This window comes from Harpia harpyja, chromosome 1 (genome assembly GCF_026419915.1).
Source record: "Harpia harpyja isolate bHarHar1 chromosome 1, bHarHar1 primary haplotype, whole genome shotgun sequence".
Classification (NCBI taxonomy): domain Eukaryota; kingdom Metazoa; phylum Chordata; class Aves; order Accipitriformes; family Accipitridae; genus Harpia; species Harpia harpyja.
In genome coordinates this window covers 35952595-36013542 of record NC_068940.1, presented here as the reverse complement: position 1 = coordinate 36013542, position 60948 = coordinate 35952595, and the positions used below count along the sequence as shown (strand labels likewise).

At 45.1% G+C, this 60948-nt stretch overlaps 1 protein-coding gene across 1 annotated transcript; it reads left to right on the top strand.

Moving 5' to 3' along the window:
- The first annotated feature begins 21846 nt into the window (after positions 1-21846).
- On the top strand, positions 21847-32091 carry TFAP2C (transcription factor AP-2 gamma). Its single transcript, XM_052786902.1, has 7 exons — positions 21847-22093; positions 23581-24057; positions 24389-24440; positions 25978-26200; positions 26861-26979; positions 28395-28536; positions 30413-32091. Exons 1-7 carry the CDS (start codon positions 22046-22048, stop codon positions 30696-30698), a joined length of 1347 nt encoding a protein of 448 aa, XP_052642862.1. The 5' UTR covers positions 21847-22045; the 3' UTR covers positions 30699-32091.
- The last annotated feature ends 28857 nt before the right edge of the window (positions 32092-60948 follow it).

The window sequence follows — 60948 nt, the reverse complement described above, 5'->3', positions numbered from 1 at the left end:
CCATGTTACTGGTAAGGTGTTTCCCTCCTCCTGTGATCTTGGATGGATGTCCAATCTTTCACTCCCTTCTTTCCCATTTAAGTTATTTCCCCACTGCATGAGGATGTCTTAAGACTTAAAGATGTCCGTAATTTGTACACAGAAGAAGAGGAATGCTTTTCCCGTGGGCTGTCAAAGGCTGACTTGACTCTGGGAAGAAGTGGGTTGTCAGCCTAAAATAGAAACAATTCGACAGTGTAAATTTTCTTAACGGTCATGGATGTCACATTTTAATGCCATGAATTTCCTCTTTTTTAATTAAAAGTAATTCTGAGGAATCACTTAGTATCCACTTTGCAGTGATAAGTGGGGTTTGCCCTATTAGCATTGAAAGGGCTGCATTGAACGGGATGGGTGTAGCTTTCTTCAACTTGCCTACAAAGCTAAAGAAATGCAAAGCAGTTTATTGCTCAATTATGCTGACTTTAGCAACTAGGTAGGACAAATTAAAAAAAGAAAAAGGGAATATCTAGTCTCAACCTGGGTATTTAATGGGCCCCAAAATGTGCTGAACTCTTCAGTCTAAATGGGCTCTTTAGTGTGGTGTCAAATAAGCTAAAAAGCAAGGGAGCTTTACAAAGCTTCCTTCATTGTTTAAACTTGTTTAACTCATGTTAAGGCTAATGTACATTTATTCAGACTGACAAAGTGCTGAATTTACACAACAGGGATAGTAATAATTAGGTCAGATACTTTTTAAATGGCAATGGGGGGGTGGGAATACTTGACTCTTTTATGCTTATGAATGGAAATGATGATTAGCAGTGGCCGAGGCCAACCGCAATACCTGCCTATGCTCTTCTCACCCCCCAACGATTCCCCCCCCCCCATCCAGTGCTGAGAGTGCCATGTCCCAGCTCCCAGCCCGTCTGTTCGAGCAGCAGCTGCCAGTCAGGCTTTGCATTATGTGTTACTTGTGAAAACGTGGTATTCCTGATGTGATGACATGTATTTTTAGGAAACCCATAACTGTCCTTTGAAGCTGGCTCTCCTCTTCCTTGCTGGGATCTGACTGAGACCAATAAATTACACTAACGAAGATGAAAACTCGATCATTAAAACTGCATTGTCTGTTCAAGCTTAGGAAGTTGAACTCTAATCTTTCATCGTGCCCACTTAAGACTACCTAGTTCTTATATATTTATTGTAAATGTTCCCCTGAACTGTTAACATCCCTGCGGTTCGGAGATGAGATGAGGTGTCTGTATCTCGCACATTTCTCCGAGATTTTTGGTGCTGGTGACTCCTAGGACAGAATCCCGGATTACTTAGTCCCTGGAGCTGATCCAGCACAGCAGGATTTGTTTCCCCAAGAACGTTTTTTCTTGGCTTTCCTAATATTTGAACAAGCACTCTTGTTTAACTCGGTGAAACAGAATCTGCTTGCATTTGAATTGTGGTCAGCAGCGGGCATGCTGGGCTGGTTGGATCTCTTAAGCTGTAGCCATTTACTTCCCCATTGAGATTTAAGCTACTCATAGCTCATTTGGTTTGCATGTTTCCATTCTTTAAGGAATCATTAAACACTCTCAAACATACCCGTCGGACTGGCTGCAGCGGCTGCCGCCCGCTGCGCAGGGCAAGGTCGATAGGCAGAACCATCCCGGCACTCCTGCGTTTAAAAACCGCAGGAAAGAGCTGGAATTTGACTGAATGGGTGAAGATTTAGTGTCACGCACACCAACTACCTGAGAACAAGTACCTGTAAATGTATACGAGGGTGTGCTCCGGGTGCGAATGCCGCCTCCCAAGCAGGGAGCGGGCATAGGCGCATCTGCAGCATCCCTGGGTGGGAGATCTGGTGCTGTAAAATGCATCAACTTCGAATTGAAGTACGAATTGCTGAGCTGAAACCGCAGGAGCTTTGGTCACTGCACTGTACCTATTCCTGAAGAATTTGGGGTTGGGTTGGGTTGTTTGGTTTTTTTTTCCCCCCTCCTTCGGCTTTGCGCCAAAATACCGCAGCGACTAAACCCGAGCTGCACTTGGTCATGTTATCCATGCGGTGGCACCAAAAGTACAGCCCAGAGACCGGCCGGGGTCGGATCCGGTAACGGCTGCGGGCGCCGGGAGGAGCGGAGCCCCTGAGGACGGCGGCAGCCCCGCCCCGCCCCGCCCCGCCCAGCCCCGCCCAGCCGGGCAGCGCGGAGCGGAGCCCGCGGTGACATCTTCGCGCATCCAAAGCCGAACTTCTTCCCTTCTAAACGTTCTCGGTCGCTTTCTCTGCCGCCCCAAGTCTCTGAAACTCCCTAACCGTGCTGTAAGTCATCTCCATTTTCCAAGCTCAATAAATGGCCATAGATAAGGACAATATTGCTAAAGCTTCCCCTTCTGTCACCTACAGAAATACGCACTGATGTCCTGTAACTCCGTGTAACAGTAAGTAGATGACGTTATAGCATTGCACAGGGGTCCAGACTGCAGAAAGATCTGGGTAGCTATAGCGAAGTTTGCTATAGTGTCTGCCCTGAAGAATCTGTGATCACAGGATAAATCTACCGTCCTTTCCTTCTTTTTCAGCTGTTTTCATGCGTATGTAGTTTGTATGCACTTAATACCAGGGAATGCATCGTAATTATGAGTGGAGAAATACTCGTAGCAATAAAGAGATGGACTGCGAAAAGCGGGAAAACATTTCTAGGGGGAGAAGACAGTGGAGAGACACTGCTTGTCTTCTAACAGAATGACTCTCAGGTGAAAACAGCAGGATTTATTTGACTGTAATACACTGATTTTTTCTAAAGAGAGTTGGTCAGAAAATAGAGGTTTTGTTCCACAGAAAATTGCAGTGCTTCAGAGCTTGTTTCCATTCCAGATCAGAATAAAAAGTGCAAACTACTCCCCGAAGTAATGTTCTGTAAAATGTTGATTTGGGATAGTTGAGCTGGGCCCATTGCTCGAGTTGTTCCAGCTACGTTCAAATATTTTCTTTCTTAAAAACAAGCTACTCACAGAATTAACATTTAATATATCTTAAATTTGAAATTAAATAAAATATTTGGTTCTGTCGCCCCTAAAAACACTGCAAATAGTGGCATGTTTGGGATTTAAATCATATTTTCTGGCATCCGCATTACATTGAAACGTTTTCGGCAGCTCTCCTTGCAATGTTTAGCACTCCACGTTTGATTTGGAGAGATCCCCAAGTCAAGTTGCCCGTAGATGGAATTTTAAAAACAAAAGAGGGAAAGAAAAACTTGTCTTCTATTTTAGGGTCTTGCAGTACTGGAAATGCAAACACTGCAGAGTGAATATTTAACTAGTGCATGAGAATCTAAAAAAGTGTAAAGCAAATGCAATGCAGCAGTCTATTTGCCTTGTTCAACTAGAGCAGCATTAAGACATTAAAAATAGATTTACAGATTTCATAATGTGATTGCAACATTCACACAGGTTGGGATTTTTAATTTAACTTTGAACTGGATAATGCAGATTGCATGGAGACCAGAATGGACTATATTCTAATGGGAGAATTTGCCTTATGCAGGATTAACATATCAAAGGCAGAGAAGGATTTTTTGAGAAGATGGCACAATGATCTGGCTTGCTTGCCAGGTTGACATCCTACTAAAGCTGTTGGCATCAGCGCATGGTTTCAGACCATTTCAGGCAGTAGGGCGTGAGGGAGGCACTTGCTCTGCTTTTATCACCTTCCTTCGTGTTAACCGCGTGTGATACAACTGGTCATGGTACAGTCTGGTAAATTTTGTTTCCATCTTCTCTTGGCATTAGAGGTCTGAGCAAACAGCCTTCTGCTAAGAGGTGGCACGGCACAATCCTGGAAGGGCAGTGTGCTCTAGCAGCGTGCCGTCCTGATGGAAGTCACGTTGCCACTGAAAGCAGATTGCATTTTTTCTGGGACTGGCCATACCTCTCGCAGTCAGTGGTGATTAGCTTCCATTCCGGGTGTTGTAGGTTGTTTTGTGTTCACTCAAACTAAAGAGGTTTGCATCTGGAAGCAATGCTCGATGTGAACTCTAACGTATTTGCATAGGTGTTATCAGTCTGCTTTGGAAATGGGCTTCAGCTGTGCTGATTTAGCAGTAAAGTAGGAGTTTGTGTATCTCTTGGAGATGTGGAGCACTTGCAGATCCCTTCCCGTGTTTGCTCTGGCTGGTTTGCTGGCTCACTGGAGCTGTGCGCCTGCCCCTGGTCTGTGGTGCTTGCAAGGCACTGTCACCGCTCTGGTAGAGGTGCTGCTCAGTCAGGGCAGTTCCAGGTCAAACTTTGGGAAGTTTGCAGAATTTGCTGTTACTAGGAGAAGCCAGGCTGTCTCTGTGAGAGTTTCCAGCACTGAGTTACTTTAAAAAACAAACAAACAAACAAAAAAACTAAGAAAAGTCAGTGGGTTTAGCATTGTTGGCTGAGTGAATAGATGTCATCCTCTCGTGTTTCTTCCCTAACAGCTGCCATCGTGCTCTGACTCAGCTGTAGTTGATAATGTTGGCTTGAATGCTAGTCTAAATAATATTGCCAGAAAAGGAATTCAAGGGAGGTAGGTATTCAAGCAATTTGTATCACTAACAAGGCTAGATAGTTGCAGTACAGATTTTGGAAGTACAGTGGAAAAGGTGAACAGCAGAAAGGACGTAGGCACGTCCTTAGGAGCAACTGCCGGTGTGATGGAGGAACAGCCCACGTTGCTGTCAGTTTTACCTCTGCACTGGATACTTCTCTTGGGGATATGCTTGTCAGTGCAACTGTGGCAGAGATGGACTACTCCACTGCCAACCAACCAGAATAATGAAATCCTTTGCTGTTTCACTCCAGAAGGATCAGGCAAACTAGCACCACCTGTACTTAGAAAGGCAGAACAGAGCTCTGAGCCCCCTGCACATGTAAATGTGTAATTTTGAAGGTTCTGTGTCTGTCACACACTATTTTGCACTCCAGCATGAGGACATCAGATGGGATCGTACTATCTGCTACCTCCTAAGAAAGTATATTCATTGTCCCAGCCCCTATCTGTGTTGTAGCAGCATGTTGTCTTGTTAAAATCTCCCTCTGAGGTTTATCTCTTTGATAAAAGGTTCTCCTCAATAGCTGAACTCTCACTATCATGTTAGTTAGCTTTTTTTCTCATAGAAGTGGAAGCAGGGTATTTGCAAGTATCAGTAGCCCTATATTCCTCTGCACAAAGACATTGCAACCCTCCACTGGTGTGGTAAGCTTTGCATGCTTTTCTAGGATGGTGGCATTTCATGATCACAAGGGTTATCCTTGTTCTTCAACAATGTCAGAAAATGGTCCATATGAAAACAACTGAGCGATGGGATGAACAAAAGGAGTTATGAAAACTATATAATTTTGTCTGAGAACTCTGATGCCTTCTGGGAAGCATCATATAATACCCAGCATGAAATATCCCATCAAACACGGACAGCACAGACATGGAGCAATGTTGAGCAAGAAGTTTGACCAGAGCACCGATTATTGATTTCAAAACATCCCAGTGCTATGTGGCCACAACAATCTGAGGCAAAATTGGAGTAGTCAGAGAGAATCAAAGTGGTGCAGACATGCTGCTCACACAATGACTGTTGAAGATCACTTAATGCAGATATGCAACAGCTGCAACAAGTTTCATGCAGAGACATGCCTTTATATTTAATTTAAGTATAGGCATTGGCACTCACAGGGGAGGGAACGCTGTCTGAAAGTAATAGTAAGCCTTCTGCATCCGGAGTAAGAATTCATATTGAATCATAGCAAAAGTGAAGGAGTGGTGAGCAGCTTCAGCACAGCGACTTGGGTTGAGGATTGTCTATGAACTGGGCTATGTCCTTACATCTTCAGAAATGAAAAATGACGTTATTTGTAAGCTTGTGTTGCTGCTGTTGGCATGATAGTTGTCCTGAGGATAAGGATGCTGCGATTTGCCAGAGCACAAATTAAGCCATTGCTTTTACACTTGGCCTTTTTTTAAGCTACACTGCTGCTTTCCAGCCAGCTACAGCAGCCTCTGGGGTTCATGGGCTAAGTGACCTGTGCACGATAACAAAGAAAAATGAACTTTTATTCACTCTGTGGTGATCCCTAGCATCCGCTGGAAAGTGTCTGGAGATCACCAAAGTTAAATGTGCTGAGAACTGGCCTCCATTAGTAGTTAGTCAGCTACACCGAAACCAGCAAATATTGTGTATTCTAGATGGAGCTTGAACGGTTGTTGTCTGAAGGGCGCAGACAGTTCTCCAGTGTGGTCATGTTTAACACCAAAATATTGGATTTTGATGGCACAGCAAAAGTGTCAAGAAACAGATTATGCCACACAATACATCTGAAATGTCACTTTGAAAGGCACTGTGTTTTCATCTGTGTTTTTATGTGATCTCTTTGCCTTGTTTCTTCTAAACCAGAAGCCATCTTGCTGAGGAAGCTGGTCTGTCTTCCTATGATATTGGCAGGGGCTGAGGTCCACCAGTATGTTCGGTAAAATTCATGATAGTATTTACAACCAAAACTTGCTGATTTTATTTGCTCTTCCTTTAAAGTTACAATGTATTTAATGACAAGTCTTTTTTCTGGAATGAAATTTCAAATTTATCTGAAACAAAGCAGCAAGTGCTTGTGAAATAGGGTCATGCCTCTCTATTAGCTCTGGGTTCAAGATTTGGAGATTATTGAAACTATTTTCACTAATTCAGCTTGGAGCATTCCTGTAGGGCGCTTTAACCTCTGAGGAGGTTTCCTTTCATCAGCAGGTATTGCAATAGTCTGCAATGACTTTTTCTCCTTTTGGGCAAAAATTAAATATGAATTTATAACATGATTGCATTAAGATTTCAGAACTGTGCTGCAAAAACTAATCAATGTTGCTGTGATCTTACTTGCCTTGAGATTACAGGCAAATAACACCCCATTGATATAGTTAAACTTCCCATAGCAAGCTTGGATGATATACTGAACTGAAGTGTCTTTTTATTAAGCTTCTCTGAAATGATTTTCAAAGGATGAAAACCTAGGCTTAGCTAGCTACAGAGTTTAATGGAGCCAAACTGTTACCCATAGTCTTTAAAGAACATGCTGTAACCTTTTTGCTAAACAATCTGCTCTGCTGTTACCAAGTTTTACCCAATATTCAAATGAAACTTATTCCTTTTCAACCTTTGCCAAGTTGAGGTTATTAAGAAAGAGATACAAATTAAAAGGATTAAAAATGCAACTCTAATTAAACACATATGAGCAGTTAAGAGTCGGCTCTGCCCTGGTTATCTGTGCACATAGAAATATCACACACAACTTAAAACAGCCATAGTCTCCATTAAGTTCTTGCTAAAGGCACCACCAAACAACGTTAATAATATGCTGTGCCTTTCTCTAGAGCTTTTTCTATGTAGGTCTTAAAATGTTTTAAAAAATTAGATGCGCCATTGCTATCCCCACTTGCAAAGCAGAAGCAGCTGAGGCGGAGAGCAAGGAGAGGAGCATTTCTCTGCTTGCCTCTTCAACAGCCTTGAAGTACGTGGCCACCTCCATGGAGAAGAGCTCCTGGTGGTCCCCAAAGGCTGTGGCAGTGGCACGGGACAGCATGGGGATGGCTTGCCTTTCCAAGCAGACCTGATGTTTCTTTTCAGAAGAATGTGAAGTGCAATGAAAACATATCAAGCAATTTTGGCTTTCTATGACAAAAATGAGTTGGTATCTCTTAATAAGCATCTAAACAAGCCCTTGAAGACACATAATCACAAAACAGCATGTGCGATCACAGCTCGGCATTTTAAAGGATTAGAGGGGGATTAGGACATTTGTAAATTCCTCACCAACCTTTTGTAGAGACAGGATGGAATATTTTTTAAAGAATTCACAAGCAGCAACTGTCTGTTAAAAGCCTTTATTCCCCTGATTTGTGCTGGGTGTGGATCGCTTTGTGATTTTTTTTTTTTTTTAAAAGGTAGCATAATTTAGCTCATCAATCTAGGCCGCATAGAAATCCTGCTTTGTATGATTCCTAATAAGTTTCAAGAGCTTTATCCTCCTCATGAAGAATGGGAAAACCTCCTTGCACCAGAGTATAACAGGTCCTTTAATTCTCCTGCTGGTGTTGCTGGTTTAACACACCCACCCAGGGGAATAATATCACCCGGGGAAAAAAAGTGAGTGAATTTTGATCCCCAAGAAGTGTTCCAGAAAAGCCACTCATATTCTAGTATTTCTGGGACCAACATATCATGATTGGCTTGAAAAATCACAGTAAATAATCAGGGTTCACCAGACAGGATAACAGGACTTACCTGCTTTTTCTGGGAATGGGAGATGAAGCTGGACAGGAAAGGAGAGGAACACCCTGACTCGTGCCCGCATCCAGGCGAGATGATCTGACAGATCATTTGGATATGGTGCGTATTAAACAGGGCTGTTCAGAGCATACCTCAGGCAAAAAGGAATAGGAAATACTACGTAAAAAAAATCTGCTTGCTTGAATGGGTTAATTTTTCAATATTATTTTTGGCTACTGGTTGATGAGAAACTTGCTAGGGAGACTTGTCCAATTGTCCACAGGTAGGGAGCTGCTGTGGTACCCAGTGCTAACCTGCTTGTTTTGTAATGGAGGTGAGACTTTCTCCGAGTTCATATCTCTTTCTTTGTCCAAGGTTGTAGCTTGGTTTGGGAGCACGGGTAAAGTTCAGGAATGTTGTAGGTAAGGCTGCAGGCCAAAGCTGAGAGTGCTGCAGCATCCACGGGTTGTCATCTTCTCACCAAGGTTGCTGAGGATGGAGTTTCTGTGCTGCCCCATTCTACCTGCTTCTAGCAGGGTGCAGTAATCCTTGCCTGTTTGCAGATCTGCCAAGGATAGATCAACAAAAAAAGACTGTTAACTTTGGGCCGAGCTTTTGGGTAAGTTTGGGGGGTTTTTTTCCCCCAGAAGTCTGAATGTTCAAAGCTCTGAACCTGACAATTTCCTCTATATCATTATTTTACCACTGTTTCCTTAGCCAAAAGCTAGTCTTGACCATGAAAGCTACTTTGGCTTAAGCATGTGAATTTAAAATATCCTATCTAGAACTTAATAGCCTGTGTATGACCACTTACTACTACTACTAGTCTGAAGGGGTCTCAGAGCAGTCACCCATGGAGGTCCTCAGGAATGGGCAAATCTTTCTAGACAACTCCATACATGAGCAAACAGCTGCAGCAGCTCTGCCTTTAACAATTACACACATGCTCATGAGCTTTTCTTATTTCTTTTCTTTTTATTGCCTGTGTTTACCAAGGTACAATCATAAGGAGTTTTGCCTAGAAAAGTTCGAAGGTGTTGGAGGAGGGAGGGAGGGTTCCCCAGCCGCAGTGTCAGGCTTCTGGCCCTTTGCTGTTGTACGAGCTGGTGACTCAAGCATCAATACAAGTGACTGGGCCACCACCCAGGCAGCAATAGCATCCTCCCTGCAAGGAAAAGAGGGGGGTTCGCACCCCATGTCAGTTCGACTGGTTCTTTTCTCCCTTCTGGCTCTTCATTCCCTTCTAAGTATATTTGGAGCGGTGTTCATTTGCCAAATTCTGCGTGGATAAGTAGGGCATGGGGATGTTAATTTTTGTTGCTACTTGTCCTTCAGACCTGGCCCGCGCGTTCTGGCCCAGGGCCAGGCTGAAGAGGTTAGTGCGTTGCTGGCAACCCCCTAACCAGAGGTAGTTTGCACTTGGGTGCTTCTCTCTGTAGAAACACACACACAGTATTTCATATGGTCACCCCTTAGGAAATACAGTAATTCACATTAGTTTAATTAACCCAAAGAAGCCATGGTACTGAAATGCAGCCACCTGTAAGGGAGAGCAGAGCAAACACCAGGGTTAAATGGGAGAAAGGTCCCAATTTTAAACCAGAAGAGTAGGTGTAAATCTTCCCTTTAGAAGTGGGGAGGGATTAGTACACACAGGCCCAGCGGGAGCCCAGTTTATTGCTAATTCTGTCTTCACGTTTTAGCCGTATTAAGAAAAAATTAAAAAAAACAATCCTTGAATATTGAATGTCCCATTTCTTCATGACCGCAGGGATTAATTGGGAAATGAAAGTAACTGGAAGAGAGGGGCAGAGATCAGAACGCCACGGGGAGCTGCAGCCTGAGCCCGGGTACAGGTAAGGCGCAGGTACGGGCCCTTTCCCTGCCGGGTTGTGCAATGGAGAGGCACTCCTCACCCCAAAAGGTGAGGGATTTGCTCTTCTTGGCCTGCTTTTCTCCTCCTCCGTGTTTTAATAATTCCTGGGTGACTGATACTGACCTCGAGGTCAGGAGTCTCCGGTTAACAGCCAGGAAATGCCCTTCCCACTGGTCATTATTGCCTAATTAACAACTTGAAATATTTCGCAATCGGTGTCAATGACCCAAGAGGGCCGTTTGGCGAGGTGGGGGCTGCAGAGCACTTGGCAGCATCTGCATGTGAAAGGCCGGCAGTGGGATGCTGAGGCCGAGGGCATCCGTCCCTCCGGCTCACCTACACCCAGTAGAAAGTTTTCACAAGCAAATGGCTACAACTGGCTGGGTTTAAAGGTCAGGTATTGCCAACCAGTGCCACGGTGTCAGAAAGAGCTTAGAAAAGCTGAGAATGATGAAAAGGGCTCCCAACGGCCCATTCCCTCCCCGTCACCGATTCTGGCCTGGGACAATGAATTCTTGGCTTGAATCAACACCAGGCTGGGCTGAGCCAAGGTGTCTTCTTGGCCTGGCAGGGGCTGAGAGAGAGCAGGAGCAATCCCCAGCCCTTCACCCACTGCCGGGCAGGACAGCCTGCCACGAACCATGTGCCCTACACGTATAAAAATACATAAATATCTTTCAGGAGGGACACACCCTACCCAAGGGGTTTTTATAGTGTTTGTGGCACATCAAAAGGCTTGTGAAAAAGGCTGAGTTTTAGAAACAGCCTTCCTCTCTACCTGGCAAGGAAGGCAATGGGAGAGGGAAGGGCATTTTAGTGTCCTGGGAGGCTGCCGTGCAAAAGCAATGCTGAAACTGTTGTGGAGTAAGAGGGCTTGAAGGCTGGAGCTGGCTGCCTGGTCTCCACGGGCCTCTTTAAGTCACTAATCTGGCAGAAAATTCACACAACAGAAACAATGCTTGGAGGGGTCCAACAAACAAGTGCCAGGAGCTGGATCCTGCTGCTGGGAGCCCAAAAAAGAGGTGAAAGAGGAAGCGCCCCCCGGCCCCCCTTGGCACTGGTGAGCTGCATTGGTGCAGCTGCCCGCAGAAGAGCAGCCTGAGGCCACATTTGCTACAAGTGAATCCGAACACTGCCACGGCATCCAGCATCACGCATCTGATGAGCATCAGGAATGCAAGGACAAATTTGTCGCTGCTGAGGTGGAGCACGTGGTGTAGCACGTACAACAGCATGATGCTTTGTCCTGCTCTAGTATGCACTTCACTGCTACCTCAGCAAATTCACCCCTTAAAAAAATATAATAAAATTGAACCATCAGAGGGAATTTGCTTCAATGTGGACATGGAATTGCTCATCTGGCACCCAGATGCCTTCAGCCTGGACTTGGCATCTTCTGGCAGCACAGCCTTACACAGAGAATTAATATAGAGCAGCTAACTTCATACTATTGTAATTTAATGTTAACTTCCATCTGCAGGCATTGAGAGTGTTGTGGTGATGTATCAATAGCAGTATAAACGTATCTTGCATGCCTATATAATGAATACAGCTTATACAGCTGCTCCTGGTGACGCTATCGTGGAGGGACCAGAGCAGATGAGCTTGGTCTGAGAGGTCAGTAACTGGTCTGTTCCTTTTGGGGCAGGATCAGGAGGTGTGTAAATGTTCTCTCCCATGTTACACCACCAAATTAAATGGGTCAAGCCAAACATGAATACACTGGAAAAGCATTTATTACTGTAAATGATGCAGAAACTTAATATGGATGAAATACAGCTGAACCCCTTATTAATGCATTTTGGGGGGATACTTGGGCTGCAGTCAATGTCACTGTTGCCTTTGGAGAACCAGAGTCCTTTTATTTGTGTTAATCATGCACCTGCAATAAGAGAAAAAATACTAGAAATAAAAGTAGCCTGTCACTGTAGTGTGGCTAAGGGCAGTGCAAAGTGACTGAATTTTTTCTGTTGAGAGTATGCTTTTGAAGGGTCACAGAGCCGATCAGCGAGGAGCATAACCCGGGCATCCTGACACCCCGATTCCTGCTCTATCTGTCACAGTGATACCTAAACCCTGAATAAATCCCTGGGTATTCCTGGGTCATGTTTGCTTATTCTCAGACTAGTTTTCCAGCTAATGCTTTCAGAAACAGGTTTGAAATTAAGATTTCCATATTTATGTTCCTATTAACATAGATACATTAAAAAACTTAATGAGCTTATGTAACAAATTGCTACATAACATTGTTAACAATTCAAGAGAGGATCTGTACTTAGGTAGATAAGAATGGCATTTGCAATGGCACCAGCTCCAGTAAAATTACAAGGAGCATCAATTGCATGCTTCAGGTAGACTGTCCTGAGACTGGAGCCTAAAGGTCTCTGGCATGGTCCAGTCCCGCCGGCGAGGTGTGTGCCTGGGGGGCCATGTGCCACAATCCACTTGCAGAGCTTAAGCAGCATGATACAGCCCGCAGCCTCTGCCCAGGGACTTTCCATGTCCAAGGGACGAGATGAGGCTGCGGTCGCAGCCCAGGTCTCGGCAGAGCCGGCACCAGCTCTTTGCCACCACAGCCTTCCTATGTTGAGCAAGACCCTTTGGGCATGTCTGCAGAGACCCAGGCTTTCTCTGTGCCTGCTCTGAACTGGCTCAATGTGTCAGCGGGTTTGGGAGGCTGCCAGCCATTGCTCTGCTGGAGCCAGTGTGCCTGCTCCGGTAGGGAATTGGTGTCTCGGGCGCTGCAAGGGCTCCTGGAGCTCCCAGATCACATCTGGCCAGCTTGGGGCAGGGGCAGGGCGAGCTGGAGGTGTTTGTAGCTTGTAGATATGCTTTACATTTCCGTGTTTCCTGCTTCCTCACTATAAACAAAGAAATGCCGCATCCCCAAGCTTTTGGGACAGGAAGACGGCATGCTGCCTACGTGCATAGGTAGTGCAGGGCTGGCGAAGACCAGCAGAGCGTGGCAGACGTTCAGCCGGTCTGCGACTGCTGAAGATGTAAATTCTCCCCTGCTTGCATGCAGGTATGGTCCTCGCTACTGACCGGGCTCACGGGCATAACACGCTCTCCAGAGAAGCTGAGGCATGGATTTTAGGAAGGGAGGGCTCAGGATTTAAAAAAGCAAGTACTCAGACCCTTCCCCTCCCCAGTTAGTGCAGAGTTTTGTATAGACAAGTCAATAGTCCGGGCTCTTTTGCCCAGTCCCCCAGGAAGCCACCACTGGCCAACAGCTGTGGCAGCGAAGCGTGAACTCATCCCTCCCTCCCATGCATTGCAATGCCTCCCTGTGACTCTTGACGTGCCACCATCATTAAGCAGGGCCAGGTTTGGGCTCCAGAAGGCACTGCAGGCTTGATGAGGTTTAGCTTGCTTTGCTGGAAGACGCCACAGGCCTAAGTGGCAACTGGTGCCCTGGGCGTGGACAGGAGCCTGGGCGCTCCCAGGGAACTGGTGGCTCTGGGGGGCTTTGGCCTCATGGCCATGTTTTGCTGGCCACCGTGGTGGCTGCGGTGGCTTTATATGCTGGCTAGGAAAGAGCAGATGATACCTGCCCCACCAGAACAACACTGTGCCTTGGAAACCTTGGAACAAACTTGAACTGGTGAAGAGATTTGTGCTGTTTGCCGTGATGTTGCTTTGAGCGGTTCTTAACCACGCTACAACAGATTTACAGTCTCGCTGAAACACAAGTGCAGATTCCTTTGGCAAAACTATGCTGGGATAAGCTATGCTGACAGAAGAGCACTTTAGCTGGTGTATTCTGTGTTTACACAAGAGGAGTGCTTTATCGGGCTAGCTGTACCGGCAAATCTCCCCTCGGGCTAGCTAGTCTTCTCTCTGCAGCTTTGCTGTGTAGCTGTATGGGCAAAGCCTCCAAGGAGAGATGCATTTGGCACTTGGCGAGGGGACTTGCAAGAAAGCCTTGCTGTGCAGGCACGGGGCAGTTTGTCGGGCTCCCCCCCCCGGGGCAAGCATTGTCCGACAGCCTGGACCCAGGCTGGAGTTCAGGTCATTCTGGCAGCGCACCAGCACACACCCTCGGCGTGGACACAGCGCGCTCTGGGGTAACCCGTAATTTGCATGGGTGCAGCCTGACCTGGTTTGAGCCCGTGTCTGCCGCTGGATTTGCATCTGTTCAGCTGAGCTGGTTTTGTTTCGCTGCTGTGATTGTTTTCAATTCTAATGCAGCCCAGCACAAGGAAGTGGTGGCCTCGTTCCTCTCCTCTCAGCATCAGGGCTGGCTTTCAAAGGCAACCATCTGTCTTGCACTGGTACGACTCTCAACTGTAAAAACTGCCCTCCAAGTTCCCTCTCGTTCCTCGACAGACCCTTGGCCCATGGCTCCCCAAAGCAAAACTTCCCCGTGCCCCGGAGGGAGGGAGCAGCTATTCTCATGTCCCCTCCAAGGCTTCCCTCGGCTGCTGTCCCAGACTGTGCTCCCAGAGTCATTAATCTCAGCTCTCTGGACCACCAAGTCATCTAACAGCGTAAACTTGATCTGGATCAGGTGTGGACCTACAGCTCCCCTTCTGCTGAGTTAGTCAAAGCATGTGGTTAGAGTCAGCTTCGGAGGTTTCGTAAATTTGATTTGGTGACAGGGTGATGGACCACATCTGGTGCAGTGGTGTGGGCAAAAGACATCTCATGCAGCATAAAACTGCTGCTACCAAGTTAATAACAGCCGCTTTTTAAATCCATTTGCATTGGTAGATGATAACTTAGTGCTTTCCAGTGATAGATTTTTGTACGAGTAGTAGGAGATTTAAAGCTGCTTGAACTGTGTTGCCCGGTAGGGTCTGGACTGTGGCTCCTAATTTCCATGGGACAGGAACTCTTGGCTCTTTCCTGAAACAGCTATGTCAGAGGTTGGAAATCTAGCAAATACCTTTGATACAGCACTTCACCTTCTCTGGACTGATACATACTGGGCACTTTTCACTACTCCAGCAGGTAGAAATGTAGCACAGGCAAAGAAAAAGGCATCAGGCACGGAGAGCCATAGCTGCCTGATCACAATGGTGTTCCTGTGCAAAACTGTTAACAACAGCAATGACGGGATATCTTGGAGCATGGGTGCATGTGTGCAAGTAGAGAGGAAAAGGGATGACAGAGGAAAAGTTGGAAGCCCCAAAATTAAGATGTATTGCCTCCATTTTATTACTGAACGGCAAAGAGTGCAGGTTTTTAGTAAAAGAAAAATCATCTGGACAGCCCACGTCTGTGTCCTTCTGCAATCATACGTGCACGCAATTAACCAAACATAGGTAAGAGGCTTCTAAGTAGTGCAAATTCTTTCACCTCGGAGTATCTCCTTTGTGCCTTTGAAGCAGTAGTGCTGCATGAAGTTTTGCAAATGATTTTGCACGGGAAAAATAGATCTGTTAAAAAAACTCCAGACCCTGCATATATTTGCTACAGTAACTGTGCAACATCATCCTGGACTGTCTCTGCAGATACACCTGCAAAATCAAGTCCTTGAGAAGGCAGCTTGGAGCAGGTTTGGAAGAATTTGGAGGTATTTGCTGGCACCTGATATTTTATAATGCTGACAGACCTTCACTGGTGCCTTATTAGCATGATCATAAATGACAGAGTGCATTAGGTGTAGAGTTTTGACTGATGTAATTTTTGCCAGCAGTTCAATTTTTTTTCCCCCAACAGCTCTGCTTCATCTTGCCATGTAATTAATAGAGTTCCAGCTCACCAGCGTACCAGCAATGGAGAAACACCACAAAGGAGGAAATGTGGTGCCACCAAACCCTCTGTATTTTCCAATGCATCGCAATTAAGCAAACACCTGTGGTAATCTTTTAACGGGGACATGGAAGGGAAGAGAGTGTCCTTGTATGCTGCTAAGTAATAAAAAGGGAAAAGAGTTTGAGAGTTTTATGTTAGTCTCTAAATTTTTTGTCCCTCTGAGCTTTTCCCCATATGTGATACATGTCAGATTTTGTCCAGCCAAGCTTTGATGGAGAACTCCGGGGAAGGCTGGCTGTTTAGAGGGATTAGGAGTTTTCAAGAAACTGGACTATGGAAGCAAAAGAGTAACTGAATTTGTTTTCTTTATGCCTACAGGGAAAATCCTCAGCTTCAACTCACACGATCCATTTCCCTGACATTGAGGTCAGTTTACTGATTTCATCATGCCTTTAAGATGACTGAAGAGTGAAAGGTAACTAGAAATAAGGCATCTGACTGTTCTGTAAATTCCTTTCCTACTGTACAGGTACAGTCTGCATCTCTGCTGAACTCCTTTATATTGCACTCAAAATCATCTTTGAAAGTGTTTAGATTCTTTATCTATTAGGATTTTAAACTTGTGCATGTCTGTGTTTATGTATGCATGTACATGGAGAAGTGGATATTTAAAAAAACACACTTGACTGATTCCTTGACGGTGCACAGGCTGCAGGACCCCTCAAAGCTGGGGATGGAAAAGTCCTTTTGTGCCTGGTGCCCATCTCTGTCAGTGGAAGAACCTTCCCCAAACCATCACTGTTGTGCCCCAGCAGTTGTTTTCTTAAAACACAGTGCATTGTTTCAGGTATCATGTAGGCTGCGTATACCCTGAAAGCAGAGAAAAGGATAAAGAAAGCATCTCATGGCAGATGCTTTTACAGTGCAAGTATAGCTCAGTGATAATGCCTGCTCCCTTTTCTAAAGGGGCAAAAGGAACTAGAGACTCATATTGAAGGATTTTTATTAGCTACAGCCTGAACTGGGCTGAGCGATGTTTTTTCAGCTCATTTCTGTGTCTGTATTTGAAATACTTGCTTTTCTGCTGTTTTAGCCTATGGGATTCTTTCTTTTTGTGGTATTGGGGCTTTTTTTAAAGTATGAATTATGTATATTGTGCCAAGAGCCTGTTTATCTTTTTGCTTTCAGAAAAGAGTCTAACTAAATATATGAATCCTGATTTCACATTTAGCATTGTGGTGTTTTGACTGGTTTTGTTTTCTGATCTTGGTTGTTTGGTTTTTTTTGATGTGGAGTCTGCTTCCTGCACTAACGAACTGAGTTCAATTACACACAGTCCAGCAACGACATCCTTTGGAGCAACGTTCTGGCTAACAGCAATGAAGTTCATGGCACTGCTGCTCCTAATGGACATAAAATGGAAGGAATAAAAAAAATCAGAGCATCTCTCCAGAATGGAGTGATCACACCACTGCAGGCAAAATGCCAGAGCCCTGGGGAGGTACCTCAGGATCACTGGGCCGAGATGCAAGGGTCTTGGGCACCATGGCTCCCACTTCTCCCTTGGTCCCATCTGATAAAAATCCAGCTCTCGCCAGCACTGGGATTATTACCCTTGTTTTATGAATGAGGACACCGAGGTAAATGCAGCTGCAGTCACATTTGTGGTCACCCCCTGCCTCAAGAACAGGGACAGGCTGGGAATTTTGGTCTTCCTCACCCCTGTGCCACGCTGTGGCTGCAGGCAGGCTGGCGTGAGCTCCCTCCCTCCCAGGTATCCGTCTCCTGCCGCAAACCATCCAGCTCAACAAAACTTCTTGTGTACAAAAGCCAGAGAAACTCCTTTGCGGGAGCCCGAGGCAGCTGCGCATCGCTGCTGAACCTCTGCCACATGCCATGCAGGATCTAACCCAGGGCCCGAAAGTGCCTGGTGTCAAAGTCTGTCACTTCTGCCCGTGAATTGCTAAACACATCCTCTCCGCTGCAGGCTCACGGCACGCTATGGCCAGAGGACTCTGCTCCTCCAGCTCCATCGGGAAGGAGCAGGAAGAAAACATAGCTGGAATCGTGTTTATTAAGCAAATTAATAGGTCGGGAAAAAAAACTAGCCGCGGTGTGGGCACGCTTTCTTCTCGCCTGTTGCAGAAGCAGGGGCTGGAAGCTGAGGCAGGGAGCGGGGCAGGTGATGAGTGTTTGACGGCGCATCCCCTCTCCGCTCCCCATCATCTTCGCTTTCTCTGCTGGGGGGGCAAGCCGCGGACCGGGGTGGGGGGCGAGTGCTGGGACCGGCACTCCCACAGCCCCCGACGGGGCGCCGGCTCCCCCGGGACGCCGTAAAGGGCGGAGAAACGGCGGGTCAGCGGCAAAAACCTCCTTAAAATCTCCCGGCTCTGCCGCGGGCGGGCGCGGCGGGGGGGGAAGGACCCTGGAGGCGGCCACCGAGAGCGAAGCCCCGCGGCGGCGGGACCGTGTCCTCGTCCCACCTCCCGGGGCTGGGGAAGCCGCGGAGCGGGGAGGGGGCTGCCGGGGCCAAGGTTTGGGAAGGGGGAGGACAGGCCGGGGCGGGAGGGCGCGGATGTGGTGCGCAGGCGCGCTACTCCGCGCCCAGGTGTCCGCGGCTCCGCCACGGAGGCAGCTGCCGGCGCCGCACGCCCCATGGCTCTGCTGGGGAGGATCGACTGGCAAGTACGTACCTCTGCACTTGTCCCCGGTGTCCCCCCCCCGGGGCCCCCTCCTCCGCCTGAGCAGGAACCCCTCCGCAGCCCGGGCGGGGCGGGGGGGGCGGCTCTGGCACCCCCCGGGGGGGGGGGGAGCGGGGGTCCTGCCCCTCCGGGCTGCGGCAGCCCGGGCGAGGTCTGCTGCGTGGGGCGAGGATGGGGGGGGGGAACGACACACACGGGAACGGATGGGACACGCCGCTTTCCGCCCCTCCCCGCGGACTCGGTGTGGAAGTTACACGGGAAGCCTCCCGGGGCCGCGGGGCAGCAGCTCCCTTTGTAAAGCTCTGCAGGAGCCGAGGCGACAATCCGGACAGGTTGCTGCAGTCTCATTAATGATACAGATATGTGTGTGTTTAAATAATTTTTAGAGGAAGCGGGATGTAACTAATTAGCATCCCCACGCTCTCTTTTAATTGCTGCCAAATAGGAAAACTACTGAATGTGACAGAGGCTCAGCAGTGGGCTCTGGCTCCCCTCCCGAGAGCGTGCTCACACCTGGGGGGTGCTTTATGGTCCCCCATGGGAAACTGCATCCTCGTAAAAAGAGATGTGTGCGGGGAAGCTAAGCCCCCAGAAAGCAAGAAACCACTTCTCCTTGGAAACAAGGGATGTCCCCAAAGTAAGGGCACCATTTTTTAAAATTTTTTTTTTTAATTTTTAATAAGTAAATAAAGCTGCCACCTGCCAGGAGCCACCTCCCTGGCTGCTCCTCGTTTCCTGCGCAGCTCTGACCCGCGTCTCAAAGGAGTGTCCGGGGAGGTACAGTGCCCTGGCAGCAGCCCTGGCTGCCTGCGCCTTTCCTGTGCCCGGCAGTTCCCTGGAAAGGGAGAGTTTCGCCGGGCGTGGGAGGGCACAGCCGCCGGTGTCCTTTGCAGGTGGCCCCCAGCCCGCCCGCTTCCCTGTCAGTTTGCGTATAGAGGATTGCGGGAAGCCACGCTTCGGAGAGGGAGAGCCTCAAAAAGCGTTATTCCCCCCCCCCCGAAAAGGCCCGAGCTGCCCAGATATTCACTCAAAGCATCCCTCGACAGAAGCACCCGGGGCAGGAGCCTCGCTCGGCCCCGGCGGCGGCATCACCTGCCCGGCGGCCGGCGGGACGCGGAGGGAGCCGCTGGGGGCCGGGCACCCCCCCCGGGGGGCGGTGGGCAGCCCCCTTGCGTTGCCTTGCCTTGCCTTGGCCGGCTGTTTGCTCCCCGCGGAGCCCGTACCCCTGTGCCAGTCCCTGGCAGCTGCCGCTGCTGCCAACAGAGACCGAGGAGCAAGTGGACGTGCGGGAAAGTTTGTCTCAAAACTTCCAAGTGTTTAGCCTCTTCTCTGCTTTCTTGGTTTGTTTTCTAGGAAGCCAAGTGCTTATTTTGGTCGCCTTGTTCAGGTAATTTCTTATAAATCCCTCATCCTTTTCCGCGCCTCTGTTTGTAAATATTATTTATATATACGACAAATAAGGAAACTGAATTGGTCTTCGTGGTTTTGGCCACCAAAAGAAACAAAACCAAGGTGTTCAGACCTTGACAGTTCTCAAGAATGAGAAAATCATGGTTGCCCCTCAGCGTGACGTTTCTGAGCAGAAGGAAAATCTGGCTTCTGAGGTTATGATAAAAATGACCAACGTTGCTACAATACAGGGTCTCCCTGGAAGGAAAAAGAGCTGATCCCAAACCTGGGAAGCTCGACGGTTCCCTTCCTCGTTTCATTCTAAATCCATCTTGTCCCTTTAATACAAATGAACTTTAAGCTCCCCCTGTCTTTTATTATTTAGATTCCTAGTCTTAATGACGCCAGGAGCAGCGCAAGCACACTCGCTAATAATCGTTGCGAACTGCATTTCAAAGAAACATCCCTGGAAGAAAAACACCGTCGTTTAAAAAAAATAAATAGAGACTCCACCAAAAATGATAATGCGGAGTCCCTGCTGCTGATGGGCTTAATGCAACTGCTGCAAATCAGCACCTGCCTGCTAGATAAGGCAGGTAACACCTCCAACAGTTATTTCCAGCACCTCCTTCCTCCTCGGTTTTATTTTTAGATCATTCATTTAGTCGGATGGAGTTTTGGTTTTTGGTTTCTTTTTTTTTTTGCTTTTGGGTTGGTTTTTTGTGTGGTGTTTTGTTTTTTGTTTTTTAATTTTTTCTTGTTATTTTTCTTCCTTAATCCCTAGGAAAAAAAGTGAGGGAAGAATGAACTGGTTTAAATCTCGAGACGTGGGTCTGTCTCGGGCCTTTAATAACAGCTCTCGGCTGCTCGTCCCCGGGCACTGAGATAGCCGAGATCTCCGCAGCCAGCACTGTCCAGGGTCATCTTTTGTCCCTGCCACAATAAACAAACACTTGCTCCTCTCATGTAAATGAGCAGTGATCCGGATGCACCTTAAAACACTGGGAGAAGTCGTTGCTTTTGAAAACGATGTTCATTTTGTCTGACACGCATAACTGCATAGATCAAATGGCTGCAGAAAGGTAGCAATTTGGCAGGGAAGTATTTTCTAAGCTTAGATGAAAGTGTGCTCACGGCGTCCGAAAATGCCTGTCTCACCTCCCACCTGCTTCCCCAGCCCCAAGTTTGCGCGAAAAGATTAGGCGGGCGGGATTTTCGTTAAAAAAATAAAAATAATAATGATGCGAGGAACCAGTGGCACAATTCACACAGCTCCGAATCGGGGACGCTGAATCAGTGCTGCTTTACCCACCAGGGATTCCACACAACTGCAATAATCTTGTTGGATAATTAAGTAAATTATACCTTAAACATTGGTAGCTTGCAAGTTGTTATCAGTAATTCAAACTCTTGACAATTATGCAAATTGAGCTCAGGCTGGCGCTCGGACTTTCTCGCTTTTGCAACGAGGACTTTTCCCGAGTTTATTTCGCCCAGAAGCCGCCAGGACCCGCCGAGTGTGGGGGGTACCGGCGCTGCGCCTCCCCACGCGGGTTTTAGGAAAGTCCTCCTACGCCTGGGGGGAGAGAGGAAACACCCGACACTGCTCCCCCCTCCCTCAAAAAAAAAAATCCAACACGTCGGGGGGCTTTTTGGGGCAGCCTCCTCGCAGTGTGGGTGCGGATGGGGGTTGTCCACGCATGACCCCTTCCCCGTGGGCCAGGACTGCCCTGAGAGCTCCCGGGGCGCTGAAGGGGGGGGGGGGGGGGTCCGGCTCCGTGCTGCCTCCCCAGCCCTCCGCGGGTGCTGAGCGCAGCGCGGAAGGAGTGGCTTGAGGCTGCGCGCTTCCTCCTGAGTGGCTGGCGGCCGCGGCTCCCAAGCCATCCCTGGGGAGGAGTTATGATAATCCTGTTGCCATTAAGGGCGTCTGGGCAGGGAAAAAAACCCGAGTGACCATTAGCGCGGAGGTTTAGTCCGTCATCTGCCTTCATGCCTGCCAACTGAGCTCCGTCCGGGGGGTAGCTCCTCTTCCCCAGCGCCGACGTGGATTTACCGCCCGTGGGGGGGGGCTGAGCTCTCGTCTGTTTTCGGCACCCACACACCTGGTTTGGACGCTGGACGCCATGTTGTGGAAACTAGCTGATAATGTCAAGTACGAAGAGGACTGCGAGGTGAGAAACGCGGGGAGGGGGTCGGGAGTGGGGAAGTGGGGGGGTCCGGCGTGGGGCAGCGCGGAGCTCCGCCGCCCCCCCGAGCCGCGCTGCCCTCCTTCCCTCCCCGCTCGCTTCCAGCCGGCGCCCGGCTCTCCTGCCTCCCCGCCGGGCGGCATTTGCCCCTTCCCGAAGGCCCGCGGTTTGCTTTTTTTCTTTTTTTTTTTTTCCTTCCTTTGGAGGTACGAATTTTAATTCCCCCCCTCCGAGTCTTTTGAACTCTTAAATAAAAGGGGCTGAAAGCCCCGGCTGGGAGAAACGACCTCGCATCCCGCGTCCCCCAGCCGCCCCGTACGAGAGCGGGGTGTCCCCCCGCGGAGCGGGGCAGGAGAAACCGGGGCCGAAGGCCGAAGCGGGCAGCTCCCAGCCCGCCGGCGGAGCGCGGTGCCGAGTGCCCCAGCCTGTCGGACCGGTCCGCGCTGCGAGGCCCCGCTCCGGGTGGGAGCGGGCCGGGAGATGCGGAGGAGCCGGCCGGCAGGTAGCAGCTGCTTGGGGGGGGGGGGGTAAGCCGGGCAGTGCTGGGACGGCCCTGCCTTCCCACGTCCCCCCCCTTCGCGGGAGCATCTCCCACACCCCCTCCGTGAGGTGCCCCCGGGTTTTGATCTCTCCGAAAGCGGCTGTGTCCCCCGTGTCGTCGTCCTCCCCCCCCCCCCCCCCCCCCCGCCCCACTGGTCGCGGTCCGCCTGCTTGGCTCCTACAGATTAGCTGCAGTCCCCGCTTCACGCTCCATTGGAACCCCATTCACCTCTTATTAACTAGCCCTGTTATTTTAATGACCGTGAAGCCAGAAGCTGCTAAATCCCTGGATCAGCTTCAATGTAGACATTTAAGCTTTGACTGCTGAGATTTGAAAGCGGGGGAGAAGCGGAGATGGGACGGCTGGGAGGGAGAAACGCCGTCCTTCCCCGCCGCGCCAGCAGCCGTCGGGCGAGAGCTCCGCGTCCCGTCCCGGGCGGCCCCCGGGAGGGTGTGGGGGGGCCGGGGGCCTCCGGCCTGCTCTGTCCGGGCCCCTTCTCGCCAAGGGCAGCGGGTCCGCAGCCTCCGAGTCTCCTCCCCGGCCGGGGCAGCGCGGCGGAGATTGGGCTGCGTCGCCGATTTGAATTCTTCTTATTTTAATGATTTTCCCACTGACTTGCACAAGCGTGAGGGTTAGTCTGTTGTAGTCGCGCTGAGGAGAGCGGCGAGAACCGGTTTGTAATCTCTTCCCTGGGAGTAGGGCTGACTTCTTAGGCGAAACGCCGTAAAAAGAGCAGACTCCCTGGGCAGGAGCCGGGCGGCTCCGCCGTCTCTCTCCTCTCCTCGCCTCTCTTCTCCTCTCGCCCGCTGCCAGCGAGTGCCACCGCCCGGCGGGTCCCCCCGAGCCTGGGCTGCCGCCGGTGCCCGAGACCCCCCCCCCACCAGCACTGACGGCCGCCTGCCTTCTCCCTCCACCCCTCTGTTCTTTCCAGGACCGGCACGATGGGAGCAGCAACGGGAACCCGCGGCTCCCGCACCTCTCGGCGGTCAGCCAGCACCTGTACAGCCCGGCTCCGCCGCTCTCCCACTCGGGCGCCTCCGACTTCCAGCCCCCCTACTTCCCCCCCCCGTACCAGCCGCTGCCTTACTCCCAGTCCAGCGACCCCTACTCCCACCTCGGGGACCCCTTCTCCATCAACCCGCTCCACCAGCCGCCGCCGCCGCCCCCCAGCCAGCAGCAGAGCGCTTGGTCCAACCGGCAGAGCCAGGACCCGGCCGGCCTCGCCCCCCACGGCCGCCCCGGCCTCGTCCCCCACCTCTCGGCCCTGGAGAGCGGCTCCGCCGGCGGCCGCAGGGAAACGTACCGACGCTCCGAGCTCCTCCTGCCCCACGGGCATGGGCTGGACGCCTCCGCGCTGGCCGATAACCTGGGCCTGCACGACATGGCCCACCAGATGGAGGAGGTGCAGGTAAGTGTCGTGTCCCTGTGTCCTCCCGTGTGTCCCCCCCGCCCCCCAGCGGACTCCCACCGCCCCCCCCGGGCCCGCCCCGTGCATCGTGGGAGGCGGGCGGGACAGGCAGAGATGCCCGAAGGCTCCGCTGCGGAGCCAGGCACCGTCCCCTCCTGCGCATCCCAGCTTCACTTGCCCCATCCCCGTCCTTGGAGGGAAACCCGCCTTTTTCCCCCCTTCTGCCCTTAAAATGGGGACGGGCGAGGAGGGGGTGGGTTTCCCAAAAGCCCCCGGCTCGTTCTCTCGCCGCTTTTCAAGGTGCGAAACTTTCTCCCCTTTCTCTTTCCAGAATGTGGAAGATCAACACTTATTAATGCATGACCAGACAGTCATTAGAAAAGGTCAGTAAGGTGGCACTGCAGTTTACTTTCCCTTGTCAATAGTTAAAGTTTAATGATGCACCGGTGAATTGACGCCTTATTATCTTTTAAAGGACAGATCCTTTCGGATCGGGAGGGCGGAGGAGTTTTTCTTACACTCTCTCCGTCGCTGGATTTTTCTAACGCCATCTGAGGGAAGGTGGCAGCGGGGACAAGCCCCCGGGGTGCCCCGGTCCGTGAGACCCCTCCGGGGGACACTGACCATCCCCGCACGGACGAGTCCCTGCTCTTGTGTGTGGCTTTAATCGAAACCAGGACCTTGGACCGAATTTAATGCTGCCCTGGAATACGTGTGTGTAAAGCGACACGGGGCTTGTTTTTGTTTTTCGTTTGGTTGGTTTGGTTTTTGGGTTTTTGTTGTTGCTAGCACTCGAAGACAGTTTGGGTTTTTTTCTTTTTTTTCTTTTTTTCCCCCTTTCAACTTCTTTACGAGACTTGAGAAGGGAATGAGTTCGCTGGCATATAAGCCTGCTCGGCTTTACCTTAATCGAAATGGTTTTGTAGCTGAGGTTTTGAGGAAGGAGAAAGACGTATTGACTCAATTTACAGTCATTTAGGGCTTTTTTTTTCTCCTGCTTTTGTTTTTAAACAAATTTGTGCTTAAAAAAAAAATCAGTGGAAGTTTTCTCCGAAGACTTCAAACAAATACCTAACTGAGGAAAAGCAGAAGTGTTTGTCAGAGCGCTGATTACTGCGTTTAGCTCATGGGAGAATAATTTCGCTGTCAGATGCACCACTGAAAATCTTTCCCCCTCCGGGGAGCGGGGCCGACCCTGGCTCTTTAACCCTTTCCGGTCGGTGCTGTGAGCCAGCAGCACACCACTGGGGGTTAACTGGGTGGATTCGCAGGGGGACAGAAAAGCTGGATCTGTGGTTTGCTCCTTGCAATGCCTTTGTTGTCCCTATTCACCTAAAGGCTGAAGCCGTTAACGAGCAATGTTTTACTTTCAGTTCTCTTCTGGGCTGCACCCCTTCTCTCTGTTGTACTGTCTGTTACAAATTTGTTGGGATTAAATTCCAAAGGCGGTTTCTTAAATCCGCGTGTGCGAGGTGGAAGATGAACCCCAGCAGGAGGTGGGAGGGAGGCTTTTCCCTGCCCCGGCTCAGAAAGAGGTTTTGGCAGTAGTTGAAGGATGCTAATTTGGAGTCTGTACTTGTATCGGGCTTTTTATAAGCATCGATTTGCTAACTTGCAGCACGCCACTTCAGAGATGTGTGTTTTGTGCGTTTTTAGAAAGTATTCTTAGTCGTGTTCGGCAGCTCCTTGAAACTTGCTGTGGCACAATATAGCTATTCAGGAATAGTTGTGGGGACCTTTTGGTCACAGCCGAGCCCTGTGCTGCAGAGAGATGCTGGGCACGGGGGTCAGTGGTGTGAGCATTTAAGGCAAAACGAAATCCTGTCTCCTGGTCTTTTTTTGTAGAAAGGAAATTCACTTGCCACTTCCTCTTTATTTTTCCTTTTTATAAAATACCTGCTTTCCTTCCTCCTCCTGCAGGTCCCATTTCCTTAACAAAAAACAGTGCTCTGAGTCTCCCCTGCCAAAAGGATGGATTAATCGGAGTGGTCATAAACCCCAATGAAGTATTTTGTTCGGTTCCGGGGAGACTTTCCCTCCTGAGCTCCACGTCAAAATACAAAGTGACAGTAGCAGAGGTGCAGAGACGGCTCTCGCCCCCCGAGTGTCTCAATGCCTCTTTGCTAGGAGGAGTACTCAGAAGGTAGGCTGCAACTCCCCTTACAACCATCCCCATCGTGTCTATTGTTTGTAAGTTTTCTTGTGCTTGTGTGTGAGCAGCCAGATCACCATAACGAGGAGCTAAGAAAGCCTTTTAGCAAATTTCTAATTTTTAAGCAGCTCAACAACACTGAATCCTAATAGGCTTTGGAAATAAAACTTCTTTGCACTTCTACTACTTCTCGAGAAGTACTATTAACGGCTCTGACAGCAATTCTCATTCTCTGTTTAAAGTTGGATTTTTGTCTCAAAAACGGCTCCTGGAGCTTTCTTATTAAGCTGTTTCCCCATGGAATACTTTTTAGATTAAATCACGTGGTCTTGATTAATCATTACAAGGACACTTTATATGTCTTTTTTTTGCGTACACTTAATTTGGCTTGTGATCATTCTACAACTGTTGGTTTCAATGGTGCAGTTTGAAACATTTTGATTTTGACCTCTGCTGTGTTTCATCCTGGCTGGTTTGTAGTAGAGCATTTAAAAAGTAGGTCACTTGAAAAGAGCCTGTTTTTTATCTCCCCCCGCCCCCCCCCCCCCCCAGTAGAACCCTACTGAATGTCAGTAACTGGAATTTCTCATCTTTAAAAAGAAGTGTTCCCTGAAGATAAATAAGGCCATTTTTTTCCCTCTTTAATTACAGAGCCAAATCTAAAAATGGTGGCAGATCATTAAGGGAAAAACTGGATAAAATTGGCTTGAATCTTCCCGCTGGTAGAAGGAAAGCTGCAAATGTGACACTATTGACATCTTTGGTAGAAGGTCAGTCTTGAATGTGTCTTAAAAATAAACTTTTTTTTCCCCTTGTGTACAGATTCTATCCTCTAGGCAAAGCCTGGAAAGGCTAGAAAGTCAAAGAACATAATAGGGAGTTTTTTGTTTATTTTAAAGTCAGCATGGTGGGGACGTGGCAGTAACTAACAGCTGTGTTGCCTTTGAGGGGCTCCTCTCCCCTTCTTCTCCCTTTGCTAAGTCCTTGGCCTCCGAGCCCTACCCACACAAACCCAGCTAATACTCCTCTTCCTCACGGCTGCGTCGCAGGGATGCTGTAACTCCTACACGCCAGGATGTTCAAAATGCATGTTTGTCCAGGCTGTGTTTCTGGAGGGGGGCGAGTTGTTTTGGGTTTTGTAGGGGTGTGTGCAGGGACGGGCAGGGAAGGGAAGAGGGGTGAAACTCATCATGTTAGTGGTTTTGGTTCCTTATTGGGAAATTTTAAAAAGTCTGGGGCAGCTGACTCCAATGCCTGGCCCTACCTCAGCGGTATCCTCAGAAGCTTTTCTAATAAACAAGCATATAAAGTGAGATTTATAGCTTTTGACTTCCTGATAGGAAACTGGAGCCCTTTAATCTGTAACATGTTATGTGGACCCTCTATCAGTTAAGCTGACTTGAAGGGTGTGTATATATATATATATGTATGTGTGTGGTTATATTTTGTGTTTCTGTTTAAAGCAGCTCCTGGTAGTGGTACAATTTAATAGGCACAGAAGCAGCAATTGAAAAGTGAAAAATGGTCTAACAATACCTTACTATTTCACTTCTACATCAGCTCAAATAATACAGCAACTTGCATTTAAAACCTTTCTTTAGAAGTTGGGTTTAAAAGAGCTTATGCATGTACACATATACACATGTACATTGCAGGTAATGCACTGATCATGCCAATCCATTTTTTTTAAGCCTGATCAGATTGCCTTAATGAAAAAAAAAGTGGCCTAGTTGTACACCTTGCAATTTTATTTTCTATATGAAAATGCTTATTAGAAAGTATTAGAAAATACACTAAACTGATAAACCCTTTATTATATAAGTGGAATTTAGTTGCCAGGTTTTTTAAATATCTGTGGACAATTTGATCTAGACTGAATTCTAGTCTTTGCTGCACAGTTAATCTGGATAGAGGTGGGAGTTTTTCTTACTAGTATAAGCGCAAGAGAATTATTTTTTGTAGCAGTCACCATGTAGATTTTTTTTTCTTGATGCAAACTTAGAAAGAAACACTGATCTATTAATTAGAAAATGGTAATGAGTGGTATAGTGGTAACATAGCAGTGTCCCTTTCTAAAACAGAAATACACTTCAAAAATTCATGGCACTTTCCTTAATTTCCCTGATCTCCTTATAATAAATAGATGTTACTATATTTAATAAGCATTCCCTTTTACCCACGCCAGGTGAAGCTGTACATCTTGCTCGTGACTTTGGTTATGTATGTGAGACAGAGTTTCCTTCCAAAGCAGTGGCTGAATATTTAACTAGACCACACATGGGCCGCAATGAAATGGCAAACAGGAAGAATATGCTTCTTGCTGCAAAGTAAGTTTTGGGCTTGGGTTTTTTTTTTGCTTCTCTTTTTTAAAGATGCTTTTGTCTGACCATGAGTATCTGTGACTGTGGACAGTTTGGTACGTCTTCATGTGTAATTTTAATACAGGAGAAGCGGTGTTTTGTTTTGGTTTTTTTTTTAATTTGGTTTTGGTTTGATTTCAACTATGGCAGCAGTTATTTTAGTCTGAACCAATAATAATAACAACCCTGTATGATAACTCTAAAGCAGTTTGGACCAGTTCTGTTCTTTTTCTTTTAATGCTAGTAAAAACTTCAGAAAAAGTCCTATACCAGGACGGCTATATCTCTAAGTAAAAGACGTCCCTAGGTCTGACAGGGTTGAGGACCTGGAGGGCAGGTGTGCCCAGGGAATATGAACCAGTGTCGGGACCGGGAGCGGGAGATGGTTCACCCACTTCTGTGTATGTGCAGCCCGGAGGGGCATCTCCAAGGAGAGTTACTGGTGGGCATGCTGGGTGCAAGGGAAGCTCCTCTGCCATGTCCTCGTAACTGCTCTTGGCAATAGCAGTCCACAGGTTTCCCCCATGGGACACAAGCAGTCAAGAACTGTGGGTAGTGCCTTTTCACTATTACAGCTGAAAATTTTTATAGTTCAGTGAAAGCCAGCCTTTGGTAGATGTGAAAAGTCCCTGTACTTAACTAAATTCCTATTGCAAAGCTTGCTGAACAGGGGGAGGAAGGGTAAAGCAGCAGCTTTGTAACGGCTCTTCTGCAGACACTTGTACCTGTAAATAAACCACATACTGAACAGGTCTCTGGTAGGGAATACCTGCGTTAAGTTACGCTTATCTTAAACCGGTGGCTGGAGTGCTCACTGTCCCCTTCCCCCCCAGCCTTCCCAGGCTGAGGTTTAACAAAGCCTTCATTTCATGATCTGTTCTGGTCTGAGATGTTTTCTGGTCTGGGGTTGGTGCAATTCCTTGCTTTTGAAGGCAGCCTCGCTCTGCAGAGGACCTGAGAAAAGCCTGCTTAAACTGCTGAGAAGAGGTGCCCCGACTTTGAGGTCAGATCAGGCATGCAAAACACACTCCTCCTGTTGCTGAATTAATACATCTTTCCCTGAAAGAGAGACCTTCTTTTACAAATATATCTCTTAGAAATATAGTCTCTTTTTTTCCTATAGCTTGAACGTTATGCTTTTTACTGAGCACTACCCCTTCCGCTCTTCAGTATTATCATAATTGGTATTGTTATTAGCACTAGTAACAATCATCTTTTAGAAGGTATTTGTGATTGAGAAATTCTGATAAAGCGATGATTCTGTTAAGATTGCTCAGCTCCTGTGAAATCCCGTCAAGGGGACAGATTTACAAGCAGCAAACAACATATGCTTGAGCTTTATTAACCATTCGTGTTTTGCCAGGCATATGTGTTAGTGTTTGCAGGATCAGGGCCTAGGTCTCTATTAAAGAGGGCATATACATATACTATGCACAACTAAACTGAATCTCCTCTTCAGCTGGTTTAGTCTTTCTAAATCACCTATCTGCAGCTGTGGCAGTTCTCATAGAAACTAGCCCTAAATTCCCACTCCCCCCTTAAAATCTAGGGCAAATGATGCAGAGCCAGCCAGACACTAGAGGTGGAGAGGTTATTTATTTTGCAGAGTGTGGATGTGTTTTTGTGACATAGATATAACAGAAGGTTTATCTGAAACTGGTGCTAATAAATAGGCTTTAATTTTAGACGCTGCTGCTGCTGGAGTAATGAATTTCTGAGAACTCCAGCTCCCACATGACTGCCAAATACTTGATACAGGCTTTCTCTGTTATTTTTATTTATTTATTTGCTTTTGCATAAATTCCCACTGTGGTGTAAAGTGTGATCACTTTGTGTCTTGCAGGCAGATTTGTAAGGAATTCACAGACCTCCTCACTCAGGACAGAACTCCTCTTGGAAACACGAGACCTAGTCCCATCTTGGACCCTGGCATCCAGGGCTGTTTGACTCATTTTAGCCTGATCACACATGGCTTTGGGAGTGCTGCCATCTGCGCTGCCATGACATCCGTCCAGAACTACCTAAATGAAGCATTAAAAATAGCAGACAAAACATACATGAACGCTGGCGACCAGAGCCCTGCAGAAACCAACAAAACCATTGATAAAATGGATAAGCACAGGAAGTAAAAGGAGAGAAACCAGACTTTAAACCTTTAAACTCTTCCTCCTAAACACAGACTGGGATCTTCTTGCCGGGGGGAACATAGAGATTTGGGTTCGTTTGGTTTTTTTTGTTGTTGTTGTTTTTTGTTTTTTTTTTTAAAGAAAGGAGGGGAAAAAAAGGAAAAAAAAAATCCTCTTATTCAGGATCTTCACTCCCCCTGGATCCATGAGACAAGTCTTTCTAAAAGCTGCAGTATCCCTTATCTGTGGAAGCAATTACCAGAAGATAAGTACAAGTGTATTGAAATCCTTTGCTGTAAAAGTGGTGCTATAAAGGGGTTTTGATGGAGATATACAAAGATATATTTAGATTTCTTTTCCATATCTAAGTATCTAGTGGTGACCAGCTTCATGTATAGTTTTTAAGATACAGATTTTAGGTGGAAGCCTATTTGTTATCTGATACAGTTTCAGGGTTTTATTCTCTCTAAATGCAACAGTAACAATAAAGCAGTATTAAACAATGGTATATAGATTTATGTACATTAAAATTTTTTATAAACACCTGAAAATAGTAAGATTATTCTGTGGGTTGTTTTTTTGGTTTTATTTTGTTTTTTTTCTTTATTTTCAGATTACCATAGGAGAGTACTAAAATCCTGCTAGACTTAAAAGTTATCTGATAGCATCTGACGTGCTTATTTTTATGGAAATATTCAGTCTTTTAAAAACTGCAGTAATGTTGGCTGCAGTGAATATTATCTTGATATTTTTTTAACAAGGAATAGTTCAAAATGAAAATGCTTTTAGAAAATTCACTTTCTGTGTCTAAGGATATTGCAGCTTTATTCACATATTTATATTGTCTTGTTTTTAAATTGGGGGGTAAACTTGAAAGAATAGGCACATACTTTTTTTTTTTTTTTTTTGCCTATTAAGGCCAAAAAAATATTTCCAGGGAGGCTTTATGTGTATTGAGGGAAGCAGTGTGTTGAATGTAAATATTTATTTATGTGTAATTTAATCGGATTTGTAAATAATGGTGAACTTTTTAATACTTTTTTTTTATAAATGGGTTTCAAATTTTAATTTTGGTAAGTATTTCAAAGGTAATGGGTAAGCTAAACATATCTTTAGGTTTATGCACAGGTATGTTATACAGGGTATTTAAGACTTGGTTTTTTTAAATATCTCAATTCTTGCCACTGAAGATTAAATCTAATCTGAGGTGTATGTTCACAAAGCAATAATTTTGTGCATCATCCACCTGATAACTGACTAGACATGCAAAATGAGTGTGTGAGTTAGTGTGTATGTGAATAATGGAGGTTCTGAACTATCTTTACATATTTGTAAATGTTCCCAATATAATTCTGATGTATATGATAACCATATAATAAAAGTATTCTGGATAGAAGCATGGAATGTTTTGTTAACTGAAAACAGTTTTGTTTTCTTTCTATACTTCGGGAATGTGGGGCGAGTAGCACTAGAGGACATTATGTATTGAGTCATAATTGCAGCACTTTGTTCGGATTAACAGAACAGAAATATGAAGCTGTTTGCCAGTAAAACTAATGGTTTCAATTAAACACATTATGTATCTCCAAGAATCTCTTTTTTTCTTCCTAAGATGTCATTATCATGCTAGCTGCCTATTTAAATAGGGAGCTTAAACACAAATTGCAAGGCTTCCTCTAAATAAAAATCAATCCTACCAGCTTTGTCTTCAAGTTAATCTGACTTTATTAGTATAATCTGTCTCTAATGACAAATATTTGCAAAATTGTGGCATGTGAAATTTGATAGGTGTCCCATCTGGTTTCAGCCCAGTTTTACTGATTTGAGGAAGTTGGTAGCATTTTGCAGAAAGTCCCCAAAGTATTCTGTGCAGTAGTAGTGAGGCAGGATCTGAGGCTTTCCAGTGGCATTCAGTGTCTTGGATGCAAAATAGCCAAACAAACCTTCCCGGAGAGAAATTTTTCTTTCGGGTGCTGTCTGAAAAAGGAACAGTGTGAACCTGGGCTTTAGTGTGTCCTTGGCGTTTCAACACCTGATCAATCCATCAGGCATGTGCCTAGGGCAAACATTATGAATGGTGATGCTGGACGTAACTGTGAGTAAGAATTTGGTTCACATCATGGCAGTGTGTTTCTTTCACAGATGTGGAGAAGAGGCAATATGTACAATTTTTTAATACTTTGTTTATAAATTCTTTTTATGTTCTCATTATTTTTCCTCTAAAGGGTAAAGGCAAACTACTGAAGATGTGCAGGGAGAAGAAAGGAAAGGGAAGCTCAAAGAAAGGAATGAATGTATCAGTGGTGAGCTGAGAGAAAGCTGGTTTTTGAGTTGCAGTCCAATCCCCTTCTGTCCTAAAAAGGTGTGAAATTCCAGTCTTTGCATTTTTAGACTCGTAGCATTTGAGGAATAAGCATTTTGGACCATCTGTAGACACATGCATAGCCAGGACACGTGGCGTCTAACAGAACTTTTAAAATACATAAACCGTATACCATTCCGATAATATATTTTTATTGATTATATATACACATAGAAATATGCTAGGTATGGTAAGAGCTTGTTTAGAGAATAGGATGCTAGAGTTCTGGGTTTTTCTTCTGTTTCTGCTGCTGGACTGCTTATACAGCATATATAGTAAGATATTTTAGCTACCAGACAATGGAATCTTGCTTTTTATTAATGCACAAAACCAGGCTCTGAAATAATTGCCCCTTGGGATAGGAAATAAGGATGTTTCCATTTATTCCTGCATGCACTCAAGTAAAGCCAGTCAATTGTCTAATGTACTGACTTGGGTTCTATTTATATGTTTGGAACATTAGAAATGTTGAGTTTCCATTACCTTAATGCTTTTCCTCTACTGCATGTTTTAGATGGCACATTATTTTGAGGCTCAACTACCTTATAAGCTGTGCCAGTAATATGAAACAAGAACAATGTCTTCTGCTCCATTCACTGAAGAGAACAGTTAAACTCTGACCTGAACTTGTCTGTCATCCAAAATTGTTAATTTTAAGGAAAATGTAATAGGTTAGTAACTTCTTGGGAAATATAAAAAGCACAGAGTTATCTGAACACGCAGGAAGGTATTTACTTTTTCCTGATCCTCAATATTTCATGCTTTTTACTGCTTTTACATAGGCTATTCCTTGGGCTGGCTAAAAGAAAAAGAAGTTCTAATGTAAGACTGTTCTGAAGTTCTACTTCTTGTTTCCTTTGAAAATGGAATATTCAAGTGACTCTGTCCAGTCTTGTCCCTCACCATTCTCCCAGAAAAATAATGGTTTGGGCCTTTATATAAGGGAAACTGACTTGTTACTTTTAAATCCTAATAGTTTAAATTCTGAAGTTGAAATGGACCATTTTAAGTATTGCATTTCTGCAAAAATGTTATTTGATAGATACCCACAAAACGGTTGAATTCATGTTGCTCAGTATAAAAACAGCTTGTGGAAAAAGAAAAGACTTCAACCATCTCTCACTTGACCATCAGCAGCAGCTGGGCATCGGAGGACGTTGGGGTCTTCCCAGGCAGTGCTGGAGCCGTGGCAGGCAGCAATGCTCCTTCCACCTGCGGCAGCTGAGGGCATGACTTTTGCAACCCTATCACCTGACAGGCAACCTGGTTGTTACAGATTATTAATTGCAAACCTGATGATTATTCAAGACCCCAGCTCATGAAATCATCTGACTTCATGGCAGTGTTGCTTTCAGTTGAATTTTTTTTTTTTCTAGCGTTCACAGCTTCAGGGACAAATAATGATGCAAAACTAGTAATATACAAGAAAACAAGGAAAAAGAATGAATTTCTGTCTTAATTAAGATTTGATTTAGTAACTGATTTTGGTTAACTTCATTTTTGACTCCCAGTTTTTCCTTTAACCTTCACTTGTTCCACTGTTACTTACTAATGGTTCATCTCACCCTGTCTCTTGGCTTCAGCCCTACTGCTGTCTTTTCCTCTGCTCCCTCAGATTTTTGCAATATGAATAAACCCAGCAATGCATCTTGAAATGGGTCTAACTTGCTGTGATAGCCTGCTGTGCTTATTTATTGTAGCCCTTCTCTATTTTTTCTCACATGTGATGTTTACATACATCCTTGTAGTTATTTTGGCCTAATGGTGTGCAGCCTCAGTCCTGGCAGTGGGCTTCGACTGCCTTCTGGGGCAAGTTCTGCAATAAGAGCTTCATTTTTAAAAAGTTTTTATAAAGTTTATTTTATTTATTTTTTTTTAAAGAAAAAAAATAGGGTGCTGTTAAGATTTTTGTCCCAGAACTGTTACTTCACTAAAAGAACATTATGAGGTTAGGGATAAAGACGCTTCCCTCTCCAAAGTACATCATGTTTCTGTTCATTGATATTTGCAGGTTTTTGTATGGGGACCCTGGAGCCAGTTTTGCCAAGCGCTCTGGGGTCCTGTTGGGATTGTGATCCAAGGCTTGGTGGTGAGCCACAGGAAATGCATATAGAACCATGCAAATGAGAATTTGTTCCTAAACCCTGGCAGCAGCCAGATACACCGTGTCTTTGCAAAATCCGTGCATTATTCAAACCAGTTGTGGTTTGTCATAACACTTCTATAGTGCCTGGCTATTGCTGCTGCCTATTGCCTAATGTCATGTTGTCCACGTAGATGGATGGATGACCATCTCTGTAGAAATTACACGGGACCTACACTGGAACCATATTTTTAACAAATTGTTACATCCTGTTCTGGATCATTTGCTGCCTTCTCCCTCTTTCACTTTCACTTTCACAGGGTTATATAAATAAGCTTTCTCCCAGTTTCAGATGCCCTTTTGCATTCACTGAATGTTCTTGCATGTCTTGCGAGGATGTTCCAGCTCGTTTGCATGGGCTACTGTTGTGTAAGGGCTGGCCACAAATATTCCATTTTTCTTCTCTTTTGGCTAACAGCCCTTATTAACCGGTTCTCGTGAAGGCCCCACGCACAGGCTACTACTATTCCATGACATGTTTCCTGAATATTCCATTCGATTTATGGTTTTGCCCATAATTTCAAATTAAAACCATGTAGTCATGCTACCATGTGCTCTCTCTGCCATGAAACTCAAACACTTATTAATACAGCAGCAAGTTCAGAGATCTACAATGAACACAATAACAGAAGTCATCTTTTACGTGAGCTTTAGAGCTTATATTTCCAGGTCAATTGGCATAAAACTGAGGGAAAAGTAGCAGTTTAAGCGGATCTGAAAGGTAGTGTCCTTCAGCTGATCACTGCAATAAAAAAATGATTTCTGCTTAATTGAAAGGTTCTTCAGTAACAACAGAAAGTGGTCTAAAATGATGCTGGCTCCCTTGTTATAGACAGGGATGCTAAAGCAGAGAGAAGGGAAAGAGTTTGATTGCAGCCCTCTGGCAGGATGGTGCCTATCTGGGAGCAGAAACCACTTCTGCCAGGTCCTCATCCTGTCCTTTCTCCTTTGCATCACATCAACTCCATAGAGAAAGGAAAACAACCCACCCAAACCACATGAACAGTGCAGATTTGGAGGTATATTGAGTGAAATGCAGTATTTTGCCTTTGTAAGGTAGTAAGATGCCTTTTAAGTTGTGTCAGGGTGTTGCACCTCTGCTTGTTGCTGGAAGACCACAGACCTGAAAAAGCCACAAGGGGCAAAGGAAAAGACCTGCAGCCATGAGCCCTGCTGCCAGGGCTGTGGGTGTGTGGGGTCGTCCTCCGCCGAGTCTGCTGGAGGACAGAGGGGCAAAGGCAGAGCACAGCCCGTGCCTTGGTGCAGTCTGGCAGCTGGATGATGCTGGGGCTAAGCTGGGTGCTGGACTGTGAGCTGGAGCAGCTGGGATTGAGGCACAGGTGTTTTTGGCTGTGCAAGAGAAACAGTAATTAACCTCCAGCAGAGGGGTAGGGCAGGTACCTGGGACCAGTAATTTTCTCCAGCTCTTGCAGCAAAATTTACCTGAGCTCATTTGTCAAGCTTTGAATCCTTAAATCTATAACTCTAATTAATTAAGAATCTCTAATTACCCCAAAACGGTGCTCTATATTTAAGGCTAAGGTGTGGTGAAATCCAGAGAAAACACGAGAGAAGCTGGAGGATGTTCAGAGCTGGAGATGCCAGGAAACAGTGCGTTTTCAGAGATCAAGGTGCACGTAGGTGCAAAGGAAAGCCAGATGGTTCAATGTGTCAGTGAGACCTAGGGCAGGCCCTAAACTGCCAGAAGCCACTGTCCAGTATTTGGACATCTATCCCTGTGTGTCCTAAGAAAGCAAGGACCACCAAACCTCTCAGCAGGGGATTCTCACATTGGAGGCCCAACGCCAAGTAACCTTTGGCTTTTAAGCCCAAATCTGGGTATTTTCTATACCAGAAGCACATTGGATGAGGCTCTGGTTCTTTACAACCTCGAACAAGAAACCCCAGTGGGGATAGTATTGAAAACATCATTGCAGACGGGTTCTGGCCCTGCCCTTGTAAGAGGAAAAAGCCCTTTCACAGTGGAAGTCTTGTTATATTAAGTTAAAAATTCATAGCTTTTAACTAGGCTGTAACCAGTTAATGTTACTCAGGCAAAGATGTAACGTGGACAGAGGCATTACTTAGAGCTACCATTTTTGCTTTACTGGGGAGGTTCCTGTCTTCTAGACCTCACACACAAGTTCCTAGAAGCCCAGGCTAAAGCACATTTAGGAATTAGGCTATGAGGTCATCTGATTAAGTGAGGGGGATCAGCTGGGTTTTGGGCTGATTGACTTCAGCAGTGCAGCAGCCTTAAGCCTGAAACACTCCTTTCTGAGCACCCTTTAGGCTGTAGCTCCTTCCCTGGGACTCGCCAGCACCATCGCTTCGGCAAAGGTAAGGCTTCTCCTTCCTCTGCTCTGGGGTACAGTGCCTGCAGACAGGCTACATCTGCATGTGTATGAGGTCGTTGCGAAGACGTTAAAGGAGGAGAAAAATTATGCATGCTTCTATGTAAACGGTAGGGTCTCCCCTTCAGAGCCTCAAGTACTGTTTTCTAGCTCTAATAGTAGGAAATCTTTGTATTGTCTGGCAAATAAACGCTTGCACTTAGTGGCTTTGTCTGGTGGAAGATAAAAGTTGATAAGATCCCGGTAAAGCTGTTGTGAGGCTCTCCTGTTAACTTCCCTGCAGAAAGCGTTTCCAGGGATTCACTCCAGGAAAACTGCTAGGCTGGGGAAGGATTCAGGGTGATCAGCGATCTTTGTTAACGTTTGAAGTAAAAAAGAGCTCTGCCTGGTATTCTTGAGGACTTGTGTGATTGTGGTGTTAAAAAGCAACATACGCGTAGCTAAAATCAATCCTTTTTTTCGTGTTTGCTGGCAAGGTGTGGCATAGCGAATTGCATCAGACAGGTAAAGATGAGAATGAGTCGTTGGGTGCTACCTGAACAGGTGAGAGAAATGTGTTAATTCAATGATGGGATTTCCTTTCCATTCATTCTTCTCATGTAGCTCAAGACACGAGAGTGGGGAAAAAAAACCAAACCCACACAAAACAAGATCAGCTGTTTGGATTGCTTCAAGCAGCGCTTTGTCTGGGTCGGTCAGGACACGGCAAATGTTCTCCCTTGCCGCTTTCTTGAAAACCTCCAGGTTTTCACCTTGGAAACTCTTTGGCCTCTGAGCTGCGATGAGCCGGCGGCATGGGACGCGAGGATGCTCCGAAGCTTCTGCACGTCGGGGACCCGGGTTCTGCCTCGGCCACCGCGTGTCCCGCCGCGAGTGGGTCGTGCTCGGGTCCCCCCCCCCCCCAGCTCCGTGGGCGCTGAACTCGGAGCGGGGGGGGGGGGGGCACCTACTGAGTCACAGCCCGGCTCTCGGCAGCACCTGGCTCGCTCCGGAGGTCTCGCAGCCAGCGCCGAGCAGGCCCTGGCCTGTTGGGGCTGGGAGATCTAAGGAGATCACAGCTGGGGCCAGGGGTGATATGGCCACAGGCCATCATCTTACATAAAACCCCGTAAATTTGCATAATGTGTTTTACAAGATTAAAACTGAGGAAACATTTTTTTTTTCTTCCTTTTGCATAAAAGGGAGGAAAATAGGTGAAAGAGCTTTACCGAAATGGGATATCAGAAACCGGTGGCTTCCAAAATGACAGTGTCGGTAACTGGGTTTGAAACGATTTCAAGGGTGACTGTCTAATCTGGAAATCTGTCGTAGTGTACTTGGGGAAAACAACAACCCAGGGGTAGGATCAGAAACGGAAAGCAAATGTTGGACTAGTGACAGGGAAACTCGTCCCTTTTGAAGGAGCTGTTTCTCCAATCCTGTTGGATGCCGCACGTAGGAGAAAACCCTCCTTCCGCAGCAGGGCTGTGGCATGGAGAGGATTGCCAAAGCTTGTCGAGTCACAAAACCAAGGCGTTCTTACATTGCTTAATTACAGTGGGTGACTTGGATGCTAATGCAGAGGTCAGTAAATGGCCTATGATCTCCAGAAATACACCTTACTTGAAGACTTGGCCAGCACTGGCTCGCTGGGAGTGAGTGGATTTTGTGCAAAGGCCACTGCTGATGACTTGTTCCTCAGCTGTACGTGCCTCCTGCGCTGGGCTTACTGCTTCCCATAGGGGCTAATACTGCTCAAGTTCTTTAGTGGAAAAATATGTCGAGGTGAGGGGAGAAAAAATTCTAGGAAATTGCAAAGCTTGGATGTTGTCTCTGCTGCAACATGTTAGGAAATGCTGGCTGGTGCTTGTGAAAGTCTGATAAATATCCCAGAGTGTAGCTATGGCCATGGACCTCATTAGCTACAGCTGCTGCATCAAAAAAAAAAAAAAAAGCAGAGAAATTTGCCACTTTGGGGAGGGCAGAAGGCAAAAAATGTCCCTGCTGGCTGGATGTAAATGTGGGCTTGGAAATTCGGTCCTCTGCTCCACTAAAAGTGTGAAACTTGGGGGCACGTGGGGCTTCTGGGCTGTGGTAGGGCAGGTGCCCAGTTGCCCCTCTGGGAATAGGGTGGCCAGGCTGGGCAGCAGAGCTGGCTGGAAGTTATTTTCAGCTGTTGCTTAAGGAACTGGCTACGATTTTAATAGCTGATTTAACAACCAACCAAACTGCTTCCAGCACAGCCCTGTACTTGTAGGTGATGAAGAGACTTGAATGAGAGGCAGTATTGGATTTCCTGAGAGGCTTTGTTTTAGCACGGTTTGGCTTACTAATCCCTTGCTCAACCCCTCCCTGCAGGACTCCCAAAGTTGTGGTCTTCAGCTTTTCCCCAGGACTTGGCAATGGTGTCCACAGTTATGCCCACGTACGTGGGTGTATTCATCGTTTGTGCAGAGGGAAAGGCCGTGGCAGCTGCTTGCTCTGGATGCAGGAGATGTAAATCCGTGTGGTGTTAGTGAGCTACATCTGAAGCAGCTATGGTCAGATCAGGCACATATTTAGGGCTCCTAACTGCTACTGAAATAAATAGCAGTGAAACACCTAAGCACTTTGCAGATCAGGAAGACATGTCTAAAAAGGCAAATAGCTGTTTGCCATGGGAGAGCTGAGAGGTGCGAATGGGCCTGCACTGTGGTCCTGGGGTGAAAGTGCCATGGACAGGAAATCTATACTGTCAGCATGGCCGATATGAAGTGGTTGTACAAGGAACTGGACTTGTTTCTGGTGAAATATTTTAACTTTTTAAAATTGTTATTATGTCTCTTCTCCTTCCCCTTTCCATCTCTTATGAAATAAGTCTCATAAAATTACTAGTTGGGGAGCGGGAAATCTCCTGCCTTGTACCAGGGTGCAAACTTAAAAACAGGAAAAAAAGAAATAAACAAACATGTTGAAAGAGAGGATTGCATGGAGGAGTAGCTCCGTGTCTGTGCTAATATGGCTCATCTAACTTGCAACACTCTGTACCTCTACATGTTTTTCTGCTTCTTTCCTCCCATTCTTCCCTGAGCTTTATATCCCTGCTTTTTAAAGTGTGTCCCTGCATAGATGCAGGATGGGCTGTGTGATTGTACTGCTGTTATCAGGACAACACAAGAGAAACTGACTTCATGTGGTTCCTACGTCCAGTTCCCTGGACTCTAAATATGGCCTGGATCAGTGTGTGTTTAGGAACGTCAACACATGTTCCACTCAGAAAGGTGGAAATGGTTATTAAATGGTGTGCTGGAGCCGGGATGTTGTGGAACATCCTCTCTTGGGATTTTAATGAGCCGCATGACAATAACGAGTCAAGCAAACCAGTCTGTGCTGCTGGGTGTGAGAGCTGATTCCTGGAGCTAGTGATTTGATGTCTGGCTGCTGTAAATCTCTTTAGTTGACTCTTGTGTCCTGTACTTATTTCTGAGGCTTGAAAGATGGTCATACGCAGGCAACTTTGGGACCAGTGTCCCAAGTACTTTGTAGGCAACAAAAATTGTGGTTCTCAGCTTATCCAAAAGTGCAGTTTGAAGGAAAGAAGGTTCTTGTGTCTGAGGAAGAAATCTGAAAACTTATGAAGCCTGAACTGGGCAAATAATGGAAAGAACTAAACTTCTTTCTCTCCTTTTTTCTTTTTTTTTGTTTTTGACCACTGTGAAAGGAGAGTGTTCCCTCTGGCATGTGTTAGCTGACCTTTACAATACGAGGGAAAGGTGTCAAAGAACGTATATCCTTCTCCAAACGATGTACCTAAAAAACCCCTGAGGCCCAGGCTCTTTCTTCTGTTGGGGTTAAAATCCAGACCCACCAGGCAGGTAGGAAATTGCATCCCTGGGGAGGGAAGAAGCTGAGGGTAAAATGCACAACTGCTCTTCCAGGCTGTGCTGACTGCAGCCTGGCCACAGCGGGGCTGTTGCAGGACCTGCCAAGGGGAGGCTTCCACAGTGTTTTCCAGCACGAGGATCATGTAAGCATTTATGGTGAGTCACTGCTGGGCTAAAATACTGCCTAGCGATGCCGCTGGGTTGAACCATTTTGTAAGCCTCTGTAGTATAGAGGTTATTCTTCCTGTTACTTCTCTTGGCAGCACTAACTTGTTGTGACAGTGATGTTGCTGGCTGCTGCTATTAATCCAGCCTTCTTGGAGATGCAAAAATCATGCTGTATCTGGGGCAAGATGCGCAGTCAGATTAATCCCTGCTCTGCAGTTAGCTGTTCTGAGTCATGTCAAAATACGATAGCCCTGGTGTGCGAGGGTTACAAGCTGGGGAGGGATGTGACTGGGAGTCCCTTTTCCATCGCGTTCCAGTGCCGGACCCCATCACCTTATTATACAAAAGCATCACTTGTCTCGGTGCACCTCCGATTTTTCCATGCAGTCATGCATTTCTGATCCATGCTTCAACTTCCTGCCTCGTCTCTGCAGCCCTTATCCAACCCTTAGCATCTCTGCAGATTTACCCAGCACGCATCTCTGAAGATGAGAAGCTGTGCTTTGGTAAAACGCTGGCTTTCTTGGGGTGCTTTGTGTTAAGGGGTAGAAAGAACCAGCCAGAAGCTCGTGCCTTGTTCTTGCTCTCTCAGTAATGGTGGAAGTGGGGCACTGTGCTCTCTGAACCATGCCACTCCACGCTCTGTCCTCGGCTGAATTTCATTCCCTGCCTTTGTTGGGAGAAAGTGGCCATATGTGCAGCAGGCAGGTGTCCTGCCTTCTCTCCTCGAAGCACCGGTGGAGTTTCTCATGTGCCACAACAGGGAGCTCATTAACAATGGCCCCGTGTGAGGTCTGGACGAGGGGTGCGGGCTGCCTTGCACAGATTGCTTCGCATATGATTATTTCCACGCGCTCCCCATCAAAACAGCCGTTCTTTCCACATGAGCTCCTCTTCCAGCTCTCGGCACCAAGGGTTATTGGGATGGGTGCGGGGATACTCTCCTGTTGCAAGCCTGTGCGGATGCACAGCCGTGTAGGTGCAGTCTGGCCCTCGCAGAGCAAAGAGCGGGGAGGAAGTTTTGACAGGTTTCGGCTATAATTGCCCCTTTCCGTTTGAGAGATTCCCTCACTGGAGAGACCCAGGCTTCCTTTATGGCTTCTCAAAGTCTGTATTTCAGTTGCTGTATGGTGTGTCCGTGCCCAGGCGCTGGTGGTGGGGCTGCAGGGGCCTCTCTGAGGAGACAGTCGAGCCTGTCAGTGATGGTGGGGGGGTCCATGTGAAAACAGGTGTGAAAAAGGGCAAAATGCTGCCTGGCAGTGAGGGGAAAAAGTGTGAGAAACAGCCCTGCCATCCCCGAGGAGGTGCTCAAGGTGCAGGAGCAGAGATCTCCTGTGGCCTATGGAGGACTCGGGCTGGAGCAGGGGAAAAGTGAGGGGGAAGGAGCTGCAGGGAGGAACCCCTGTTCCCCATGCCCTCCCTGCCGCTCAGGGTGGCGGGCGGGAGGTAGGGGAGCTAGCAATGGAGTGAGGTTGAGCCTGGGAAGAAGGGGGAATGAGGTGGTGGTTTAATTTTGCCTTTGTTTCTCATCATCCAAATCTCTGAATTGGCAATATGTTAAATTGGTTTTCCCCAATCAAGTCTGTTTTGCTTGTGACAGTAACTGGTAAGGGATGTCCCTGGTTTTTATCTTGACCCATGAGCTTCTTAATTTTATTTCCTCTCCTGTTGAGGAGGGGGGTGAGAGAGCAGCTGGGTGGGTGGCTGGCTGCAGTCCAAGGTCAACCCACCACACTTGCACAACGCTCTTTTCACCCCGCACTTATGTCATATCCTTGATTCTTTTTATCACAAACTTTCCTTCTGCCTCAGTTGTAAACCTGATCTGCACAGACCTCTAATTCAGCAGGAACTCACCAGATCAATTCCTCAGTCAGTCAGTGGGGAGTATCACAGCTGAAATGGGCCAGGTTTCAGGCTCTGGATTCCCTGGGCTATGAGGATTATAAAGGCTCGTTGTAATCTCCTACAGCCTAACTACAGATTTTCCTCAAAATTGTGAGCAATGTACAGCAATAGCTAAAATTCTGTGCTTGAAAATAATAATCTTAACCAGGACTTGTGTGGGTGCTTATGATGGCTCCACATGCAACTGCAAAAAACTGTGTGCAACGAATGCACGCTGCGCTCCCAGCTCTGCATGCACAGGTCTGAATACTTGGATTCATTCTTAAGATGTGCACAAAACTCCTTCCCCTTCGCTTGGTTTTACTGTAACTGACAAAGCTGCCTGACTCAAGCAGTTCTGAGAAGCATTTCAGAAATCTAATGCTTAAGATTTCACTGTGGATTTTTGGCTTCAAAGTGATTTTGTTATGTCCCCAGAGCCTGGTTAAATCCTTAGTTATAATGATTGCACACTGAAGGGTGCTGTTACATAGAAATGCTGTCCCATAATGGCTTCGTTGCTGTGGAAAATCCGATGTTATTTGGTCATTCGCTACGAGTTCCCTAAGCCATCAAGACATTTGCCTCAAGGCTACAAACACAAAGCTACAGGCAAAACCCTCTGGACATAATGAGTGGGCATTTATGCAGAACTAAAAACTGGAACAGCTGAGCAGTAGATCTATGAATAGCAAGCATGCCTCTAAGCACAAAAGACATCATTCTGGAATAAAGGGGTTTATAATGGTTCTGACATCTTGTATGTCAAGATCATGCTACGTTGTTGTAACTTTTTTTTTATGTTTGTTTGTTTGAACCACGTTCCTTAAGTAAGGTTTGAGTAATTAAAGGATGTAAAGGAAACCCTATAGCTTTGATAAGAACAAAAATTGGGCAACTGACACTTCTGGCAAGATCCATCATTTTGATCATGCTTGCTAGGGAGCAAGCTTATTGCTCCTGTGCTGTTAGTATTCCCAGTTCCACCCTTCAGGATTTCTTGGGGGTTTCTCTTGTATCAGCAGCTCTAAAAGGTTGGAATCTAATATTAGCTGCGAAGTGTCTTCTGATGGAAACATGAAGGTTGGACTAACCATAAACTACAGGGTCAGGGACTCAGGCAACACAAAGGAGGGTAATAAAATTCAGAGTGATTTGGATCAACAGGGAGCTGGAGGAGCTTAATGTTGAGAAATGTACTGCAGCGAGGTTGCAAGCTTTTGTGAATCATCTATAGGCGCTTCTAACTACATGGCGAGAACAAGATGGAAAGGGATGTGCAGCTCTTACACCAGGAGCATAATGAAAACTCAGAGTAGAAATTAGAGCTGGAGTTAGAATATAGAAATAGCCTAGAGGAAAAATGACAGGGGAAAGGGAATGTGAGAAGACACAAGGATGATAAATTCATGTTCTGTGTGTCTGCATCCACATGTATCTGATCAGTTTTTGAGACAGTATTGATTTCCAAGATGGTGTGGGGTGGGGATTTCTTTTTGGCTTATTTTCCAGCCCTCGTACCAACGTGCTGTGGGACACGGGGAGGGGCTGAGCAACCCTTTGTGACTGGGAAAATGTACAAGTTCAAACATGTTTTGCAATCCTTGCAAAGTAGTTTGGGCCTTGCAAAACCATTAGTTGTAGAGATGAGCAAAGCCCTAGTACTGTGAAGTTCCTACAGGGATATGTGGCAAAGGGATTAGGCACTAATCTCTGACCTGAGAAGATGTGATGAATGTCTACACTGCAGACTGTAAAGCAGCACAGATATACCCAAGCTGGTTGTGACTGGCTTATTTGGCAGAATAACCTAGCTCTGCACTTTGGGGTATGGGAAGAAAATTTCCCTTCCACCAGCAGAGTAAGTTAACCCATGCAGAGATCAATGCTAGAGAGTCCTGAAAGCATCTTGGCAGAAAACTGTAGCCTACAATACAGCTGTGCACCTCATTTCCTCGTGTCCAAATGTCTTGCCACAAGCAAATTATTTCTCTTCTTGGCATATGCCCTTCTTATCTTTGAAAACAAGGTATCATGCCTATTTTGCATGTTCACCCTGAAGAGAGGTAGACTGAACTGCAAGATGCTCAGATATGGAAGGATGTTACTTAGGTTGCTTAGAAAGGCAAAGGGATTAATTTCATTATCCCTCCATCTTCTTCCTCACAGCTATTAGTGTCAGCTTTTCCTGCCTGGGAACAGACTCCTGAGGCCCTGTTGGGAGAATGACAACTCTGCCCTACTGGTAAGTGATGGCTCTGTAGCCACTCTTGAGAGACTAATTGATAGAGCAGCATGGAAGAACAGAGATGGAACTGTTCCCTTCATAAAATGTTAAGTTAAACCCAAGGATTTCTACTTGGTCAGAATGGTATTGGCTGCATTTGTATGAAGACAAGACTCTGTTGGAAATGTGTCCCTTGTGCATTGCAGTGAATGGTCCTGCCACACCAAGTATGGCAGTCTGGTCATGGAGTCAGATTTTGTTTTGTTGTGTGTGTGCCAATTGTATTTTGGGCAAGGATTTTGATTTTTTCCCTGGAAAGCATCTTCTACTGTTGCATATTTTAGTAGCATCTCTCTCTCTGTCTCTCTGCGACTGAGTGTTTGGCAGAGAAGAGGTGATTTGGAAAAGAGGGATCTTGGCCGGTGGGAGACTGAAATCTACTTCAGTTATTTGGACGTTTCAGTCTTTTGTTTGTTTGACTAGAGCTGTGTGGTTTTGGCTGTTAAACATATATCCAGTTATAAAGTGAAAATGGGGCATTAAAGTACTTGTCTTTTTGTGTACCAGCAAGTGAATGCTAAAACACAAGATGCATAGTGATAGCAAAGCTAGAAAGACTGAGACTTGTGCGTGCTGGACATCATTCTTCCTCCACCATCGGTCTCCTAGCACACAGAAGAGAGACAGAGAAGCTGGTAGTCATCTCCTGCTGTGGGTGTATGTTGCCCATCACTAGAGGCCCCTCAAAAGCAACTGAAGGAAATGTATGAGCAAGAGTAAATCCCTTCAGATTTGTGAACAGAGAAGAGAGACTGTAGTCTGGTCTCTGATCCCATGTCTACACCAGGTTTCTCTTGACTTCCTGCGACCTGACTCTGATTTTACCCCTTCAAGCTGGTTTACGTGTAAGTGCCCCTAGAAGCTGCTATCTCCATTGCTTGGAAGGGTACGAGAGTTACTCCTTTCTCATGTAATGAAACCCTTCCAAGCAGTCAAAGAATTCTCCTATTCACAAAACATCTCCCTTATCAACTCTCTCGTGTACAAACTGCATAATAACAGTGTAGCTTGAACAGCACTGCAAGCTTATTTGCTTTGTGATTGTGGTCGGATCATTGCATTTCAGTGTTTACCGATGAAAGGAAATTACTAACAAGACACTGGTATTTACATTAATTGTGGCTTTGGGGAGATAGTCCAAGGAAAATTATGTTAAAGCCAGTTATTATGTGTCTCCCTAACAATTAGAATGAAACCCAAAGTTTATAAAACAAAAGCTGATCTCAAACAGATTTTAGCTGCTACTTGGTATTTTCCCTTTCTAGGTTGTGGGGGGAAAAAAGGGGTTTTCCCTTTTTTTCCTTTTCTTCTTCTTCCCCCTTTCTTTCATCCACCTTCTAAAAACAGTAAAAAGAACATGGCTTGAAAGATAGCATGTACGCTACTGCAAAAGAAATTCCATATTTATACTGAGCAGAATCTTGATTTCCAAGGAGACCTAGTGGAGTGGGTCAGTTTTCATGTGATACATACTAACTAAATGGCAGGGTTTCTTCAGCTCAAGCCATTAATTTTCATCGTTTTGTTTCACCTCAATGCAGTCCTGTGCAGCTCTGTAGGTTAAACAGAGGTTTCGCTCCAAAATCTTTGATGTCCTCCAAGCAACTTTCATATATGTCCCACCAGATAGTCTTGTGAGTGTCCTAAGACCATACTTCAGTTTGAACTATTTCTGGACACTAATTCAATGCTTTTTATAGTGTTAGATGTATGATGAAAAGCAATTTAAGGCTTCTTAGGATGACTCACTTGCCAGCATAGTAGATCCAAGAAACAAACACAGATGTGAGATTTAAATTCTCCTTTGGCATAGAACTCTGCCAGGCCTCTTCATGCTATAAACCGCAAACTATGCCCAATGGAGACTAGTAACACTATTCTTTTTTTAGCTTCAAGTAATCAGGTAGCTTCTGACTTCACAGGAGAGCAGGGATTCATACACCTTGTTCTTTCACTAGATGTTGGTGCTGTTTGTACATCTCCACTAATGGTGGGATTTGTCTCCTCAAACTCTAGATGTCCAACCTAAGCTTCTTGTGGAGGCTCTGTTCATAGTGAAGAAATACAGGCACTTCTGAAGTCTGATTCATCTGACTTGCTGTCAATGTCTATTTTGGGGACATGCTTAACGTAAGGTGAAATTAAGTCCTTCCTCAAAGACCTCCTTCTGTAAGAAGGGGGATTTTGGATGCTGTGAGGAGGCAGTCTGGGCTCCCTTTCCTTGGATGACCCCCATACCAGACTTTACCTTTACACTACTCCACAAGTCCTCAGCAGATCCAGGCTCAGGAATGTGTGTTCTGGCACATGCCTGCACAGGGTGGGCACATAGACATGTTCATGCTGACTTTGCTTTGGGATTATTCTGCTCACCCCTCCGCTCATCAGAATCCAAGTGGACAGCACTGTTTGATATGTGTCTGGCCACCAAAAGGCTGCAGACTAAAAGTGTAACTGGTTTTAATTATTAAGTCATAATTTAGGCCTTCATGTTTATAGGATAATTGTTTCTTTTTAATATAATTTAAACTTCGCAATACAAGAAACAGGCCTGAACCTGTGGATGGAGTACTAGAAACTGTGTAAGAAGATTAAGGTCTCTTAATTGATTTCATATAAACAGGTGTGACTGAATTCATCAGAATAAGGTTAAGACTAAATGTATTCTGCTAATTACGCAAAAATTGCCACAGTGCGTGCTTAGTTGAGCAATTGCCTTCCCTTTGCAAGCGGGATCACTCCTCAACTCTATGTCAAATGGGAAAATTGACATTTCCTGAGCAAATGAACCAACCTGTCGTACACTGTGTTTTATTTTGAAAACTTTTTGCTTGTAGATATGTTGGCAGTGGTGGATTTGGCAACAGGACATGGGAATGTCCCTTGTGTGCTGTACTGTGACGGGTAGTGTGGGAGGACAGGTGTCAAAGCAAGGCTGTGTCATTTTCTAAACTTCAGGAATTTGCATTGATGAAAATTTCTGTTTCAGAGAACTGAAGGAGTAACTCTGTTTAAAACACTTACTACTTGCTGTTAATGTTTGTTTATGCCACCTCTTAAGTTTTTTCTTGTTTAAACTTAACTCTAGGCTTTGGAGTTGCAGATCATGGACAATGCAGCAGTACACAGGCCACCCTTTGTCTTGGGTTTCAACATAGTAAGTGGAGTATATAACTCCTCATGCAGCTGACAAACACGCTTATTTGTTCTGCTTACTCTGCACTCTTTACCATCTGTCTTCCTAATCTTACACCTTGAGTGAACAAGAAAGAATTGATGATGCTGAGCATAGTTGTAGAAAGGACTAAAGTTCTGCTTTTGAGATGTCCATCTCAAAGACCACCTAGGTGTGAGAGTAAATTGTGTGACAAGATAAAAGTATCACAGCACAGCATCATGAAGGCCCTGCAATTACTCGGTGCTCCTAACAAAACCATTTGCTGATGAAATAGTAATTTGAGTCTCCAAGTTGAAGGATGACTAGTATTTCAGGTGTGCTTTCAGAGGCAAATTTGCACATAGATGGTGAGCTAAAATTAGTTGCTTAAATCACTGTTTTGTACTAGCAAACATATTGTTTGTAACATTGAAAATTAATCTAGAAAATCATATCCCGCTTGTATTACTGGGTTTTTTTGAGACCCAAATGCAGACTTAAATCAACAAACAGTGACTGATGATTTAGTAGCACTCTGACCATGTGTTTTACTCAAGTTAAAGTGAGCAACCAGCAGCTAATAAGGAACAAAATGTTAATAGTTATGTGCTATATTTAAAACAAACAACCCCCCTTAACTGCATCTCTATGGAACATTTGGAAACCATTTTCTAAGTGCAGATGCACAGTTTTATGTTTATTAGTAAAGATATTCACCATCCATTCAGATTTTCAGCTCAATTTTTGGAGATGAGGCTCTCTGAAATACAAATCTTAATTGTAGGGGATCCCAGCAGGAAAACCTGTCTGTGTCTGCATTTTGAAAAAGGGATGCAGTGGCTGTACCTGCACCTGCTGAACATGAATTGACATTATGCTGTTACCAAAAGAAAAAGTTAAATATTATAAATGGACTAAACCATGCAGAAGAGATCAGAGGTAATCTTCCACTCTTCTTGGTACTGGTAAAGTGTTAGCAGGAAGACTATATCCAGATTTAGGCACTGCACTTTGGGAAAGATATGGACCACATGAAGAGTGTCTAGAGAGGAAGGAAAAAAGATAAGAAACTTGGGAAAAAGAGTTTACAAAACAAGATTGAACTTGGTGTTGCTTTCTTGCAGGCAAGGCCAGGAAGGCATTACAAGCTTCAAAAAGAGGGAAGAGAATTGGTTCTCTGTATCCATTCATCCACAAGAAGCAACTTCTTGAATATAAAGCTAGACATCAGAAAAAAAATTTTTAGCAGTAAGAGGATATCTGTAATAGATTGTGAGTTTCAGCTGAGGAAAAAAAAAATAGACAAACATCAGTCTGGAATGAGAAAGGGAATAGCTGGAAAATTGCTTGAGATCCCTTCCAGCACTGTTCTTCTGATTTTATGATTATCTATTTTTTTTAATAACTGCTGTAAGCACTCTTGCACCATGAGTTAGAATAAGTAATTTTAAAAGGTTGTAACTTCAGTTACTGAAAAATCATCCCTTATTCCAAGCAAGCCTGTCAGCTTAATTTTCCTGTCCTGGATCACAAGCTTTGCTTCTACGGAAGCATCTTCCTTTAAATGAAACACGGTCAAGAAATTCTTTGGCAGTTCCCTGCCAACTTCTCCAGAAAACCACCTATTGGTGAAACTAAAAACATTTAACAGAACATACTGTCCTGAAGGAGAGAAGAAAAACAATTAAATAGTGAATTATGCTGATATAGAAAAGAATCATATTGTCTGTCTCTCACTCGCTCTCACTTAAACTTGACTTTATTTTGCAAATAGAAAACCTGTTTCCGGCCATCTCTGTTTCAAACATCTCCTTCAGGCTGACTTTTGGCTTCTCTTCTTAGGAACTCTTTTTTTCTTTACATCCAGGTTTCATTTGATTTCTTGAAGGATATGAATGCTCCAATTCTTCTGCTTCTCTGAAAACCCAAGCTGTACATTAATCAAAACAGTCAAGAGCATTGGAATTGATAGGATTTAAGCACATGCCTTATAATAGTTAGATAAATTAGGCACTTTACATTTATCTGCTGCCTAACACAAAAGTCATTTGACTTTATCAAAACTAGATCTTTAGGGTCCCACCTCCCTGCTTTTGTGCTGACCGTTAATCAAACTCTAAAATTAGAAAGGGCTACATGAGAGTTTTAAGCAGAAAGCAGTTGTATGAAGGCATGTATGGAGAGGTAGACACCTTTTGTCAAATTGAAGCATGCCACTGCATGGTAGTGTATGCAAAAGGCATACAAGCTTACTCATTTGAATGCAAACCAGTTGTAGGCAAAACATCTTCAGGGCACGGCTAGAAAGGGGGAAATGATTGATTGAAATAGGTTTCCAAGTGATTTATCTAATCCAAAGTTATTTTCCACATCCTCTTCAATTGATGAAAAAAACAACACAATACACTGAAACGATTTTGCTCTCCAAGGTGTGAGGTTATACAGGAATTACTGGTACTTTTCAGTGGTTGGAAATACTTAGCTCTTGGCCCCCTGCCTCATAATACAGCCCAGGCTGGTACAAGCAGTTCTGCAAAACGTATAATTTTACTTCACTTGTTTTAATGATCAGGAAACATATACTTTTAAACTGATGTCTACTGTGCAATTACATGGGTTTTGATGGAAATACTTTTTTTTTTTTAATTAGTTTCATTCCCATAATGATGCTAGTTAGACTGTTCTATTAGTAAGCAAAAGCATTGCATTGTTTTGTCAGGCTGCTTAGCTTTCAAAATCCAATTTTGTTTCTGTTAAGAAACTGGATCAGAACTGATTATTTTAAAAAGGAAAGAAAAGTTCCTCAACTTTGGAGAAATTAGATCTGTAGTCAAGCTCTGTTTTTGGGTCAGTTACAATTTGATTGATAAATATATACAAATGTTTTCTGTTTAAAACAAAACAAAAAGATGTCTGAATCCTGAGTCTGCGGTTTCCTATTTATTTTCTTGTGCTGGTGTGTTAATAGAGAATGGAACAACAATCTCTTCTCCATGTGTGGCAGATAAGACTAGAAATAATAGGTTAAAATTGTAAGTGCGACAGTATATTCATGCTACTTAATAAACTTGATTTATTTCAAGTAGCTTGTGAAAGAATAGGATAAATCAGGCTGGATTTTGAAACTTTAGGGTCATAAATACTATCACAGACTCTTCTGCTCTTTGTTGGAAGGAACATGAAAACAGTTGAGGTTTTGGGGGGAGCTGGCTGTAAAACTGCAGAAATTTAGAGGTGGGGTACATTAGTTGTTCCGTGGGAATGTTGCTGGCTGTCTCTGGGACTGCAGATTGAGATATTATTGTGTAAATGAAACATCAGGTATTCATTTTCCACATAGGAGATTCAGTAATTACTGCGCTCGCACAGTAGATGACAGCTGTTATCATTCTGAGGAAAAGAGCCCTAAATTAAAACCCTGTTGCTTTGCATAGATGCCTGTCAGAAACAAATGTTAATTTTCTTGGTTGGTCAGCCTCCTTCCTTGAGTCCTCTGACAGGTACAAATAAGGACCAGATCTTTGTTTCTCTTTTCTTTGGTGTTCCCCTGGCATGCTGATAATTTTGCAGCTGAAAGAATAAATCCACAATTACATCTTACTAGATTTGTGCATATACCTGGTGTTCATACTTCAGCTAACACTGGGGCATTTTGCGTATGTGCAAAGACTAAAAACCACCTAGATCTTTTTTTTCGTTTGCTTTGTAGAATGTGGTGCACTTCTAGGAAGAGAAAAAGTTTAAATGAACAGGATACGCTCTTATCACAGATGTCTGCACAGATAGACAGAGCAGGGTCTGTCTGTGAAGCAGGCAACTTTGCCCTGCTTTCTAACTGCAGAACGGAGTGGCTCACGGATTAACTTGGTGACATCTGTTTGGGTAATACACATTCAAGATGAGGAGGTGCTGTTTGTGCACCTCTGTTTTCTTTGGAAACCTTTCCCAATTATAGGAGATTAAAACCTTTAATATGTCATTATTTTGGGCCGGATGTCAACTGCCAAGCACCACCGCGCTCTTCAGATAACAAGTCAAAAAAAGGAGCTTGTTGAAAAGGCACGTTTGACAAACAGAATAACTGCTGCCCATTAGCTCCTTATGCAGGAGGGGTTTAAGATATATGGGAAAGCTCTGACATGCGCCCATGCTGCAAAGGGATATGGGGGCTGAGTGAGCGGCAAAGCTAAGGGCTTCACTGTGCTGGTTTAACCACCAATACGTGAACCTCCCACTACTGTTAGAGACCTCAAAATGCCACGTGACTTGTATGCTAAATGCATCTAAGGCTACCTAGCAGTCACTTTCGATTTCTGCTACAATTAATAACTCAGTGGTATGACTTGCAGCAGCAGAAGTCTGTCTCTGTTACATTTACTTAGAATGATCTCTGTTTTGCAAGAACAAAAATCAGGGCTCCAAGAATGCTATTCTGTCTTTAAAAAAAAAAAAACAAAACAACAAAAAAAACCACCAAAAAAACCCCCAAACCAAAACCTAAAACACCCACAGTTTATTGTAGTTGCTGCTGATTTCCTTCCAAAGGTGCAGGATTAAAAGAACTTAGATGGGAAAGGATAGATGGAGGGTGAAGCCCTGGATTACATGTGGGTTTTGAAGGCCCTTGTTCTGTGCAAATTAAGTAGGATACAGCTTGAAGGGCAGAAGAGAGACTTGAAACACTCCAAGGGTCTAACTTCATTCCCATACTGGAAATTGTCCGTAAAGCAAACAAAAATCACTGAATTGTCCCCCAGAAACAAAGGAATCAGATCAATTTAAGAATAATAACAAAGATTCTTTATTTTTTTTTAAGGCAATGATAAATCGCCTCTTTAGAAAAATACGTGTTCCAAAGCAGAGCAGCAACAATAAAAGCTCTCTTGAGCAAATATTGCAAAAGAAACTTCAAATGCAGTCAAGCGCTCTATCTGTTTAAGATGGTTTGCTGCAAACTGTAACTTTTCTGTAATATTAGAGTGGCCCAGTAGTAAGTGAACCAGACTTCTGGTTTTCTGAGGCAGACAAATGTCTCCCTGGGATTTCATAGATGAGAATGTTTTGGCATGTAACAGCATTATGATTTTTTTTTTGTTTTGTTTTTTCCCCCTTTTGTCTAAAGCTGCAAGGATAGTGTGAATATTGCTTGTGGATGTCATTATTTCAGTGCCTGTATCATTTGCGTGCACAAAGTATTTGGAGTTTCCATGTTGTATAGATTCTCCTTGGCTACCTGGCTGAGAAAGGAAATGTGAGTTTAATATTTTTTGTGCTTTTAAAAGCTGGCTGGGCTGGAGATAAATGTCTTAGCTCTGAGGACTTGCAGCTTGTGAGAATCTCATGCAACCCTCTTGATAGGGAGACATGATGGCGTGTTGGTGCCTTTTAACTCAAATGCAGGTCTGAAGCTAACTTGGGTTTCTGAGATTGAAAATTGCCAGAAGCCTCTTTTTTTTTTTTTTTTTTTTTTTTTTCTCCTCTTTCTTCGTTGTTCTCCTTTGGGCGTATGAAACAAGTTAGGGCTCTCCAAATAGACATGCGTGCAACTTTTCTTAATCAGGCAGCTGTCTTTATTTTATTTAGTTTTTCTTTATGGCTGAGTAGTTTGCATGCTTTTTGAGATGGGTGGTGGGAAGAGAGGAGGCCTGTGCTTGCTCAAGGAATCATCCGTTCTCATTGCTGGCCTGGCTGTGATGGGGAGATTTCGTGGAGAAGCAGGACGCTGCGCTGCTGCTTTTCAGTGCTGGGCTGTGCCTCAGGCCCTTGTGCGAGCAGTTACAATTTTGGGTTTTGTGAATATTCTAACTTCACAATTTCCTGAATACTTTTGCTATTTATTTATTCCTGCCCTTTATTTATATTAATAGAAGTGCATGCAGACACAGAACTAAGGCTTAAAAAAAGTTCAAGCCAATACTTGCAATTTTTTCTGAGATATTTTCACAGCTCTAATATTTAAACACTGCTTTTACTAATTAAGTTTTCTTAATTATACGATTTGCAAGATTAAAAGGCCACTGCCAATATAAACCACATATTGCCCCCAAACTGTTAGATTATTAAATTGAATTTTTAAATTAATTTTTACTTGCCATGATTTGTATTCTGTTTGTTCTGTGCTATTTTAAGCTTGGGTAATAAATATCATGTCAGTCTCATATTCATTTGTGGACAATTCCAAGTTTTCGGTGCTACAGGGTAAGGGTTTGAAAGGCAACAGCACAATTTTTTGTTTTCTTTTAAAGAATTGTTTTCTTAATTCTATTCGTCTTATGCTTTACAGACGACTTTTATTTTTAAACAAAATAGGAAACTGGGCTAAATATAAGTTGACAGCATCTCTTGAAATGATATTCTTGTTTATGACAGTGTAGAGGAGAGGCACAAAAAGTCAGAGGTCATTTTTTTTTATATGCAGTAGATTCTCATATGCAGGAATGTCTGGATGTGTAAAGTGTCTGTACGAGACTGAGTCATCTCTTCTTCTCTGATGGGGTTTCTCAGGGCTATTGCTGTAAAAACTGCTTGTGATAAGAACATCTCCCTGGTAATATGTTTTGCAACCCTGACATGTCCTATTTGAACCACCCAGCTCCCAGGCGATGGCCACAGCTCATCACAGACTACAGGTGGGTGACTGGACATAGCAAATAAGATCAGGGGGCAAAGGCAGGAGCGAAGCCGCCACCACCACAGGTTAGCAGGGCAGCTGCGTGCAGGCCAAGCCCACGCTGATTAAGACAGAGATGGCAGAATTGTACTAGCGCAGGAGCGGCACATCTGTGGCTTAGCCTGCTGCTGGTGAGCTGCTGTGCTGGGCAGGGACTGGGGGGCTCGCCGGAGAGCACGTTTGGCTGGAATTGGTGGGAGCAATAAAGTTGTAGCCACACCACGGGAGTCTGATGGATCAGAAGGTGGTCTGGTAGTTCTGGTTCATTGGGCTGGCCCTTAAGTCAGTTGTGCCCGTTCTTACTGGAAATAAACCCCTTGTTCCAGTGAAAGAGCTTGAATATGCAATTGTGCTTGGGGATCCATTTTTGGGGGGTAATGGGCTCTATAGGTGGCATGCCAATGTGGTTTGAGAACGGCTGGGGGTTTGGCCCCCAGTGCCCTTATCCCAGTAGTGCAGCGAGCAGTCGTGCAGGGCCAGGGCGCAGGCAGAGCCTGCTGGAGGTGTCACGGCTCCAACCTGGCTGTCTCCGCTCCCACTGGTACAGCGCTTGGTTGGTGTGATGTGGAAGTGAAAGCGGTAGGAAGATGCAGGAGTAAAGCGAAGCGTTATCTTCAGATGTACAGCAGTTTCACAGATGATGCAATATCCTTGTTGAAAGCAACGGTGATCAGTACAGGGAGCTCAGCCTTCAGGTCAAGAGCACGATGTATTAATGTAACTTCAGTTTTGGCTCCTGCATGCTATCTTAGGCAAACTGAAAGCAGTGTACGCTTCATGGTGAGCAGAAACTTGCATAACAGCTAATTGTTAGTTTGTTGTGTAATGGAGGAAGGGTGAAACTCCGTGGCAAAGTTGTTTATTATGGTTTTTTTGCCTAAATTTAAAATACTGTGGGCCAAGGTTATGAAGTGCTATAAAGAGCTATACCAGATTATCAAGTGGTTAAACGGATGTAATAAACTCTGCTGCTCTTACACTACAGAATTCTCTTCCTGCCAGAAAAGGCAATAAGAAAATATTGGTTGCATGATCTAATAAATAGCTTATGTGATTATTAATTGCATATACATTTTCTGATCCATAAAATACAGACCTTGTTCTGCACCCAGGTTAGAACAGGCAGTCCTCAACACCCACTGACTTTGCACCTGGATGAGTATCTACCAAAGGACTACTTGCACAAGTAAATAGTAGGACTAAGGCCAATATGTGCTCCTTGTTTGAAATGCAGATGTCTTTTGAGGAGAGAGGAGAGCTGAAATCTGTTTAAACAGCAACAGTAGTGCTGAAGAAGTAGAAACGTGAAACGGGGAAAGTAACTCCTAAAGCAATTGTTTTTTTTTTTTTTTTTGGTGGGGGGTGTTAGGCATGCAAGTATCTTGAATTCAGAATTCACAGGGAAAACAAAGATACTGGAAACTTACTGCTGTGGATGGATTTTTTTGAGAGAATACAAGGTTATTGATTATTTGTCTCCTACATAAAGTAAAACCAAATGTTTCAAACAAAACGTGTTGAGCATATGCACGTAGTCTTAGATATTGGGGAAGGAAGTTGTGGTTTTTTTTTGGTTTTTTTTTTTTCCTTGAAAGAAAATGGTCAATATTTTTGGCATCTGACAGAAACAAGATGTATTTAACAAAGCTTGAAATGGTGGGATTGGGGGGCATGGAGAGAAGCTTTTTTTCAGTTCATGAGTTCCTGAAAAATCGCGTTGAAAAAAAACCACACCATGTGTGAGCACATGCAGAGGGATGACGGTGCAGACATGCCATTGGCTTTAGACACTGTCTTGATAAGGGCCTTTCTCAGAGCCAAGACCGAGTCCCTTTCAGAAAGCTGCCTCTGTTATGCTGCTGTCCCAATTTTTGACTTTTTTTTTCCACTGCAAAAGATCTTGGATTGAGGGATTGTCCTGATGATCTGTTCAGTGTTCCAAAGGGGCTGATTAATCTGAAAAACCCAACAAGACAGCTGAAACCGCTGCCAAAAACTGTCATCCGTTCTGCTTTCTCAACTGCCAGCTTTCTGGGCTTTTGCTGCAGAGACAGGTCCACTCTTAAAGATGCAGCTTGACATTTCCTAATACAGCAGCAACAGGGTAAATGATGGGGGAGTGATTTAGGGGTCTATGAGTTTTCCCTTTATTCTGTCATTTCTGAGTAGTGGTGTTTATGTCCTGAGGTAACACAAAGCTCAGTATTGCTATCAGTTCTTGTCTGTTGAATGCAATTAATACAGTGGCAGAGAGGACGGAAACCTTCTGGAGGGGGAAGGTGGCCCTTGAAGGTCAACATGATGGAGTTTGTATGTCTTGTGGTCTGCATCTGGCAACATCACTAGTTCATGGCAGTAAGAAAGGTGAATTACTCCTGAACTGGATTTCCTATACGCTCACTTAAAGCAATTAATAATAATGCTTCGTTCCTGCTGTGCATGGGAGTGTGAATGCTGATGCTAAGCAAGAGAAAAGGAGGGTCCTTGGTCTTTGAAAGGAGAGATTTGGGAGCTCTGGAAGGAGGAGGGTGGCCTAGCTATCCCTTGCCTGACCCACATACCGTGTTTATGTAAGGCAGGGTGAGCCTCTGTCCCCCTCTTGTGGCTAGTGCACACGGGGATTGAAGGCAGGAGAGCGGGTGGCAGGAGGCCTCCAGCCCCACAGTGGAGTTGTGACACTTCCACGCCAAGGTCCTGGGCTTAGGGCTTTTCAGACACTAGATCTAGGTGCCTTGCTGTGACTCCCTAAGGATACTCTTCAGCTATGGAAGCATAAGTCAAAAGGAAAAAAATAATTTAAAAGAAAACTGGATAAATGCAATTGAAAGCTTGAGGGAGTGTTTAATGGGGCCACTAATAAATGACTCAGGCAGCCAATGGGACATAGCCTTTGGTCTCATGCCTTGCAATACTCCAGAGGCACACTGTAATGAACCCATAAAACGTGCCCCATCAAGCCGTAGCGCTTTAGCACAAAACACTGCTGAATTTAATGTATGGTGGATGGCAAAGTAGTGCCTCTAGTAAACATCTAGGACAGCCAGTGCTGAGACAACCTTATTAGGAGATGGATTTTTTTAATAGGGAAATCTTCAACTACTTTCACCATTTTTAAGAATACCAGAGTGTTCTGGGTGAAGGAGAGGCACAACCTTCTGAACTTTAACTTGTCGGCAAACTTCTCTGTTAACCCCCACCATGTATGCAAATGGAGAAAGGTGTAAATGTCTCCAAGAATGTTTTGCTGTGCTAGCAATATGTTTTGATCCTGGATACAGCTACGGAAGAGTGTATTGTAATAGCAATCATTACTGTTCTAGATCCTCAGATAGTATAGTGCAGGGTGCTACAGAAGCCCCTAACTAAAGATTAAATTTGATGAAATACACTCCCAGCAAACTGGCTCAGTTGTGCCAATTAACTTGGAAATGCGGCAGTGTTTTATTGCTTTAGGAATGAATGGTACTTATTGGCTTCTTATATAACAGTTTGACTTCCTCATCCAGTCAGAAAATTGAGCATCTGTCAGACCATCAACCTATAAATGTCTTCATTAGATCTGATAAACAGACTGTGGCAAGCCAGAAAGTTGGAAGGTACCACCCTTCTGCCTGGGGGGCTGGACTCACTTAACAGGCTTAAAATGAGGGAGCTATGTAAAATGGGGAGAAACGCTCTGGGTGAGCCATACAGAAGAGCTGCTCTGAGACGTGCCCAGGTGCAGCACTGAAATAACCTCTCTTAGGGCCATAAGGGACTCTTCCCCATGCCTGTTACCAAACAAACAAAACCTTGGCAAGTAACTGGTTCAGGAAGCTGTCCCCAAACAAATTGTTGGGTGTGATCCGACTACAGTTGGGCTTGAGCCTACTGACAGCTGAGATCCCTCTGGAAAGCACAGGTCGCTGTTGATTTGAAGGAGCTCTCTGACCCAAAGACTGGGTTTTGTACCAGATTGCGCGGTGTTCGCTAAATGCTCTTTTGCCGAGCCCTCCTATTGCCTTGCCTCCAAGTATTCTGCTCCTGCTTTTGAGGTCCTGCACAAAAAATCTGCATGACAGGCCAGGAGCAATGACCCACAAAATGTTGCTTCTCCTGGTTAAGTTTTGAGACTCTCAGAGCAGCCCTCATCTTGAGTGGTTGTACAGCCCTTCCATCTGACCTTAGTACAATAAAGTCTGTGACACTGGCAACAGAGATGTTGACAATATTACAGTAGAAGATGGAAGTCCTTAACCACACAGGGATGCATGGATGTTTTATTATTTCCACTAAAAGCGCTAACAAGAATGGAGAAGATGCAGGCAGATGAGCTGTACCACTGAGTCTGCCTTCAAAGTGAGAAATTCTTTTTCATCTTCCCCAAACTCCTACCTTATTCCGTGCTCTGATAAATCTTTCCCTTTAAATAAAGCTGCTGCTGTTGCACAACCTTTGGTCTTGCAAAATGCAAAGCCATCTGTTACAACCTCAATTATAGGTTAGAGGAGACAGAAACTTATTTGATGGACTGCAACAGTAGGATTTACCTTCACTGTATGTCTGAGTGAAAAGAGCCAACCTTTATGACAGAGGCCAGGTCAAGAACGAAGGGTTTTGTCTATCAAAGTAAATTGAAGAGTGGGAAAACCCTAAAAGACAGATTTTTAGTTCACACCTAACTTTTAAATGAAGTCAGAACTGATACGTGTAGCTAGATGTCTCTGTGCGTATAGTGGTACGTACAAGCCTTTTTTCCCCACAAAATTTGCAAATACTACTTAAGTGCTGCTCTGTGTTTTGAGAATCCATACCCTTGTGAAGGAAAAGTCAAAGCAGTGATAGCCACTTAATTGCTACATATATGTTGCTATTGAGACAAAATTATTTTCTGTTGAGTTCATTCTTTGCAAACTCAACCTAAGCAAAATAAACTTGGTGCCGTAGGAGATCAAACAAGTCAATAGGCTATTGATTTTATCTTTGCTGGGAGATTGATATTTTGTAGATTTTAATCTTTGTAAAGCTGTAATCACATGATTATCTAAAAAAAAGTTTTTAATTAAAAAAAGTTTATAAATGTTGTAGTTGCAGGGAAAAAAAAAATCAAACTAAGTATATGGAAAAAACCTGTAAGAAACCCCAAAGTCTAGCTTAAAAATATATCCTCTTTGTTTTCATTTCCCTATGGGTAATTCATGGGATCCTTGGAACACACAACCAAGACTTATTTTTGATGCTTGGGGTTGTTATTAATGAAGCAGTCACCCTGCCAATTAAACCAAAGCTGTTTGTTTAACAGCTGATAGCTTTTTTTTTTTTTCCCCCTTCCTTACCCCATTGCTACTCCCTTGGGAACAGGAAGCCCAGGTGCCCATACTAGCTGTTCCTTGTGCGAGTACTT

Bases quoted from the DNA above. Each gene is read 5' to 3' on its own strand.
- TFAP2C (XM_052786902.1), top strand. From the start codon at position 22,046: ATGTTGTGGAAACTAGCTGATAATGTCAAGTACGAAGAGGACTGCGAG. The intron at 22,094-23,580 runs GTGAGAAACGCG...TGTTCTTTCCAG, and splicing joins AGTACGAAGAGGACTGCGAG to GACCGGCACGATGGGAGCAG. The intron at 28,537-30,412 runs GTAAGTTTTGGG...TGTGTCTTGCAG, and splicing joins AATATGCTTCTTGCTGCAAA to GCAGATTTGTAAGGAATTCA.